At 40.8% G+C, this 53,353-nt stretch overlaps 15 protein-coding genes across 21 annotated transcripts; 5 read left to right on the forward strand and 10 right to left on the reverse strand.

Annotated features, from left to right (window-relative positions):
- Positions 1 to 1,901: 1,901 nt before the first annotated feature.
- On the reverse strand, positions 1,902 to 6,311 carry LOC117569828 (uncharacterized). Its single transcript, XM_034251153.2, has 7 exons — positions 6,208 to 6,311; positions 5,912 to 6,015; positions 5,761 to 5,842; positions 4,945 to 5,706; positions 4,212 to 4,623; positions 3,689 to 4,153; positions 1,902 to 2,798 (listed from the first exon to the last, which is right to left on the reverse strand). Exons 1-7 carry the CDS (start codon positions 6,280 to 6,282, stop codon positions 2,083 to 2,085), a joined length of 2,616 nt encoding a protein of 871 aa, XP_034107044.1. The 5' UTR covers positions 6,283 to 6,311; the 3' UTR covers positions 1,902 to 2,082.
- Positions 6,312 to 7,756: 1,445 nt separating this feature from the next.
- On the forward strand, positions 7,757 to 9,662 carry LOC117572483 (putative aldehyde dehydrogenase family 7 member A1 homolog). The gene is made up of 2 exons (XM_034255332.2): positions 7,757 to 7,865; positions 8,045 to 9,662. Exon 2 carries the CDS (start codon positions 8,046 to 8,048, stop codon positions 9,660 to 9,662), a length of 1,617 nt encoding a protein of 538 aa, XP_034111223.1. The 5' UTR covers positions 7,757 to 7,865; position 8,045.
- A 58-nt stretch (positions 9,663 to 9,720) lies between these two features.
- LOC117572486 (rRNA N6-adenosine-methyltransferase Mettl5) lies at positions 9,721 to 11,213 on the reverse strand. Its single transcript, XM_034255336.2, has 2 exons — positions 10,726 to 11,213; positions 9,721 to 9,953 (listed from the first exon to the last, which is right to left on the reverse strand). Exons 1-2 carry the CDS (start codon positions 11,211 to 11,213, stop codon positions 9,791 to 9,793), a joined length of 651 nt encoding a protein of 216 aa, XP_034111227.1. The 3' UTR covers positions 9,721 to 9,790.
- A 46-nt stretch (positions 11,214 to 11,259) lies between these two features.
- On the reverse strand, positions 11,260 to 12,072 carry LOC117572488 (SOSS complex subunit C homolog). Of its 2 annotated transcripts, XM_034255338.2 has the most exons (3): positions 12,029 to 12,072; positions 11,581 to 11,671; positions 11,260 to 11,520 (listed from the first exon to the last, which is right to left on the reverse strand). In XM_034255338.2, the coding sequence occupies exons 1-3, from the start codon at positions 12,055 to 12,057 to the stop codon at positions 11,260 to 11,262; spliced, it is 381 nt and encodes a 126-aa protein (XP_034111229.1). In that variant the 5' UTR covers positions 12,058 to 12,072. The 2 variants fall into 2 exon arrangements, with proteins under 2 accessions (XP_034111229.1, XP_034111230.1); XM_034255339.2 differs by lacking the exon at positions 12,029 to 12,072 and having other exon boundaries at positions 11,581 to 11,921.
- Positions 12,073 to 12,362: 290 nt separating this feature from the next.
- On the forward strand, positions 12,363 to 14,501 carry LOC117572487 (protein max). Its single transcript, XM_034255337.2, has 6 exons — positions 12,363 to 12,602; positions 12,681 to 12,746; positions 12,896 to 13,003; positions 13,192 to 13,315; positions 13,377 to 13,742; positions 13,891 to 14,501. The coding sequence occupies exons 1-5, from the start codon at positions 12,558 to 12,560 to the stop codon at positions 13,508 to 13,510; spliced, it is 477 nt and encodes a 158-aa protein (XP_034111228.1). The 5' UTR covers positions 12,363 to 12,557; the 3' UTR covers positions 13,511 to 13,742; positions 13,891 to 14,501.
- LOC117572485 (lysophospholipid acyltransferase 5) lies at positions 13,661 to 17,627 on the forward strand. Of its 2 annotated transcripts, none has more exons than XM_052005528.1 (4): positions 13,661 to 13,742; positions 15,642 to 15,735; positions 15,796 to 16,823; positions 16,888 to 17,627. In XM_052005528.1, the coding sequence occupies exons 1-4, from the start codon at positions 13,734 to 13,736 to the stop codon at positions 17,185 to 17,187; spliced, it is 1,431 nt and encodes a 476-aa protein (XP_051861488.1). In that variant the 5' UTR covers positions 13,661 to 13,733; the 3' UTR covers positions 17,188 to 17,627. The 2 variants fall into 2 exon arrangements, with proteins under 2 accessions (XP_051861488.1, XP_034111226.1); XM_034255335.2 differs by lacking the exon at positions 13,661 to 13,742 and adding an exon at positions 15,044 to 15,280 and having other exon boundaries at positions 16,888 to 17,626.
- LOC117572489 (BET1 homolog) lies at positions 14,068 to 14,455 on the reverse strand. The gene has a single exon (XM_034255340.2). The coding sequence runs from the start codon at positions 14,453 to 14,455 to the stop codon at positions 14,108 to 14,110; it is 348 nt and encodes a 115-aa protein (XP_034111231.1). The 3' UTR covers positions 14,068 to 14,107.
- Positions 17,628 to 17,815: 188 nt separating the features above from the next.
- Positions 17,816 to 19,486, reverse strand: LOC117572484 (ruvB-like helicase 2). The gene has a single exon (XM_034255334.2). It carries the CDS (start codon positions 19,335 to 19,337, stop codon positions 17,889 to 17,891), a length of 1,449 nt encoding a protein of 482 aa, XP_034111225.1. The 5' UTR covers positions 19,338 to 19,486; the 3' UTR covers positions 17,816 to 17,888.
- A 50-nt stretch (positions 19,487 to 19,536) lies between these two features.
- On the reverse strand, positions 19,537 to 27,493 carry LOC117570915 (collagen alpha-2(IV) chain). Of its 5 annotated transcripts, none has more exons than XM_052005524.1 (12): positions 27,271 to 27,493; positions 26,284 to 26,413; positions 26,000 to 26,067; positions 25,838 to 25,941; positions 25,605 to 25,778; positions 23,659 to 25,539; positions 21,814 to 23,514; positions 21,700 to 21,759; positions 21,110 to 21,644; positions 20,923 to 21,048; positions 19,786 to 20,854; positions 19,537 to 19,593 (listed from the first exon to the last, which is right to left on the reverse strand). In XM_052005524.1, the coding sequence occupies exons 2-11, from the start codon at positions 26,353 to 26,355 to the stop codon at positions 20,056 to 20,058; spliced, it is 5,520 nt and encodes a 1,839-aa protein (XP_051861484.1). In that variant the 5' UTR covers positions 26,356 to 26,413; positions 27,271 to 27,493; the 3' UTR covers positions 19,537 to 19,593; positions 19,786 to 20,055. The 5 variants fall into 5 exon arrangements, with proteins under 5 accessions (XP_051861484.1, XP_051861485.1, XP_051861487.1 ...); XM_052005525.1 differs by having other exon boundaries at positions 21,814 to 23,364; positions 23,515 to 25,539; XM_052005527.1 differs by having other exon boundaries at positions 21,814 to 22,602; positions 23,023 to 25,539.
- A 1,716-nt stretch (positions 27,494 to 29,209) lies between these two features.
- Positions 29,210 to 30,760, forward strand: LOC117570695 (transmembrane protein 19). The gene is made up of 2 exons (XM_034252498.2): positions 29,210 to 29,429; positions 29,491 to 30,760. The coding sequence occupies exons 1-2, from the start codon at positions 29,318 to 29,320 to the stop codon at positions 30,372 to 30,374; spliced, it is 996 nt and encodes a 331-aa protein (XP_034108389.1). The 5' UTR covers positions 29,210 to 29,317; the 3' UTR covers positions 30,375 to 30,760.
- On the reverse strand, positions 30,746 to 31,979 carry LOC117566540 (uncharacterized). Its single transcript, XM_034246081.2, has 2 exons — positions 31,778 to 31,979; positions 30,746 to 31,722 (listed from the first exon to the last, which is right to left on the reverse strand). Exon 2 carries the CDS (start codon positions 31,687 to 31,689, stop codon positions 30,757 to 30,759), a length of 933 nt encoding a protein of 310 aa, XP_034101972.2. The 5' UTR covers positions 31,690 to 31,722; positions 31,778 to 31,979; the 3' UTR covers positions 30,746 to 30,756.
- A 935-nt stretch (positions 31,980 to 32,914) lies between these two features.
- LOC117569570 (uncharacterized) lies at positions 32,915 to 34,138 on the reverse strand. Its single transcript, XM_034250793.2, has 2 exons — positions 34,023 to 34,138; positions 32,915 to 33,955 (listed from the first exon to the last, which is right to left on the reverse strand). Exons 1-2 carry the CDS (start codon positions 34,051 to 34,053, stop codon positions 32,994 to 32,996), a joined length of 993 nt encoding a protein of 330 aa, XP_034106684.1. The 5' UTR covers positions 34,054 to 34,138; the 3' UTR covers positions 32,915 to 32,993.
- Positions 34,139 to 36,647: 2,509 nt separating this feature from the next.
- Positions 36,648 to 37,772, forward strand: LOC117569879 (trigger factor). Its single transcript, XM_034251218.2, has 2 exons — positions 36,648 to 36,874; positions 36,940 to 37,772. The coding sequence occupies exons 1-2, from the start codon at positions 36,847 to 36,849 to the stop codon at positions 37,674 to 37,676; spliced, it is 765 nt and encodes a 254-aa protein (XP_034107109.1). The 5' UTR covers positions 36,648 to 36,846; the 3' UTR covers positions 37,677 to 37,772.
- LOC117566539 (uncharacterized) lies at positions 37,750 to 39,227 on the reverse strand (the record flags this gene model as incomplete). Its single annotated transcript, XM_034246080.2, has 2 exons — positions 37,750 to 38,152; positions 38,892 to 39,227. Coding segments are annotated over 2 exons (696 nt in total), but the record flags the coding sequence as incomplete, so codon positions are not given.
- Positions 39,228 to 39,347: 120 nt separating this feature from the next.
- Positions 39,348 to 39,946, reverse strand: LOC117571752 (uncharacterized). The gene has a single exon (XM_052004791.1). It carries the CDS (start codon positions 39,768 to 39,770, stop codon positions 39,348 to 39,350), a length of 423 nt encoding a protein of 140 aa, XP_051860751.1. The 5' UTR covers positions 39,771 to 39,946.
- Between the last annotated feature and the right edge of the window lie 13,407 nt (positions 39,947 to 53,353).

The raw sequence follows: 53,353 nt of genomic DNA on the forward strand, positions 1-53,353 counted from the left end.
GACCAACGATTGCCAAGGATGTCGACACCAGCACACACAATAACAGTAACAGTAATACAGCAAACAACGATTCGCAACGAAAAAACAATAAGCAGCTCGTCGTTACGCGTTTAAATTTCAGCATTTACTTTTGTGACAGCATACGCTGCGTATGCGTAATGCGACCGACAGCGACGTTTTTACTTATAATTTCGTTCACCTTTCTAACTTGGCATTTAATCACAGTGACGCCTCCTTGACAGCGGGTGTGTGTGTGTGTGCGTATTTGTGTGTTGGTGTGTGTGACAACTAATGGCTGCAAATTACCGTTAACGTGCAGCAATTCAGTTTTTCGCAACGCGCGCACAGCATGCAGACAGCATCAACAACTGCGTTTTGTTTGAAATGTCCGCCAAGTTTGTGCAGGTGCCACTTGCCCACTTGCCACTTGCCACTCGCAACTTGCCACTTGCCACTTGACTTGAAAGCCAAAAGCCGAGCCCGAAAGTCAGAGTCTGAGTGCCCTAAACAACGTCCGCACGCTTCTAGCAGCGCCAGCTGAATGAATGGAGCAATCGCCCGCAGTCGCCTCGCAGTCGCAGCCAGCCTGACTTTGTAGCCAGCCAGCCAGCAAGCAAGCAGACTGTGAAACAGCCAAATACCCTACTCAGCGAGTTGTTTGTGCTTTTATTCAACTTAATATTAACATTTCGTTTAAAATAATTTTAAATAATTAAATGAAAAACAAGTAAAAAAAGTAAAATAATATCAAAAAACAGTTGTAAACAAATTATGTTATATTATTATTATTCAAGTAATACTCAAAATATATTAATATGTCTTCACAGCAATAACAGAATATTACAAAATATGACTTAAAACTATTTATCAAATTGCGGATTTTCAATTTTGAAAATACAATAAAATGAATATTAAAACAAAAAACAAGTTTGCAAATTATTTTAATAGTTGTGCAAATTATACTGAAATATTTTAAGAGTGTTTCAGAGAAAGACGCCAATAAAAATATTTATATTGCATGTACATATAATACAGTTGGACTAACTTTTGGCACTTTTTAAATTAAATATATCCATTGATATATTTCATTAAAAGGACTCCAAGTAATCATTAAGAGACACTATAAATATGAGATATAATATTACAATAAATAATCAAGATATACGAGACAACATTCAATTATTAATATTCTAAGAAAATAATTTTTCGAATTTTTGCAGTAAATATTAAATATTGTAATTGAATTTCCATTACTATAGTAGTCTAAGACTTTACTAATCTGAATTTATTTATTTAATTAGCATTGCCAAAGATTGCTTTCCACATTTCGCTTCTAATCACATTATTAATAGACTAGTTGACAATCATAAATTCAACACTTTATAAATTAAGTAATTTGCATTTCCCAAGCTTTCTCATTCCTACACTATCTAACTCTTGATTTCTCTTGCTAAATAAGGCATTGAGGAAGTCTGGAACGCCGACCTTCAATTTGATTGGTAGTTCGCTTTTATTTGTCACGTTGTCCTGTGTGTTGTTGCTGCTGCTACTTCTGCTGCTGGTATGTTTTCTATGCTTCAGCTTTAGCTGCTTGCCCTTATCCTGTGGCTGGCTCAATCCCTCTGACTACGACTTCGCCTGCCCTGTTCATCACTTTGTATGTTTGTTGGCGTCGTTTCAGTAATTTTCATAACTGGCACATTGCGTGGCCACCGCGAGAGAACGAGGGGAGTCGTTTACAATTGCGCCATCTACGCAGAGTGTGGACAAAAACATTTTCGGCACTGACAATACCGTCGCCAGCCGCCCTCTGGACTTTTCACACCTCCCCAACTCCAGCTGAAAACTCGCAATTCCCCCGCCCCGATTCCAAACATTAAACACAGGAGCACAAGCTGAGAAGTAAATATTTTTTTAGCCTGCTTCAGGTTTGTCTACATCTTTTGCACATCTCTCATTTGGGTCTACGACAACGGAGAAGAAGCTTATTATACATTTGCATTATGCGCCATTAATGACATCTTTAATGTGGGACGGCGGCAACGCGGCGTATGCGCAATGCTAATGATGCCAAAGGGCGCCTCATTTGGCAAACTCCTTGCGACGCTTCATAATCTTACTAATGCCCGCCACCATCGCCACCTCGGGTAGCGCCAATTTTGCATCCTCCTGAAAGTCACAGCGACGCGTCAAATGCAACCAAGTGCGCTCGGGATTCAACGAAAGCGGCATTTGCAGCCAGCTCACATAGTCGATCTTCAGCGAACCCGTCAGCAGCTGATCGAATGGTGTATGCCCAATGAAGAACATTGACTTCAGCACCGATGTCTTGGCCTCCTTGATATTTTGGCCCAGCACTCCTTGAAAAGGACTCGGCTCATTGTCACCCGTTCCGAGTTGCTCCAGCAGCCAATCCTTGTTGAACTTAAGATAATTGTAGAGCACTTTCAGTGCCTGCTTGCCAATGTTGGTGGTTAACACATCACTGGCCAGCACCTCGGCTATATAATCGGCAATGCCCACATCTAGTTCCATGGCATAGTTGGCCGGTGGACTGTGACTTAGTCGCTCTGATTCGGCGTTGGTCAGCGCGAGGTCATCGATTTTAACTGTGCTCACGGCACTCATGCCACCGGCTCCGCGAGTGCAGCTGCCACCGAAATCCGTGTCCAGGTTGATGCTCTCCTTGGCCTGCTTGAGGAACAACTCGATCTGGTCCGTGTGCTTGTCGTCCTCGTCTATGGAGCAAATGGCCTCCGACAGCGAGTAGCAGACAGCAGCCTTGTCCTCGTTTTTGGCTGCCAAGAAGCAAATAGGAAAATACAAGTTGGAATATAAAATGCTTAACTATTCAATACCCTATAAGAAAAGATGGGAAAGTTAGTGTGCAACATAAGCGATGCCATTTTTAGTAGTCGTTGCACTCAAAATACTTTTTTTGTGCGCCTGAAAGTATGCAATGAATTTGTGGTCGGCAATCGTTTTGCCGCTGGCTAAGCATGATCAAGACGGCTACTTAATATTCATTGATTTTCATTTTATCGTATAAAAATTCATTTTAATAATTTTAAATAAAAAATAGTCAGAAATATTCTATTCAATAGCTATATTATATTTGAGCAAATGTTTATTAAATGTTATACGACAGCAAGTAAGAAAGATACCGTCGAGTGTGCTCGATTTCCGTGGACATGTCAAACAAACTTGATTCGCGTGCAAACATAAGAAGTGCTGTCGAAAAAAAATTATATGGCTATCTTTTATAGTCTCTGAGATGTAGGCTGACGGACGGACAGATTGACAGACGTGGCGCTGATCAAGAATATCTATACTTTATTCAGATATGCCTCCTTCTGCTTGTTACATGCATTTTCTACAGGCTCAAAGTTATAATACCCTTCTGCCCTATGGGAGGCGGGTCTAAACAGTGTTTGATTTGAGAGAGAAGGAGAAGTATCGAAGCTCTAAAACACACTTCAGCAGCGTTTACTTAAAGAATATTGCAGCGAATTTTGATAGCTATTGCTCTTATACACTTTGAAATGAAGATAAACAGACAAAACTTTGTTCAATCGTTTTACTTTTGAACTCTTCCCACTTTCAGCTGCTATTAAACTACTCTACTCTTGTAACACAATATAATCCAACCCTGAAAATACAATAATTTAAAATACAACATCAAACTTACCCTGCTCCTGCAACTCGGCCGTCTTTATGAGCTCCGTGTAGAGTGCTGCAAATACAACTTGCAGCAACACCGAGTCGCCTAGCGGACGCGTTGAGACAGGTATAATGTCCTGCAACAGTGCTGTTATCTTGTAGAGTCCTTCAGGCATACAATCCCATATCTCGGAGACACAAGTCAATGCCAAGGACATGGCCTGATACATGCTGGCGCCATTTTCCACGGCATTAATCAGCATCTCCACAACACAGTCCAACACAGGGTAAACAAAATGCATGATTGCCTCCAGCCAAGGAGTACGCTTTTGATTCCACACCTGACGCTTGTCCAGGCAATCGCTCCAGCCACTGACGGCGTGCTCTTCCAGCGTTTTGATCAGGCAAGACTTGATGTCAACGGCCTTGCCCACAGCCACAACTAAATATGTTAAAGATAGCACTATCTGATAATTCGACTGTCCCACGGGATCTATTGAAGTTAATAGTTGTTAGATCAGAGAATAAACTTCAAATTCATATCTACCAACCTATATCAGCTGCTATGGACTCAGTGACGTTGAAGCATTCGCCACGACACAAAAATGCTTCACACTTTAGTGGAGCTCCTTCGGCGCTTGTGAACGAATGCTTTGCCACATTCTTAAAGTTCTCTGAAGATGGTAAGTGGCGCATCAAATGACGCATGATAATCCCAGTTAGATAAGCATCCCTCATCAGCAGTATCTTCAGAAGATAGGACCAATGTGCTTCGGGAAAGGCCAACAGCACTCGTAGATCCAGTGAGATGGCTGTGTTAGTGGTTAGATCTGCGAACTCAGTGACCCACTGGCATGATTGCTCTTTTGGAAAATAGCGCGGCAAGGCGAAAATAATCCAAGCACTTGGCAATCCATGCCGCGAGCTAAACATTTCCATGTTGTCCAAACCTTTGCGAAAGACCTGCGAAGAACAAATTTACAGTATATTTATAATTTGTAGAAATTAGTTAACTCCAAACTTCACAACAATAACAAAATATAGTGCGAAAGATTACAACAGCTGTTAACTTGCATATTATTATTCAATAGACATTATGGTATCTACTATACGTAATAGGATAATAAAAGAGAATAAATGTCATAATTGTACTTTAATTGTATGTCATTAATGGAATATGGTTTCTAGAATAAAAACCGTCAAATATGTCTTTTCTGACATTTTTCCAATGAAATTTCTTTTGTGAACTTCACTATTTATATCAATTGTAAACATTCTACTCACCTTGGAGAGCACCCCCAAGGGCGCTCCCCGCAGCAGAAGGCAGTAGAAGAGTTCCCTACACTTCGCATGGATGTCTCTTACGATGACGCTCTGGTTGCTCAGCTGGAGACCCACATAGGCCTCACCGCTCTCACAGATATGAGGCAGTAATTCGGCGATGCACAGCAGCATGTTGCAGATGTCCACTAGATGCAGCTGAGCTCTGGCCACACTGGTAACGATTTGAGTGTAGCGCACAGTGAGCACACTCAGCGTCTCATTCAACATGCCAGCAAAGATCTTTTGTGCCATTTTCGGAGGCACCGAATTCCAAAGATCAGCTTTGGTGCCACGCATATAATGCCACCACATTTGCACCGTGTACGAGCCACGTTCCGATTCAAAGAAGGGTTCTGTGTCCTCCCAGTGCAGACAGTCAGCATCTTGAATGATGTACAGCAACAGCAGGCGACAATGCAGATCCAGAAGACGTTCAGCCAACGCCTCCGACATCTGAGAATACTGCTTGAAGCTAAGCTTCAAAGCGCCTCCTTTCTCATCTCCTTTCGGAGGACAAATCGTTGTGGTGGCCGCCTGCATGTAAACACTCAGCGAATTCTTCACGAGTGCAGCAGCTCCAATAGTAGCCGTAAGCACCGAGAGATCTGCATGATCCAGCGACTCCTGGGAGAGACGATGTATGTGCTCCAAGAGCAAATCCGCTGACTTGGTCACCAGACTGACAAACTTATCCGGATCCGAGGTTTTCACTGTGACGCTGCCCTGTAAAAGAACTTTTAGTAGATAGAAGATTAAGAACTACAGCTGTTGACTTGCAAAATCGCCCTCGTTGAGCTCCTTCTCGGTATGCAGTAGACCCGAGTGCTTTCGATACGATGCAAAGTATTCGTCCTCCCACCTGTGTCAAGGAGAGAGAACAATAAGAACTTGGCCATTTGGGGGCACAGAGAGCGTATTCATTGCCTACCAACGGATCAATTTAATTGAGGCAAACGATGCATAGCGTGGAAAGTCCAGTTTGCCGCCCACAACGCCTGGACAAATGGGCTCCTGTAGGACTCGTTGATGCGTCTATTCCACACAGTTCACGGTTCCCAATCGAAGTGTGAGTGAAGTATGAACAGAGAGCAAAAAACAATGTGTTAACGAGTTTTTCACTTCAAAGTGCTTTCACTCGCATTGCGGTTATTCTTTTTTAAGCAACACAATAAAGAAAGAGAGAAAGAGGAAAAAAGAAAGAAGCACAGAGAATGGGTGCTGCACCTGATAAAACTCCAAATCGCGCTGCAGCAAAATGGGCACACGGTCCATTAAATTGCCTTCCTCGAGCACCTCCATTGTTTCTTCAGCTAATCCTTTCAGCGCCAACTGCAAAACTGATTTGCTCCAAATTAGCCATCGAGCAAACAGACAAGCCAAACAGCAAAGGCGCTTTCATTGTTGCCAGGACAACGAGCTCAACACATTAGTTGAGCTGTTCAAAAAGGTGAACAAAATGAGATCACGGTGAAGCTTCAAAAATTGAATGGGTAAGCTGAACAAACAAAAATTATTTTTTATATTTTGGAATAAAATGAATAAATTAAAAATATGATGTACAATGTATATTTTCTATTAACATTTTTCTTCATTTATTCACAGAGCACTTACTATTAAATTAAGAAACTAATTTATTTTTAACTAGAGTTCTAGCTATTGTGTATTTTAATCCTTTTAAGTACATATTAATTAGGAAATTAGAAAGTATGTTAATTCAAGCAAAATAAGAAATGTAACATCAAAGCAAATAATATTATTATAAATTCATGTTGCTTATATACTTATTTTAACATAAAGAGTATAAATTAGTAACGCCTAATGTACAAATTTATAAAAGTATTTTTAGACTCTTTACTTACAAAAAAAACATTAAAAATGTCTATTAAATTTGCAAAAAATAAATGTAACAGGCATAAAGAGACATCTTTGATCGCATTATTTAAATTTATAGTATTGTGCTAAGTGGACTAAGCTGTTATTAACATTTATTAATTAGAGATTTGAGAATAGTATAGTATATTAAAGAGTGAAGGGTCTATGACAGACAAAACTTGACTATAGTTTTCCGACTAGTTTTAATTAATCTTGTTTTGTGATTGTTGTTATTATTATTTATTTAATACAAATGGAACTTAGTAACAGTACAAGTCTAGCACTTATAAATTAGTGTAGTAAGCACTTAAAAGAACGTATACAATAAACAAATTTCGATTGTTTTTCAGGCATCTTATCAACAGTATAATACTAAGTGAAGTCTTTTAGAAAGCCGATTTATGACTGTTCTTTTATAGAGTTCTGTACAATTTTCGCTCAAAGAGGGCGTGTCTTGCTATAAATACCAAATAACCACAACAACTAGCTGACATTGTTTACCGGCAAAAGCTAATCAACATTAATCGCCGACTCACTGTTGCACAAAGTTCTAATTCCACAAAAAATGCAGATAAGACGCCTCAAAGAGAGTCGCACCTTGTCTGCTAATAATAATGATGCATACTATATAATTCTCTACTATAAATCAGTTAGGTACAAACAAAAGGAGAAACTGATATGGTCAGCATTTTAATTAATATGTTTACTAAAGATAAGAGCCAAAATAACAATAGCTTATTGTTTGCAACTTGACCAATGAGCAATTAGGCTAACTTGCGATCTGCTGTCAGTCACATATGCCACACTATAGAGACCCCCTGATAATCTGCGACTTTCGCTCTCTTCTCGCTCTCGCTCTCGCTGGTGACTCGCGATAAGCCGTTGTCGGAGCTGCAGCCAGGTCTGGAGTGGGAGCGTTTTCACAGAGCGAACTCAGTTGACAATCGAGCGGCGTGAGGAGCAGAACAACAAACAGTGAACTGAGAACTTAAGTGGACAACAAAAGTAAAGTGAGTGATTGTTGACTTTTATTTGTACTGTCGAGCAGCATGATGCACTGATAATCAAAAGCAGCCTCAAATAATTTTCCAGTACAAAATAATTTTGTACGCTTATCGAGGCGATATGGTGTCGCCTGACGCTTATCAGGCATATCAGTAATCCATATTTTTTCTCACTTGTCACACAGCATGATCGCGCACTTGAGACACTTGACCAGGCGGCTGCCCTTGCAGCGTGGCATGTTGCAGCAACAACAGCGCAGCGCCAGCTACCTCATCGATCAGCCCGAGTACAGTTTCCTTAAGGATCTCGGACTCGAACGCGACAATCCCGGCGTTTTTGCTGGCCAGTGGCAGGGCCGGGGACAGAGCATCACCAGCTACGATCCAGGCACTGGCCAAGCCATTGCCACAGTACGTCAGGGCAACGTGCAGGAGCTCCACAATGCCGTCGGCTGGACCGTCGAGGCCTACAAACATTGGCGTCAGGTGCCGGCGCCCGTGCGTGGCGAGATTGTGCGTCAAATTGGCGACGAGCTGCGCAAATACAAAGAGCCACTGGGCAAACTCGTCTCCCTCGAGGTGGGCAAGATCTACAGCGAGGGTCAGGGTGAGGTGCAGGAATTCATCGACATCTGTGACTACGCTGTGGGCTTGTCTCGCATCTATGCCGGCCAGCTGATCAATTCGGAGCGTGCCCAACACACCATCCTCGAGGCGTGGCGTCCACTCGGACTCGTTGGCGTCATCTCTGCCTACAACTTTCCCAATGCTGTGTTTGGCTGGAACGCAGCCATCGCATTGACCACCGGCAACACAGTGCTGTGGAAGGGAGCACCAAGCACACCGCTCGTCTCAGTGGCCACTACCAAGATTGTGGCCGAGGTGCTGCGTCGCAACAATCTGCCTCCTATCGTGAGTCTCTGCCAAGGTGGCACCGATGTGGGTGCTGCGCTGGTGGCCGACAAACGTGTCAATCTCGTCAGCTTCACGGGCAGCTGTCAGACCGGTCGCGATGTCGGCGTCGAGGTGCAGCGTCGCTTTGGCAAAGTCATCCTCGAGCTGGGTGGCAACAATGCGCTGGTCATTGATGAATCGGCCAACGTGAAGATGGCTTTGGATGCGGCGCTCTTTGGCTGCATTGGCACCAGTGGACAACGTTGCACGACCACGCGGCGCATCATTGTACACGAGAAGCTTCACGACAGCTTCGTGGAAGCGTTGACGGAGAAGTACGCACAGCTATTGCCACGCATTGGCCACCAACTGGAGGTGGACACACTGGTGGGACCCGTGCACTCCAAGCAGAACGTGGACAGCTACAAGGCAACCATTGATGAGGCCAAACTGTTGGGCGGCAAGGTGGCCTTTGGCGGACGTGTTGTGCAGCGTCCTGGCCACTATGTGGAGCCCACCATCATCACGGGACTGGCGCACGATGCCAGCGTTGTGCATCGCGAGACATTTGCACCTATCGTCTATGTGCTGAAGGCGCGCAGCGTCAACGAGGCCATCGCCTGGAACAATGAGGTCGAACAGGGCTTGTCCTCGGCCCTCTTCACCGAGAACATGACACAGGCATTCAAATGGATTGGTGCCCAGGGCTCCGATTGTGGCATCGTGAACATCAATACGACGACAAACGGTGCTGAAATTGGCGGCGCCTTTGGCGGAGAAAAGGCCACCGGAGGTGGTCGCGAATCTGGTTCGGATGCCTGGAAACAGTACTGCAAGCGAGCGACCATCACACTGAATCATTCTGGAGAATTGGCTTGCGCTCAAGGCGTTGTCTTTAATGTAGAGTAATTGAGTTTGGTTTTGTTGGGTTAATTGCGTCGTGTTAATTTGTATTATGTATTAAAAATTCTTTCAAAAAATTATTATTATTATTCTTTCTTACATTATTTCAGTATTAATTTGCTTAACTAATTGCTTTAGAGCTTGACCATCTCCGTAACATCCAAGCGCCAAAAGTCCACCTCAATATCCTTTGATTTCTGCTTGTGAAATTTGTAGCTGGCATCGATATTATAGCGCAGTTCAGCGACAACGCTTCCCTTGGCGCCCCACTCCTTGCACTTTTTCTGGATATAGGCACTGGAAAGTGTTTTAAAACATGTGTACAAATAAAGATAGGAAAGATTTGTTTAAGCAAGAGAGAGAACAAGCGAACTCAATATCATATCAGCTAAATGTTGAAGCGCTAACTGATAAAATTAATAATATATTGCAACCATAAAATTGTTGATTCATTAAGCTTATCTGATTATAAACAAAATTTTTAAAACCCATCTTAAAGACGTTGATAAATATGGAAAGCAAAGATAAAACACTGTTTTAAAAAAAAGATTAAAAGTACACTTTACACACTCAAAATAAGGGGTTAACGTTAAGTTAAGATAACAGTTCCTTAAATATTTCGTTGATAAAGATTATTTGATCGCAAAAATACTTTCAAAAACTTTTACAAAATTGAATAATATAGCTATTGCAATCCGACCCTTTTCGTTTATCGAATTTTATTATCAAATCATGAAATGAATATTGGGAAGAAACAAGATTGTCAGGAATTATCTGCATGTACATTGGTACCTATTGGATATTCTAAAATTGGATACTTTTTCGAATAACAGACTGATTAATTTATTTTTTCGAATTTATGGTGATCTGAAGGCTGTGAATTTGGGTAAATTGGGTACACAGAAGTAATCTCATCAATTTTGGCGGCTGACCTCACAATCTCCAAGACATAATTATTTTCATAGCCGGACGGATAATTTGAATCATTCGAAGGATGGAAGAGACTTCTATATTATTCTCGCTAATTCTTTAGAGAAATAGATAGAAGACTCCAATTCATTTCACTTACCGCGTTGAAGTCTTGTGCAGTGAGTAAACAGCTCCCGTGGCCAGTCGTGTGCCCACCTCTAGAAATCGCATATCCATGCCAGCATTGTGCTTGGTGCCGAAGGGCGGATTCATTACAACAGTATCGAAGGCATTGTCCCACTTGCTACCCGGCAACTGCAATACATTCGCTCGCACACAGTCTACATTGGGCAGCTCCATCTCCAGCACATTCTGGCGAAAAGTGTCGACAGCTGAATCATCCAACTCGAAGCCAACAGTGAGCTGAGCGCCCAGCATTGTGGCAGCAATGCTTAGCATGCCACAGCCACAACCAAGATCAGCCACCAAGTTGCCCTCGATGTCCTCGTGTTGCGCTTGAATGTGATGCACCATGCAGGCAGCAATGTGGGGAGGCGTTGGATATTGTTCCAGCAAGATCTTAGGCTTCTCAAAGCCATCCACACACTGCAGATACTCCTCGAGTTTCTTGAGCTTGAGACGTGCCATATTTCTGGATGCGGAGGTTAACTAAATGGATTGGATGGAATTCGGATTACTTGGCACTGGGCGCTGGCGTCGTGGGCGTTGTGGGCGTCGTCGTCGGCAGTGGCTCCAGACGCGGCAGCACGGGTATGAAACTATTTCCAAAATACGAATCTTGTGGTACAAAGAATCCCAAAGTTGTAGAGCTCGTTGGATTAAATGCAGATCGTGGCGCGCCGATAGCGCCTCCGGCATTGGTTGCCACGCCCACCGTCTGTGGAAAATCAGCACTCACTGTCACTGTCTGGCCAAGCAGCTGCGGTGCGGGCATCTATATGAATTCCACAAATAATTAGTTAAAGCTATATTCTCTATTAGACTTTAGACGCACCTGATTTGTTGTGTTTCCCAATCCAATGAGCAGTTGCTTTTTAGTCTGTATTTCCTCAAGGATTTTTCGGTTCGTTTCGGCTTGTTGGGCGCTGGATGTGGGAAAAGCCATCAAAAAAACAGGCGGAATTTTGTTATTTTTTAAACGAAAACTAAATAAGAAACAAATGAAAGGAGCAAAACAATGCAACACGCGCTTTTGTTTTTATTTCTGTTTGCATTATCTTTGCGTTTGGAACTAGTTCCTATGAACCAAAGATGGTTCATCAATTTGAAGACAATAAAATATATGTATGTTGGAATTTCAGAAGTACATATAATTTAAAAATAATGTTCAACTAATTTAAATTGTGATTCAGCAACCTAGAGATAAATGGCTTGCTCAATAAATATTACTAAAACAAAATATGTCAAATCAAATTAAAACATAAGATTTAAAATAAGTTTACCGTTGACAACTTGAATATACGGAATACATTGCAAATGTATAAAAAAATTAAAATTAATCTAGCGTATGTTAATCAAATATACACAATCATTAACCTTTTTCTATAGAATTAAACAAAAACCTCAAGGAATACATGATTGAAAAAAACGACTTTAAAATTCAAAATTATTTTTAATTCAACACACATCTTGGAAATAATAAGTAAATAAAACACAAATTAGTTGAATATATTATATATAATATGTTGAATATATTATATAAAGTTGTTGGGAATAAATCATATTAAAATGTTTAAATTCGTTACAATGAATTAGAATATACCGCGTATTTCAGTTTTGGTATTTTGTTGCTATCCAATATGCCGTCACACTTTCGCATATCCAAAACGTGCGCTGGCAAGCAAAATAAATAAGACGCAAACAACGAGACGACTCTATAAATAACTTGCAAAGATTCGCAACAAAAACGCGTTATAAACAAACCTTTTTGTTGAAATTTAGGTGCAGCAGTGACAAAAACGCAGCGCCAACATGAGCATGAGCGATGACGACAGAGATATTGACATTGAGAGTGACGTAAGCAAAATGCCCCCGATATAAGCATCTTGTGACGTCGCATACATAAAATATTATGTGCAATTCTTAATTTTGCAGGATGATGTGGATTCTGATAACGGTCTTGGCTCCTCGCGCCACACGAGCACCGCAAATTTTTCGCAGGTAGGCAAAATAGTATACAAACAACAACACAAGACTCGCGCATGGTCTTTGTTTACAAACACACGCACGTTTCTCTTACTGTTGTTGGTGTTGTTGTAGCTGCGCAGTCAACTCATGTGTTTGTTTTTGTTTGCGTTTTTTTTTTCAAGGCCGAAAAACGAGCGCATCACAATGCTTTGGAAAGAAGAAGACGTGATCATATAAAGGAGAGTTTTACCAATCTTCGTGAAGCAGTGCCAACGTTAAAGGGCGAAAAAGTGAGTTGGAAATTAAGATACATTTAGTTAAATTATAACAAAACTTATTTTGAATTGAAATTGTGATAGAAAGTTATAAGTTCATTAAACCACAGTTCTAAAAGCTCATTAAATTAAAGAATTCAAATAATTTTTTATGTTTAAAATTAGCCTTGGCATTTTTACTAATGATCGTTATTCTCATTCAGGCCAGCAGAGCGCAGATTCTTAAGAAGACCACCGAATGCATACAAACGTTAAGGCGGAAGATAAGTGAAAATCAAAAGGACATCGAGGACATTAAGAAACAGAACAGTATCCTCGATGAACAGAGTAAATTTCCAACAAGTTTCTCTTAGTAAAAGAAATATTTAAATTACCTTTTCTTTTACAGTACGACGACTAGAAGGGAACCCCTCGAATGGATCGGAATTCTTGAGTGGTGATGACCTTAGTGATGTGGAGGATGCTCTGGAACAATCAGATTTCAGCAGACGAAGTAAAAAGTTGAAAACATTTCATGCATAGCGTTTGCCTGGCATCGCAATAATGTCCGCGCTGGCGTCGTAAACCAAAACCACAACAAAATGAAACAATCAAAACCGAAACACGGAAATCTTCAATGCGACGGCGTGTTATCATAATCATTACTACCTAAGTCCAAAGCATATAGGCCCAATCCCCACCAAAACTAGATCCCCTCGTCTACCTTAATGTGTGTTATTTTGTACTCTCACTATATATACAGAATATGCAATTTGTAAGTATCTTAAATACATAGTACTATGTATTGTCTAAAAGTTAGTCTACTAAAGGTTCGCAGTGTAGAATTGTAGAATATTATAATTGTATATTCTTCGATTTAAGATCAACTCAAGCTGGACCATTCTATTAATAAACATTTATAGATATATCTCAACATATAGTTTAAAATGCGTCCAAAATCTAACTGGCTCTCGTCTTCATTAAGCACTGGTTTCAGACTTAAGATAACCAGGATTAAGGATATTTAAACATATTTGTATATCTTAAGCATTGGTAGAAAATTCGCAAAGAGCTCTTGAATGAACCACAGAGAATTCGTATAGAAATAGAATATAGATATATGTATATTTGAATCAAACACTATTTAAACTTCAGCGTCAGCCAGAGCAGCACAAACACAAAGAGCACAAAGAGGAACATGTAACACATTTGCTTGGATCCCCCACCCTGTTTGGCCAGACGCACTACTCGCGTCATTGTGTTGCCGAGGAAACCGCTGGTACGATCCATGTCATCGTCAATGCCGCGCAGCAGTTTATCCTGATACCGTACCTCATTCCCAATATCAATGGTCAGCGACTTCAGGGCGCCAATCTTCTGTTGCAGCTCCTCAGCAGCTCGTTCGTTTTCCGCTTCCAAGGCATCGTGTCCACTTGGCGCTGCTGGCTGTTGATTGAGCGGCTGGTAGGGATAATTGTTGCGCCGCATGCTACTGCTGTTGTGAGCCAGTTTTGCCGGAATTTCGCTGCAATCCTGAGAACGAAGTATGTATAAGTTTCTTATTTGATGCAAGTGACACGTAAACCAAAGATCAATTTCATACCGCAAGAAGAAAACAGCAGTTTGTCTTTGTTGTTATGCGTGAATAATGCTTTAGAGTTGCCCTCTATGCCATACAATGCTTAATTGACTGACTCGTTTATAAATTTAATTAAAAAAGTAAGCGAAATATGCAATAACAATTGTTGTTAAATTTATGTTTATTAATCGAGTCATATAGTTCGCTTATGATCTAGTTCATGCCGTCTGCTCTTTGGACTCAGCCATCTGTGCTGTGATGACACCACACATATTTCAAAAAATGTTCAAAAATAACATAAACTAATAATAAAGAGCTTAAGTTAAAATAATATAATTTGTATAATAGGTACGCAGAATAATTTCGCTTTATAGCTGCCAATTACTTCAGTGCGTACTTATACGATAACCGCAATGAACCGAACCCCAATCGTGTTATCGAACTTGTATCGTACAGTCATTTGCGTTTTATTTTATTTTTATCGACAAACAGCTGTGCAGTCATAACGTAACGGCGTGTGTTTGCTTTTTATTCAATCCCATTTTGCCATAGCAACTTTTTATAAGTTGAATATATAAATTATGTGAAGTGCTACAACTCGGTTGAAACTCAGTCATTAAATTGGTTGATTTTATACAAAAATTAAAAAAAAAGAAATTCTAATTTAATGCATTATAAATCCTGCCATTTCAAACGTGTATCAATACTCAAATTGCAATAATTCGAAAAATTAGGTAACGAGTTCAAAAGAGTTCCAAACAAACCCAAAAATATATGTTATATACACATATAGTATATGTATTATCTGTGTGTCCTACTCAATCAATACAACTTAAGTATTAAGTTCACCTGTGACAGGTGGCAATTTCGTCATGACCTTTTGAATGAATGCATGTGTTTTGAAAGAGTTGCTTGCTCATCTTTAAAGCTAAATGCGTAATAATGATGTTGCTTTAGTAGAGCAACAGAGATTAATTATTTTGACCCACATCGCCTCGCTCGTATACTCTTTCTAATACAATTTATATGCAAATGATAAGCGCTCATTGAACCAGCGTCATCACTGATAAGGCTTCCCTCTCACTCTCTCCTCAGTATTTCAACATCATGGTGGACTTGGCGGGCTTTGTGGCCAGTAAACTTGGCGTTCCCCCGGAAGCATTTCGACTGCTCCTAACACTGCTGGCAGGTAAGTTAATCAGACATGAATAATCAGCACATTTTTACATATAAATCAATTCTTTTTTAGGCTACCCAATTGCTGCCGCCTATCACAAATATGTCGCCGACAGGCCAAAGACACTCCAACATTTGTACTTTGCTCTGAGTGGCATGGGTTTATGCTACTACAACTATGGTACCGACACATATCACTCCCTCCTTGCCATCAGCGTGACCTTCGCCCTGGTCACCGTTTTGCGTTCTAAGCCACTTTTGCTATTGATCATCAACTTTGTATTCCACATGAGTTATTTGCTGCTGGGATACTATTACACAGCCAGCAATGAATATGATATACTGTGGACGATGCCGCATTGCATATTGACGCTGCGCATGATTGGCTTTGGCTTCGATATCTCCGATGGCTTGCGTAAAGAAGAGGAACTGTCTAAGGACCAGAAAGAGACAGCGCTGCGAGATCCGCCCAATTTTCTTGAGTTGCTGGCATTCGCGTACTTTCCAAGCAGTTTTCTGGTCGGACCGCAATTTCCCTATCGACGCTATCAGAGCTTTACGAATGGCGAGTTCCGTCAGTATGCTGGCTACAAAGAGGCGGGATTGAAGCGTCTGGGTGCTGGTGTGCTTTATTTGGCAGTCTGTCAGGCGGGTTTAACGTATTTGCCTGATGGTTATTTCCTGTCACCGGAGTTTGCAGCACAATCGTTTATAAAACGCATCTATTTCTTGGGCTTCTGGGCCAAGTTCTCGCTCTACAAATACATCTCGTGTTGGTTGTTTGCTGAGGGCGCTCTTATGTACCTCGGCTTCACCTACAAGGGACGGGATGAGCTGGGCAATGCGGATTGGACGGGCTGCAGCAATGTGAAGCTGAAGTTGCTGGAGTCAGGTAACACAATGCAGCATTATGTCCAGAGTTTCAATGTGAACACGAATCAATGGGTGGCGCACTATGTGTTCAAGCGTCTCAAGTTTCTCAACAATCGCAATATCAGCTATGGCGCTGCATTGGGCTTCTTAGCCATCTGGCATGGCTATCACAGTGGATACTATATGGCCTTCCTTATGGAGTACATGATTGTCAGCACAGAAAAGCAGGTGAGTAGGCCAAATCAGATTTTTAAAATACATTATGGAAATTAATCTACTTTTTCTTCTTTAGATTGAAAGTGTTTATACCAAACAAGTCTTGCCCAAATACGGCGAGACACTTAATAACTCCAAGATCTATTCAATCATTTACTTCTTTTGCCTCAAGTCCTACAATATTGTCTACATGGGCTGGTGTCTCACGTCGTTTGTGTTCCTTAAATACGAACGCTGGATTACGGTCTTTAGTGCCGTCAACTACTTTGGCTTCATTTACATGCTGATCTGGGCCTGTATATACCATGGCTATCGTTACTATCGGAAAACACAGCCCAGGGAGCCGCGACCATCGACGTCTACAAAACAAGATTAAAAGACTATCGAATATTGAAGTTGAGAGCTATTAAATTTGAATGGGAATTGTCAAAAGAAGCGTTATAATCTAAACTAACTAACAAATACTAAAGACAACTTTACAATTAATAACATCCTTATCTGCAGCGACGGATTTGTTAATTTCGTATCTTTCGATTATAAATTCTATGCCGAACACATGTTGATCGAACAAGCAACAAGCCTAGTCAAAGAAATCATTTCGTTGCTCTTTTGAAAAATCAAAATATCATGAAATCGGCAATCAGACTTATCTTAACTATAAAGACCATTTTATACAATACATAAGTACACATAAATATAAATAATATTTACATATATATTTTGATATGCTCACGGATTGTCGGAACGAAAACTAAGAACATGAAAAGTGCAAATTTAACTAAATAATAAAGCAATGAAATTAGAATAAGTCAAAGGATTTTTACTGCCGGGAATATTATTAAATTCAATCACAAAAAATGCAATTTTGTTGTTTTAACCCACTGCTTTGTTCATTCACTAAACTATCAGCACACAGCCCAAAAGCAAAGAGCTGGTGGACTAAAATCGGTTTCTTAATATTTCCCATTCCCGAATTAACTGATGAAGAAACTAAATTATAGCTGGTGAGGTACATTGTAAGCATGTTTATTTGTGAGGGGGACTGGGTGAGAATGTTGTGAATTGTACAAATTAAGTTTAATGCTCCATGGCCTGAGCATCTCCATCGCCAGTGTCAATGCGACGTTTGGCGCCACCGCCACCAGCAGCAGCGACATCCTCCTCATGCTCATTGATCTCGCTGAACATGTAATCGTCTTGATACTCCTTCAGTATCTTGCTGGAACGATTCTCGTCGAGGAACAGCGAATAGACCTTCTTCACATCCTCAGTGTTTACCTCGGTGGCCTTGCGACGACGACACACCAAATTGGCGGTGGTAATCAATTGGATGGCATAACGCAAACTTGTGTCAGTGGCGATGCGCGTGAGAATGGTCAAGGCATCGGGATGCATGATGCAGTCCTCCTCTTCGCAGCGTATCTTCAAGATCTCCTTGACCTCCTTTTCCGAATAGGGAACAGTGCGTATAATAATCATGCGATCCAACAGATCAATGGGAATGCCATGCGGACTGCGATAGTTGGTGCCACGAATGCGTGTGATGCCACGATTGGTAGCCATCACCACAACCGGTGCCATATCGGACTCGAGGGCACGATTCAGAAACGAGAAGCACTCGATATCCAGCATGTGCACCTCATCGATAAAGAGTACTCCCGGATTGATCTCTGCTTTGCCCTCCTCACGCCATTCCAAGACCTTGTTGTTGATCTGATCACGCACCTCCTGCTTGATCTCGCCGGTGTCACCAGAGAACAAGGCGAGGAAACCGTGAGTGCGACTATTGATCACATCGATCTCGTGTAGTGTTACTGTATGCACCACTTCCTTGCGCTTCTGCAGCTCCCCCTCGGGACACTGAACGAAGCGTGTCTGTGCACCAGTTGCATCATAGTCACGGGCACGCGTGAAGCTTCTTCCCAGCTTATTCACCTTGCCGGAGGCTTTGTCAATGGTGATGACATCGCCCGCCTGAATCTTTTCTTTCATGAAGCACTCGATAATCTTGTTGCCCAGATCGTAATTGGTTTCCATTTCGGTAGTTTTCAGGGTCACCTTGCCCACCTTCTGTCCAGTGCCAGTTGCGGGACGTTCGATTTGTATTTCGACGACTTCACCCTCGATAATCTCGGTCTCCTCTTTAATGCGGACGCCAATGCTTTTGCGCAGAGCCTGCGACAGAGCCTCCGTTTTGCTCATCTCCAGCGAATAGATCTCCGAGCCAGACATGCTTGTGAAAGGCGTTTCAGTGCCCAAAGCCTGGGCCATGCCAACAGCAATAGCAGTTTTTCCGGTGCTCGGCTCGCCGGCGAGCAAAATACAGCGTCCAGCGATTTTGCCCTCACGCACCATTTGCACAACAACGCCTGCGGCACGACGTGCGTCCTTCTGACCAACCATGCCCTGGGAGACGGCGCGTGCTTCGAGCACATCATCGAGTCCCAGACCTCGAATGTGAGAATGGGCGCCAATGCGTTCGATGCGAGTTATGTCGCGCACCTCAATTTTCTCTGTTTCGCCCATATTTATTGAGTATACAAACTATTTTATTAGGTACAAATTATAGTTTTCCTTGTTCGTTGACGACTGGACTCGATTTATTTGTATGGATTCAACAAAATAAATGAAATTTCTATTGCTGTTGCTCGGCGACGAAAAACAAACGCCGGCTAGATGAGATTTACATGTGTTTCGTTATCGATACTATCGATGAAGCTATCTATGTGTTCACAATTGCAAGCATCGATAAGTCTGCCTAAGTATCGATAATTCGAAAGAGCTATTTTGAGAACAAAAATTACTCACATTTTAGAAATGGCGTTTAAAAAAATTTATTTTTTTTTATATAATTTCGAATATATTTATCATTTAATTATATTTAAATTTTTTTATGAATTAAGAATAAAGTTTGATTGATGGTTGCTTATATAACTGCTATCGAGATTACTGTTTATCGAGTAGAAGTACTTACTTTTGTGCCGTTTCATTTTATTTAAAAAAAAATGCAATTTGTGATTGTTTTTTGTTTCGGCTAAAACGTTTTGACGGCAGTGTGTGTGTTGTTTTTATTACATATTAAATATTAATTACAATTTCAATTTGTGCACGAATAGTAAAATGGAGGGTATCTCTAAAATTAATTAGCAAAAACTTAAATGCTTAAAGAACGTGCTTCAAATGTAAGCAAAGCAGGTTAGTGATTAACTTTAACTGTTAAAGTGTTGAGTCCTCACCGGAACTCCTAGCACTTGCTGTTCGCCGGCGCCTTAGGCCGACAGATCTTACTGCGTCCATTGGCACCATAGACAATGTTGCAAGAGAATGTGAAATAGCCGCACGTCGACGACTTTGTGTAATATGTGGACTGGAAGTTTTTATTCTCCTGAGGCGGATTCTTTGAGTTATCCATGCTGCCAGTCACCGACTTGGTGACAGTTACATAACTGTCGGGGGCGCGTGGCTTTTGGGCGACAACATCAGTTGGCTTGGCATCCTCCTCCTCGAGACTGATGTTAACCTTCTTAGGCTTATGCAACTCTAAAGCTTTTGTGTGAAACTTTTTCTCTACGTTAACGGTACCGCGGAAGCCGCTTGGAACCGTTTCGGTGGTGGTACGGGTGGGATAAGTGTTGACACGACCATTTTGATTCTGAATCACTTTGTATGCGTCTGTAGGCGAATTCGGCACAGCCGCCTGTTGCTTTTGTGTGGGTGAGGATTGAGAATAGGTTAAAGTTGGTGCTGGAGCTGATGCTGATGGAGCTGGCTGCTGATCCTTCGTTTGACTAGCAGATGCGGGATAGTCTTCCAGCTTAATCGGCTTAGCAGGCTCAGTGTAGTAGTCATCTTCATCGTATTCATCTTCGGGCAGCTCACCTTCATCTACTTCTTCGTTCTCGGTTAATGAAGGCTCGGGCTGACTGGTCTTGTCATCTTGTTCCTTGCTCGTTTTAGTGGATTTTAGCTGTAGTTCGGGAATCCTATCGGATTCCGATGTAAGCGATGGGCCACTGTAGACGGCGTCAACGCGATCGGTCACACTGCAAGCAAATTTAAAATAATAACACATAAATATGGCAGACATGGACGTCAATTGATTAATACTTACGCAGTGCCAGGGTTGCCAAACTGGCTGATTGTATTGAAAAGCTCTCTATTCTGCTCGCGATAAGTGGCAACCTGTTCTTTTGTGCCTGATGCAGATTGAGCAGCACCATGGTATGATACACCAAAGCTACAAAGTTATAAATACAACTTATATAGATTGTTACATATTAGACGTCAGTTGCTTTTACCTAGACGTGCCGTGTATTTGCGATTGACTCTGTCCAGAGTGAGCACCCGATTGTGCTGATGCTTGGCCACCACCCTGGGCAGCTGCTCCGTTGTTATCCTGACCTGGTCGGAAACCGATTTGCGCCTGCGAAGAAGTTTGACCAGGTCCACTGGATTGAGCATCAGCTAATCCGCCCTTATCGTTGGCCTGCACTTCGCTCTGGCTTTGGTGTATGAGACCTCCGCTCTGAGAAGACGCTTTGGTACCTCCATCCTTGTTATTAAGTTGGACTTGAGCTTGTGATTGTGAAGGACCTCCTGAGCCTTGTGACTGACTCATTGCCCCATCAGCGTTTCCTGTAACTTGTGCGCTGGCTGAACGATCGCCATCGGAAGTCATTGCGTTTGCACTGAACGAACTTCCCTTCGAGTAGGTGCCAGACACTTGCGTATTGGCTGTACCTCCATTCTTCTTGCCTTGTGCACTGGCCGATGCTTGACCATCTCCAATTACTGACTCGGCCTGTGAGAAAGCGTCATCCACTCCACCAGAACCTGTTAAGTTTCAAAATTAGAAAATCGAGTTATACTTTGGTAATCTAAAACATACCAGACGCTCCGCTTGGAAGAAGACCAGTCGCTCCGCTATATCCTGCACCACCAGGGGTACCTAAAAAACGTTAAATTGAGGCTATTGTATCGAACTCAATTATTTCGGACTTACCAACGCCATTAATAGAAGGTAAACCAACTCCAGGACCAGTTGTGTAACGTCCAGGAGCTCCAATTTGGCTACCCCCAACACCTGGTTGTCCTATGCCACCTCCAGGTTGTACTCCTGCAATACCAGGCTGAGTTCCATAACCTGGCTGTCCTACTCCAGTTCCGGGTTGACCTCCGCCAATTCCAGGCTGTCCACCAACACCAGGTTGTGTTCCATAACCAGGCTGTCCTACTCCTGTTCCTGGTTGACCTCCACCAATTCCAGGCTGTCCAGCAATACCGGATTGAGTACCATAACCAGGCTGTCCAACTCCAGTTCCGGGTTGACCTCCGCCAATCCCAGGTTGTCCACCAACACCAGGTTGAATTCCATATCCAGGCTGTCCACCAATACCGGGTTGAGTACCATAACCAGGCTGTCCAACTCCAGTTCCGGGTTGACCTCCGCCAATTCCAGGCTGTCCACCAATACCGGGTTGAGTTCCATAACCTTGCTGTCCTACTCCTGTTCCTGATTGACCTCCACCAATTCCAGGCTGTCCACCAATACCGGGTTGAGTACCATAACCAGGCTGTCCAACTCCAGTTCCGGGTTGACCTCCGCCAATTCCAGATTGTCCACCAACACCAGGTTGAATTCCATATCCAGGCTGTCCACCAATACCGGGTTGAGTACCATAACCAGGCTGTCCAACTCCAGTTCCGGGTTGACCTCCGCCAAATCCAGGCTGTCCACCAACACCAGGTTGTGTTCCATAACCAGGCTGTCCTTGTCCAGTTCCTGGTTGACCTCCGCCAATTCCAGGCTGTCCACCAACGCCGGGTTGAGTTCCATAACCAGGCTGTCCTACTCCTGTTCCTGGTTGACCTCCACCAATTCCAGGCTGTCCACCAATACCGGGTTGAGTTCCATATCCAGGCTGTCCTTGTCCAGTTCCTGGTTGACCTCCCCCAATACCTGGCTGTCCACCAATACCGGGTTGTGCTCCATAACCAGGCTGTCCACCGGGTTGAGTTCCATAACCAGGCTGTCCTACTCCAGTGCCTGGTTGACCTCCGCCAATTCCAGGCTGTCCACCAATACCGGGCTGAGTTCCATAACCTTGCTGTCCTACTCCAGTTCCGGGTTGACTTCCGCCAATTCCAGGCTGTCCACCAACCCCAGGTTGTGTTCCATAACCAGGCTGTCCTTTTCCAGTTCCTGGTTGACCTCCGCCAATTCCAGGCTGTCCACCAACACCGGGTTGAGTTCCATAACCAGGCTGTCCTACTCCTGTTCCTGGTTGACCTCCACCAATTCCAGGCTGTCCACCAATACCGGGTTGAGTTCCATAACCAGGCTGTCTTTGTCCAGTTCCTGGTTGACCTCCCCCAATAACTGTCTGTCCACCAACACCGGGTTGTGTTCCATAACCAGGCTGTCCACCAGGTTGAGTTCCATATCCAGGCTGTCCTACTCCAGTTCCTGGTTGACCTCCGCCAATTCCAGGCTGCCCACTAATACCGGGTTGGGTTCCATAACCTTGCTGTCCTACTCCAGTTCCGGGTTGACCTCCTCCAATTCCAGGCTGTCCACCAGTACCGGGTTGAGTTCCATAACCAGGGTAAACTAATCCTGGTTGACCGCCTCCAATTCCAGGCTGTCCACTAACACCAGGTTGAGTTCCATAACCAGGTTGTCCTACCCCTGTTCCTGGTTGACCTCCTCCAATTCCAGGCTGTCCACCACTACCGGGTTGAGTTCCATATCCAGGGTAAACTAATCCTGGTTGGCCTCCTCCAATTCCAGGCTGTCCACCACTACTGGGTTGAGTTCCATAACCAGGGTAAACTAATCCTGGTTGACCGCCTCCAATTCCAGGCTGTCCACTAACACCAGGTTGAGTTCCATAACCAGGTTGTCCTACCCCTGTTCCGGGTTGACCTCCTCCAATTCCAGGCTGTCCACCACTACCGGGTTGAGTTCCATATCCAGGGTAAACTAATCCTGGTTGACCGCCTCCAACTCCAGGCTGTCCACTAACACCAGGTTGAGTTCCATAACCAGGTTGTCCTACCCCTGTTCCGGGTTGACCTCCGCCAATTCCAGGCTGTCCACTAACACCAGGTTGAGTTCCATACCCTGGTTGTCCTACTCCTGTTCCTGGTTGAACTCCACTGATTCCAGGCTGGCCAGCGGTTCCTGGCTGAGTTCCATAGCCAGGTTGCCCCCCAAATCCAGTTTGACTTCCATAAGCAGGTCCTGTGGCAGGTTGATCTCCACGAGTTCCAGAATATCCGCCGGTACCGGGTTGAGCACCGTATCCAGGTTGGCCTGCGCCTGATCCAGGCTGAGTTCCATAACTAGGTTGACCTGCTCCTGATCCAGGTTGAGTTCCATAACCAGCAGTACCACCAACTCCTGGCTGAGTTCCATAACCGGGCTGACCTGCGCCTGATCCAGGTTGAGTTCCATAACCGGCAGTACCACTTACACCTGGTTGAGTTCCATAACCAGGTTGGCCTGCTCCTGATCCAGGCTGAGTTCCATAACCAGGTTGACCTGCTCCTGATCCAGGTTGAGTTCCATAACCAGTAGTACCACTAACTCCTGGTTGAGTTCCATAACCGGGCTGACCTGCGCCTGATCCAGGTTGAGTTCCATAACCGGCAGTACCACTTACTCCTGGTTGAGTTCCATAACCAGGTTGGCCTGCTCCTGATCCAGGCTGAGTTCCATAACCAGGTTGACCTGCTCCTGATCCAGGTTGAGTTCCATAACCAGCAGTACCACCTACTCCAGGTTGAGTTCCATAACTAGGTTGGCCTGCGCCTGATCCAGGTTGAGTTCCATAACCAGCAGTACCACTAACTCCTGGCTGAGTTCCATAACCGGGCTGAACTGCGCCTGATCCAGGTTGAGTTCCATAACCGGCAGTACCACTTACTCCTGGTTGAGTTCCATAACCAGGTTGGCCTGCTCCTGATCCAGGCTGAGTTCCATAACCAGGTTGACCTGCTCCTGATCCAGGTTGAGTACCATAGCCAGCAGTACCACCTACTCCTGGTTGAGTTCCATAACCAGGTTGACCTGAGCCTGATCCAGGTTGAGTTCCATAACCACCGGTACCACTTACTCCAGGCTGTCCACTTACTCCTGGCTGAGCTCCATATCCTGGCTGACCTGCTCCTGCTCCCGGTTGAGTTCCAGCAACACCAGTACCACCAACTCCTGGCTGAGCTCCATAACCAGGTTGGCCGGCGATTGAACCAGGTTGAGTTCCTACGCCAGGCTGTCCGCTTACTCCTGGCTGAGATCCATATCCAGGCTGACCTGTACTTGATCCCGGTTGAGTGCCATAACCAGTAGTACCTTCCACTCCAGGTTGACCGCTGACTCCTGGTTGCGTTCCGTATCCAGGTTGTCCACTTCCTCCTTGGGTTCCATACCCAGGTGGCCCTCCTGGCTGACCTGTTCCTGATTGTGTTCCAGGTTGGCTAACTGTACCTCCTACACCAGGTTGGCCACTTGGTTGACCTCCAGCAGGTCCTCCACCGATTCCAATTTGCTGGGTGCCTGCACCACCAAGTTGTCCTCCAGGTCCAGGTTGGCCGCCGATGCCGGGTTGTCCACCAATTCCGGACAGACTACCAACACCGGGTTGTCCAGCGCTACCGGTTTGACCACCAGTTTGTCCATATCCGGGCTGAGTTCCAATACCGCCTGGTTGTTGTCCATAGCCGGTTCCTGGACAGATACAATACAAATTGGACTTCTGACTTGTATCTTCTGCTTCCCAATTGATAACTTACCAGTGCCAGGAAGACTTATGATAGCATCGGGTCTACCAGAGAGGCCAGGACCACTCGGATATAGAGATGAGCCGCCAGTACCTGCTATGCCACTGGCACTGGGATATCCAGAACATTCACTGCAATCTCCTGAAGAAAACTGACTCTGTGCTTGTCCCATGCCATGACTTCCAGCTGAATAAGTTATGACTCGGTGACTAAGAATTTGTTAATATTTTATTTCTTTTACTCACAAACAGTTGAACGAGACCCATTTTCATTAGCTTCCGCCTCCGCCTTGCCATCCTCTTCGGGCTTACCGAAGTTTAAGTACTGAGACTGTGTTTGTCCCCGAACACTGCGTAAGTAATATGCAAGATTAGCCTGATTTGATCAACATTTAACAATCAACTTACTATCTTTTGGTTCTCTCTAAATCAGTCAGGGGAGTCAGCTCAGCATCATCATCAACAGATGATTGATCCTACAGTAGATACGAGTAAAGTTCAATGTTAATGACAGCTTAATCATAATCTCATTCCCTGTCGATATTTCAAAAACTGACCTTGGTCACAAATCTCTTATCACGCTTTATTAGGCATTGAACTACTTTACTTTCCGGAATGAGTTTGTAATTAAAAGTTCTCACTCATACACACACAAAAACACACAATTAATTGTTGACAATTTGGACACTTACTATGGCCGCTCCATTTGTGTATGCTATGAGAAGCACCACACCAATCAGCATGCCCCATCGAAAGGGCAACATTTCAGTAAATCTAATTTCGATCCAATGAAAACGCGTTCTCGAAGGCACAACCAGCAAACTGCGAATTGAAATTAAGTTGAATTGTATTATCAACATATATTTTCTTGATTATATATTTTTTTTAGTGTTAGTCTTATTAGCGGTCGTTTTTTTCTTCAACTATTTGCTGTCTCGTTGCTCTTCGCAGTGTCTGTCACAAGGGGTTATCACTAAAGACACTTTATTGAAATGAGCGCACTGATGCCAAAAAAAAAAATACATTAAAAATGAAACTACAAAACTATGCTCGATCTTGAGCCCGATTTTAACATTATACATGACGTAATTCCATGTGCCAATTTTTCAATGCTTTTTGAACATGCGTGTTTAATAAAGTTTTAGATTTATGTGCCCATTTCAGTAGCAGTAGTATTGATGTGATTTTGAAATCTACACAATTTTATTCAGTTTTCTCTTTACAAATACACTAAAATTACTTTAGATCAGTGTTGGAATTATTCACAAATTGCATCACACTTGTATTTTTCCGTTATAACATTTATTTAGAAATCATCACAAATTTGTTCGGGTGATTTTATTTTAAAAGGAATTTAAATCAATGTTGTAATTATTCATAAATTGATTCACACTTTCACTTTTCAATTATAACATAACCTCGAAATGTCGACTTTAAAAATTAAATTTTTTTTCCTTTTTGTTTCGAAATCATTTAACTTGGGCGGCACTAGTTTAAATATCCTTTTTATATCATTTTTGATAAGTTTATCTTAGCTAAAGACACCAATACTTTTAATCTTTTGTTTATAAAATATTTGTTTATATTAAGATTTGGAAAATCTTTTTGATGGTAATATATCCTTGATAGTGATTTTTTAAATATAAATGTTCCACAATCAGTTCCACATTGGCACATACTTCTTCGCCTTGCGTATAGGATCCAAGTGATAGTTCCGATCTGCAGCCGAACGCGACAACTGCCGGATTGCGAATAACGTAACGTCGCCAGACGTTGGCAACGTAAAGTTCTCGAGCTGGAGCTCGATTCATTGAAGGCAAGCGATTTCAATACATTTGCATGTGTTGGTTTGAATATATTTATGTAGGATTCACACACTCAGACATTGATAGACTCTAATCGTAATTCACATACAAACATATATACACATTCATTCGTTTAGAGACGAAGCACTTAAAGCTATGGCTCGTCATTCATTTGAGTCTATCTTGTGCCTATTCCATTACATATCAACACTTTGATCGTGTCAATCGATCACTTGGCTTGGGGCGCTTCATTGCAAGCGTCTTCGTCTGCGTCTGCGACTGCGTTACAACATCGTCGTCGCAGATGGGGGAGACTTTTGACCCATTTTAGGGAAATGCGTGGCCATTTATTAGCATATAAAGATACGCAATTGTGTATCTCTCAGATACATTTACACATCCATCCACTTCGTATTGCATTTTCAAGTGTGTCCCCGCGTCCGGCTCATTAAATATGCATGTCTGGCTTCATATTCATAGGCATGTTGCAATTGTCGTACGTCCAATGACTTGTAGTTGTGGGACACTTGGTTCTATAAGAGCACTCCACATATGTTTTGTTTTGAAACCCTTAATCGAATTTCAACGGAAGTAATTTGCACTTGATAACCTCTGCGCCTCCTGGTGCAGAATCGTCATATCTATTTTTAGTTCAAAACTAGCTTTGTTTAAGTCTAAACAGTCCAATGTTAAACTCGGATTTTTTTTCTTATCGCCTCGCTTAAGTTGTTCCAACATTTTTGTCTTTTTTCATTTTTTGTATATTCTATTCCGAGTATTGAACTGTACATTTGTATGTAACATACATACAAATATTTAAAGGCTTGAGCGTTTTCTGAGATTGTTTCAAGGCTACGCATATTTTTAATTAAAAACCACGCTCTGAGAGCCAACCTAGTTTGATTAGATCAACAAAAAGCAAACTTTTCATTAATAACAAATTGCCTAGGCCTATGAAAATAAATTTGCATGTACCAAAAAATCTATTTAGACCATCTATGAATATAAATTGAAAAATTTGTCCAGCTTCGAGTGAACACTAAATAAAAACGGGAGTAATAAAGTGTTATTGCGACCCTGGATTTATTAGGGGCAAGTGTCCTGATCATTTTTTTTATTTTCAATTAAATATGTATTCAAAACACGCAATAAACAAATTTGAGTACTCTTGTAAAACCTTACGGTAATGGCCTTATTTTATTAATATTTATCCGTTTCATGTATTTTATTACCTCGGCTTTATGTATATTTTTTAATATTTCTGTGCATGCTATAATATAAATTTTTCTATTCGTGTGCAGATGGAATCGGACGCTAAGTAACATAAACTTAATTAAATATTTTTTAGTTATTGATAACATAAAATTTTGTAATTGCACTGTTCTAAAAGTAGTATCCAAAGTAAATGTATTTCGTTGGGTTGAACAAAACTTTGGAGTTATAGCAAGGCATTAAGTGTAGGACCATGCTGAGTGCCTATGAAAACTTTATTTAGTCTTTAAAAAACTATCAATGGGATCTGTTGACTACTATTTAAACTGAACAAAAATATAAAAAAAATATACGAAATATTTAATCGCAACAAAAATATAAAATATTTGTGTAATTAATGCACACTCAATGTTAAAAAACTAAATATACATACACAATTAAGAAATTATCCTAATAAAAAGTAAAAAAATAACATCTGTACGACAACAAATCAAATATCGCGGCACCGTTTAAATTTCCTGCCTTTGACCTGAGTCACCCTGTACGGTGTGAAATGAATTCCAAGCAAGTGATTTGGTATATTGGGTGTTCAGGGTAAAAGATGGTCACACCCGACCCGACAAACTGCTCACATCATTTGTTTACATTTTTGGAATGAAAGTTCATTTTGATTTCGTCGAAAATAGAAAGAAGTGAATAGCAAACAATCATGAACGGCGATTGGATGCCCTTATTATTCTGCGGGCTCTCCATACCCATCTCACTTTTTATGTGGTTGGGCAATGTGGCATTCTCGAAATTCTGGAGCGCCGGCTTCGAAGGTGAGTTCGATTAATTAACGCAATTCACTTTCACACTGATAAGCCTCAAAATGATTTTTAGAACCCGCAGTCATACCACCTACCCGCTGGCTGTTCTCGACCTTGGCCCCACTGGCCCTGATGACGGTGGCGCTGCGACGTCGATCGGTGAGCAAATCGGGAGCTGCTTTAGGCATAATTGTTGCCTTTACGCTATCGATAGCGAGTCATCCGTTCTTCGCCAGTTTAGTGGTGTTCTTCTTCAGCTCGTCGCGTGCCACCAAATTTCGAGCACAGCTGAAGCGAAAGTTCGAGCACGACTTCAAGGAGGGCGAAGGACAACGCAACTGGGTGCAAGTGCTCTGCAATGGAGGCATGGCCACGCAGCTAGCGCTGCTTTATCTCATCGATTGTGGCAGCGGTGAACGGGCCATTGACTTTGCCAAAGAGTATCGCTCCAGTTGGCTAGGCATTGCTGTAATGAGTGCGTTTGCCTGTTGCAACGGCGACACTTGGAGCAGCGAACTGGGCAGCGTGCTCTCCTCGCGGGATCCCGTCTCCATCATCAGTTGGCGTCGGGTGCCACGTGGCACCAATGGCGGCGTCTCGCTCATTGGAATCGCTGTCAGTTTGCTGGGCGGCTTACTCGTTGGATTCGGCTATTTTGTAACTGTGCGCTATTCTGTGGATGCCAAAATGCTGTTGGTTAGTCCACCGCAATGGCCCATCATTTTGTTTGGTGGCTTGGCTGGACTCTTTGGCTCACTGTTGGACTCTTTACTTGGCGGCATGCTGCAATACTCGGGCATCAATGCGCAGGGCAAGATTGTGGATGCGCCCGGCAAGGGAGTGCGTCATGTGAGCGGATTGCGCATTCTGGACAATCACAGCGTCAATCTCATCTCCAGCATTGTTATGGGCGTCACCATGCCGTTGCTGGCACTCAAGTTTTGGCCTGTGCGCTAATTGGGCGACACTTTCAGTTAACATGAATGGACTTTAATGCAATGCAAACGATAGACTCGAACCACTCAACAACGATTAAATCAAATTGCAACACTCGCAAACTATTTACTAAAACATTAGACTAAGTCATCGCATCTTGTATCTAAACAAACAAACATTAATACCTTCTAACATTCTCATGTCTGTGTGATGAAACGCTTCAGCTGTAGTTTGATCACAGATCCTTAGCTCAGCTGAAGTGTCGCCTCTATAATAATTGTTCCATCTTTAATATACTTCAAGTATATCATTTGTTTTCGATTTGTTTTGTTTTGCTGTAACACTCGAGTGACCTATGAAATTGAATTATGTTTTGTACATCAATTATAGCACACACACTTTATTAATCCTTCTGCACTTTAACTCTTTTCAACTTTTGCAATTCAATGTTGCGCAACAGGTTATTGGAGAAGGCACGCAACATCTCACTAGAAGGTGTTGCTGCAGCCTGACTGGCAGGCTTTGCAAAGCCAATGGAGAATTTGATCATCAGATCACCAATGGGAGAGTTGACAAATTGTGAACCTGTCGAGATGGTCTTGAAGATGATGCGACGCTTGTGCTGATAGATTTGCGGATCGTGCGGCAAACTGTTGTTCAGATTGGGATTCGGCTTGGATTGGGGACGTTGCTTTTGATTAGAGGAGGAGGTAGAAGCAGGAGCTGCAGTTGTGCTACTTGTCAGCTCTGGACTCACTGTTGTCGATGTCACTTTCGATTGCTGCTCAGTCTTCGAGCGGGTTGTGCGCGGCAATGCAGTTGTGGTGCGTCTGCGCTGAGGTCTTCTTGTGGAGCTGGAGCTGCTGGCTGGCTTCGAAGTAGGGATTGGCTGCTGCTGCACTTGGTAGTTCGTTTCTGGCAGCTGCTCCTCTGCAGTTGCTGCTGCATCTGGTTTCTCTGCATCGATGTCACCTTGCTCGGATTCTGGCACCGTCTCATCCACATAATCGTCATCTGCTTCCGCTTCATTGTTGCTGGTGAAAAGCGGTTTATTCGGTGGCTGTTGCAGCCGCTGGCGCTTAGTCTTATCGTCCGCGTAGATGGGCACATCAGGTCCGGTTGCAGCGAGAACTTGCTCCATCTGCTTCTGCAGTATTTCATAGAGCGGTGCATTCTGCTCGTCGTCCAGCAGCTCGACAGGTTCATTGGGCACAAATTGATTGTTCACATAGGCGCTGCGGCCATCCAAGTCGTCGTCTACGTCCAGCGCATCCTGATCCTCTTTGAGCACGCGCCTCCACAATGGAGTTATCTGGTGGTGCATGAGTAACCACATCTGCAGTGGGTAATCCTTCTATGCCGAGCAGCACTGTAAAGGATTTATTTTACTATATGGATCTGTCTTTAAACTCTGCTCAACTCACCTCCGCTTAGCAGCAGGATCAGGCCAAAGGTTCCAGTTGCGCTTGGCATTGCAGTCGTTTGGCTTCTGTGTGCAGTTGTCGCATTTGTTGCATCTTTTATACCACGTTGCATCCACCGGCTGATGTTGCCACATCCCACACACGCAATCAACAGTGTTTAGTGCTTCAGTTAAGTTCTTTCGTTTTTTTTTTATTATTATGATTTGTGCCCTATTGAATTACTTATCCGATCTGTTGTCGGCCATCAGCCCATTGAACTTAAGTATATAGAACTTGTTTCACAGTTCAATGAACTATTCAGATGATGTTGTTAAACTATTGTGGATAGTAGATGGCCAGGTCCGTTGCTGTCTCCAATCTCTCAAGGGACTTGTTGCAACGCCCACAGTTGGTTGAGAAGATTTCTCCATTGTTGAAGCACGTTTGAGTGCAATTTAACATCATTTTTATTATCAAGCATAAAATAGATAACATTTTCTACAAATTTATTTCTTCATTTGCTTTATGCTTTATGAATGAGATACGTCCCTGTTAAACTACAGTATAATTTTATAGTAGTTTTCGTTTGGCTTTGAATTCTAAATAGTTCGATAAAATGTAGCACAATTTGTTTTTACCTCATTAGGAGGAACATCCTATGAGCTTCTGGATGAGAAGAGACCTATTTCTACAATACTTAAATTCTCAATTTACAATTATCACGAGATGTATAGATAAACTTATTTTCAAAATAAAGAACGAAAATCAGTAACTCTCCAGCGAGTGAAGTCCGCTTGCTTTTTAAGTATTAAATAATGAACAGTTTAGAAAAATTACGTATCTGATTATACCTAGTTTTATTTAAGAAAAAAAAGTAAATCAAACGAGTTAATGCAAATTTTAAATTCTAATTTCGGGAAAATTTATTTTTTTTTGAGAATTTGTATTTTGTAAGCTTCTATTGCATTTAGCGTAATATAATGAATACAGGGACAAGATTGTTTTGGTTACAATTTTGTATAAACATGATAAATATTTAAATCACGATATGTACGCTTTGAACATAAACAACTGAAGCTAAGATTATTAATCTCTTCCGGAGCATTTGCTAGTGTGTTACTTCATACGATATTTTGGAAGATTGATAACTCAGAAAACTTTTTTTTTGTATTTTCTTTTATTGTGAGCTTGTTTTGTTGTTAAATAAATAAATAAATAATTAGCCTAAAACGTAATTTTAAGATACCACATATTTGAGTTTATCCTTTTCGGATTCCAAAGGCTTTGCAACCGCTGCAACTGGAGCCTTGATTGCCTGATTTTGGATAGCTAAGGGCTTTGCAACGATCTGTGCCAGAGTTTCAGCTGTCTTCTTCACTGGGATCGGGGGCAGGGCAACAGCTTCAGGAGCCAAAAGAACAGGGACAGCTACGGGGTTGGGTACAGGCACAACTACGGGGCTGGGCACTGGCATAGTGACTGGCTTAACTTCTAGAGGCAAGGCAATTGGTTCGACTTTCTCCACTTTCTGCTTGTGCTTCTTCTTGTCTTCCTTTTGCTCCTCGCTGCTCTCATTGCTATCCTTGTCCTTGTCCTTCTCTTTCTCCTTCTCAGCCTCGGCAGCAACTGTGGCAGCATCACGGAAGTAAGGGGAACATCTGAACTTCTTCTCGGTATATGCAGTTTCCTTGGGATACGTTTTCTGGCACTCCTCGTAAGGAAGTTCTGTCCACAAGCCATGAGTGCGACACTTGGCCACATTCAGCTTGCATTTGTTGTAGAACACAGCAATTTCGTTGGGTGTCTTGCCACAGATGGGTTCATAGAGCTCTTCCGCACAATCATCGTCGCACAAATAACCCTCGCTCAAGGCATGAGCTGGACTATTGATGCTGCCCGAGTTGCTGAGCTGTTGGCAACCGGCTTTGCCGGCTTCACAGCTGAACCAGGCAATGGGAATGGCCAAGTATGGAGGACTCTGGCGAGTCTTACCTTCCTTGGCGGCGAGTGGGGAGAAGGTGCGCTTCACATAGTAGCCATGCTCCTCGGTGGACACCTGAGAGTTGGGACCGCTCAGATCCGATGAGGTGGACCATTTGGTCTTTGTCTTCGATCTATGCGAATCGTGATGATCGTTGCCCTTGTGCTTGCGACGCTTTGCCTCAATGGAGGCTGGTTGCAGAAGCAGCAAACTTGCCACTGAAAAATACAGTTAAGAATTGAGAATTGCTGAGGCCAGTGAATGTGGCAAGAGAATGCGAGTTACCTACGATGCAGGCAACCTGATATGGTCTCATCTTTCTTTTCTTAGCTTGACTTTCTTTTTGGGGAGCGATCTTAACAGCTGCTCGTTGCGAGTCCAACTGATCGCATCTGGTTGGGCGAGGTGGCTTAAGTATCTCTCTGCTTTGGACGGGGGAATTCTTTTTCCTTTACCGGTTTTCTTGGTAATCTTTCAAAAGTTGTTTATTTACTTCTTCTGCGTCTTTTTCTACACTTGGTGCTACTTTAGCTGTATCTCTGTTTGACCGCAAGGAAAGTATGCAAAGTTGCTCTTTTTATTTTTTATTTGTTTATTTTTCTTTTTTTTCTTCTTACTTTGGTGAAATTTTTTATGCAAACTCATGTGCTCTTCATTTATCAGCGAGCGACATGCGAGCGTATACCCTTTTACTCTGTGCCTGATACTCAGATACTCATCTAGAATGTCGGCTGCTGGAACTGGTTGCTGGCTGCTGGCTGCTTAACACCTTACCCACCTTACTCTACCCACCTACCTGCCTGCCCACCCATCCATCTTTCTACCTTCCCTGTCCATCTGCTTGATCCCAGCGAAGCGCAGCACAGCTCAGCTTTGCGTCTAAAGCCGGTTTCGAATTGGGTCAATCTGAAAGGTTTACTGATCTCGTTTTATGGGCCCCTACAATTCTTTTTGTGGCCTTAGGAGGCTTTAGTTAACCCACAAGTATCTCTCTTTCTCTCTTCAACTCATCATAGTTGTTGTTCAATCAATCTGCTTGTTATCACCAAGCAGAAGTTGTTATTCTTCTATTGAGATTTCCATTCTCGCTTGTACTCGTAATTGCTGTTCTAATTACACGTCTTTTGTGGATTAACTTGAAATGTAATCTTTAATTTGTCTGCCTGATTACGGATCTTTGATTACTGACCCACTTCAGTACCACGGAATAACTTTCTAAGTGAAGTTCCAAATGGAAATGGATTTTACTGCCTGCATTTTAAATACAAAACTTAATTCATATTGTTGCGAGTGATTCCCGGAACAGATCATCAAAACAAGCGTGATTTGCATTAAAGTTGAAAAGAAATGCTGGAACATTACAGCTTAATCTTAGATCTCAAGATTAATAGAAGGTAACTTTCTTATTCTTCGAGTGACAATCTTGTTTTATTTAATAAATTATTCTGTTGTTATGTAATAATTATTTTTATTTTAATGTCAAAGCTAAGATATCAAGCTTGTTTTACAATAAATCTTGTTCTTTTATAAAGTGAAAGAATTTGTGTTTGTAGAGATTTTGATGAAAGATATTTTTTCATTATATTATATTTTGTTCTTCTCGAAATAAGAAATTGTTTTTCAATTTGTTGATAGAAACTTTTAATAACATACAATATTTATAAGCTATAAACAATAACTAAAGTCATCACTAGATATTTATAATTTATTGCGTCGAAAAGATTTTTGCTGAAAAGTAATTTAATCTTTTTGTTTTGCTCTAAATAAGGAATTATTTTTACATTTTATATATTGATTTTACTTGAAAACATATGCAAAATAATTTTAATGAATAACAAAAAAATGCCAAGGTGCTATAGATAGCATTTTTTTTTACCAACATAAGAAGTTGTCTTTATTTTGTGATGCAAATTTGGTCTATTTTTTATTCCAGAAATTCGAATAAAGTGAAAATTTATCCTCTGTTTTATTTGGTAATTATTTAGAGTATTTATATGAGAGACAAATGCAAAACGCGTAGAAAGTTGGGAACTATGCATTTTGACTAATTCTTTTGAACTGATTAATATGTAAGGATATTAATTTAAAGTTAGGCTATAATTTATTTAAGATTATCATCTGTTAATTGTTAACAATCATATGCTCTTTACTGCTTTCTCTGAAGTCCCTCAAACATATCAATATGATTCATTTATACGCGTGATCAGCTATTGTAATCAGTTGGGTTTGATTTTCGTATTAAGCCACATTATGGAAAAGTTTTCGAGTTTCCGAAATGCAATAGAAAGTGCCCACTGATGACGCAGCATTCAAATCTAAATTCAATATTCAATAAAATGTATCGTTTGTATCGTGTGGTGTGGGATCCACAAAAGTGGACGCTAATTATTACATAATTATGTTAAGTGTGCGCAGAGAGCAATGACTGATTGCCAAAAGAAATTTAATCAGTCAATTAAGTGCGTCAGCCGAAAAGTAAGAAAAATCCCTTTTGTTGTATACCTTATGGAACCTAAACATATTTGCATATAGCTCCCCACTTTGATGAGGGGAAGGAAAGTGGAATTGGAGACTGCCCTCGTAACGCCCGCGACTGGCAAATGAGTGTTAATGTTTTAGCCAAACAAACGCGACAGACGAGGAGGAATAACAGAGGGCCAAGAGTTGGGCATAAATAAACAGATTTATGAAAGAAGTGACCAGAAACCGAATTTTAAATAAATGATTTCGGTTTCTTTTGTGTATTGTGTGTGTGAGTAGAAGAAAACGAGGTAAACAAAAGATGTAAAAAGAAAGAGCTTGAGACTGAGACTGAGACAGAGACTGAGAGCTGAGAGTTGCAGTAAAAGCGGTTGCTTTAGATACGATATTGCTCAGTGTGAAGACCAGACCAGATCGCCTCTCCAGTGGCGTTAGAGCTCGCTCAGCGGCTCGTGGCTCATTCGCCTTGTTTCATGTTTACTTTCATTTCGACTGTCGTTGTCGTTGCTATAAAAAGCGAAAGCAAAGCGCTGGATTCGCTCATAAAGACCGCAAAACTGCAAAAGTCAACTCTGTGCCCCGCACATTGTCCACACTCGACGTAGCACTCAAGGATTTGCCATTCAACATGGTCAAGCACATTTACCTCACACTGGGTAAATTCTTCGATATACGCTTTTCTAATTCCTTTAATATTGAATATCCATTTCCATTTTTGCAGCTGCTTTGCTCATCATGGCCTTGGCCGTGAGCTCAGCTCCCACTAATATGGAGCATGAGGTGGAGGCTGTTAAGGACAGCGATTTGGTTGTCTTGCGTAAAACGCGAGCGGAAAGCTCGAGCGTGGAGAGCGATGAGGAAGCCGACGACGATGATGATGATGAGGCAGAGCAAAAGAACGATTCGGCTGCTGACGATGATGAGGAAGAGGATGACGACGACGATGATGCATCATTCATTCGCAGACGTCGCGAAGCAGCATCTGAACCTGCCAAGGAAACCGCTGAAGCTGAGGCTGCTCCCGAAGCACCCGCTGCACCAGTTGAGGAGCACAACGCTGTCGTAGATCCTAGCGCAAGCGAGTTGCCCACCACCACTCGCAAGCCAGTGTTGGTGCTCATACGTGATGCACTCAATAAGGTCACCACGGGGCTGCCCACCGAGCAGGTGACCAATAATGCGCTGCAATATTTCCAGCTCTTCCAGCACTTTATTCAGCAGACCATCGAGCAGGTGATTGATGCTGCCGATGACGATGAAGATGAGGTGAGTCCAGCAACCACTGTAGATGAGGACAAAAAGGAAGAGGAGGACAAAAAGGAGGAGGAGGATAAGGTCACCGAAGTGCCTGAGAAGCAAACTGAAGAGGCTGCTCTTGTCGCCGAAGTTCCAGCTCCAGTTCCCGCTGACAACGAAGCAAAACCCGCAAAGCCCGCTACAGCTAGTAATGCAGTTTAAAGCGCTGCACAACAAAAAAATACCTCAACTATATATTTAATTTAACTATTTATTGCTTAGTTTTTAAATATCAAAAATACATCGAAAATTTTTCAATGAGTATTTTGTGTTTTTCACTAATTTGACTTTTTGCGATTGAACTCCTTGTAGAGCTGTGTTGAGTTGTGTTCCTTGATTGCTTGAATTTTGCTGCGACTTGGGCTGCGATGTCGATTTGTGGTGCGTCTTTTGGGTGGTTCAACCATCTCCAGCAGTCGGTTAAAATGCGAGTTTGGCACCTTGGTGGAGGCTCTTCTATTTCCTTGATTTAATCTCTGTTGATGTGCCAACGATACTTCCTGATCACCAATTGTCAATGTAAGCGGCATCTTGCCAGCGGTGTTAATGTAAATGGGAATGGTGATGTATATGGGAGAGCCAGAAACGGGAATTGGAGCGGGAGCTGACACGGGATCGGGTTTGGTTTCTTGCACGGACTGAAAAGATGGCAGAATATGGCAGAAAGCATAAAAAGAAGATTAGTTTATATTCAACACTAAAACAATTAAGCACAATTAAAAATATCATATAAATACAAATACACATTTACATAGCTGAATTTTGGAAAGCTGAACAGCATTAAAAATATTGGCAAACTTTTTATTTAATTTTATACATAGAGATTGAAAAAATGAACTACACTTTGGAAAGCTGATTAGCATCAACAATATTTGAAGATGTTTTAGCTCTAATATTCACTTCTACAAAATATAAGGATTTTGTATACATAGTTTTCTAGTATTATGTTTCAAAAACAAACGGATCCAGAAATAGAATAACACAATAGAATAACATAACAAAACTGGGAGTCTTTTAAGTAGAATTAAAGTTTTTTAACTTTAAAAATGCAAATTACATTTCCATCAAATTAAAAACAAAATAAAGGTATTCAGAAATTGTTTGATCTAATCGTCGAATGTAGCTTCAAAGTAAAATATAACGAAGTTTCTAAAATTGCTATATACGTGTATGTATTTTTTGTTTTTGATATTATATGAGTGCCAACAGGTACATAAGTACTTCGTAAATAAAATAATATTCTATATGATAACCTCATCCTACAGGTAGAAAGATAAACTGTAACCACGGTGAGTGGTAATAATTATGTAGATTATAAAAGGTGCAGCTTAATAGCTAGTCAGATTTAGAAAGAGTTATAAAAGAGGTGTTAGCTACCTGTGTCTTTGGTTCTTCTGGCATCTGCTTGAGGAAATACAAGGGATTGGCGTCATCTGTCAAACTGTTGACTTCATCATCTGAGAGCAGAGGAAGACGCTCATTCTGGAAACTGAAATCTGGCTCATCTTTGACAGGAGAGCTGACATCAGCCTTGGGCTTAGAAGTGGAGGAGGTGCTGAGAGGTTTCACTGTAGTGCTAGGACGAATAGCATCCAACAAGGCCTTTAATCGATGAGCCTCATCGTTATCATTGGGTACGATATTAGTTTTGTTCTGAGTTAACTCTTGCGAAGCACAGAATTTATAGCTGAGCAGCAGAACTGAAAGGTGTGAAATGTGTTAGTGAGAACGCAACAAATTTAAATGTCAAGTCAAATTTTATTTGATAGAAACTAATTACAATCTAAATCGAATCGAGTAGCTTAAAGTAATGTGTAGTTGATGAATCTGAAATCAAAGTGCAGTTCGCTTGCCGTCGAGCACAAGTTCATTGAGTCCCAACTCCCGGAATTGTTCCAGGCGATCCACTTGCTTGATGAGACGCTTCTTGAATTGCACCTCACGGCTGAGCACCTTGAGATCATCCACAGTGCAGAGTTTGTTACAGTTTCCAATATTCTTGTCAATCAGTTGAGCGGTCAACATAATCTTCGATCGAGACAGACGCAGATAGGAGAAATCCTTTTCCGATTTACGTAGTTCCAAGCGATGCAAAAAGATCTGATACGGAAAACTGACGGGTTCGGTTGATCGTAGCATCTTCCTCGAGTGTTTCTGTAGCTTCTGCTCATGATGTTTGGCTTTCATTTGTTTGTGCAGTGTCTTCTGACGCTTCTTTTCGGCTTTGTCCATTTTCTGATTCTGGCAGACTTTCATCTTGAGAGCGATAGATCTTCACGGTTTGACAGTTGATGCTGTTCTGATGGCCAGGACATGTCGACCGCATCCTTAAATAGTAAGCAGGTAGCACTATCCTGGCTAGAGTTGCGAATACCCTTTGCAGGTAGTTTCATGTCTCATTAGCGCGACGTGATCCTGGACGCGTGTTCGTCATAAAGATCATTCGCAGGCATTCCATTCGCTATCGCTTAAGTTCGTTGTCTGGGATTTTCCACGGATTATTTATGGCTTTATGACCGGGATATTGGGTACCCAACCAAATTTTAGCCGGCTGCTTCTTGTCTTAAGCCTCAATTAGGGCTTCCAACTTAGCGCCGTACTTCTGCAGCGTCGCGACGCTAAGATTTTTTGGAGTTTTTCCATTCGCGTTTGGATTTTGGGTTTTCGCGATAACACCCTGGGACACCTTTCCAGGAATTTGTGTATTTTCGCTGGTCGTCCTTGTCCCCATATCTTATGGTTTTCAGAAGGTTCCAGAGACAGTTTCTGGGTATGCGATGGATGCAGTTCTCTAAGAAAATATGCGGGTTGCCACTGAGTTTCCTACAATTTCCTTTGACACATTTTAGCCACTAACTGTACTTTATTTCATTTTGATTGCAATTCGTAAAACTACTATTTAAATTTCTGGTCGAAAGCACTTTAAATATATACGTTTTTGTTTGCACATCGTAGATTTTTAGCACATTCTTAAAATTCTACGCTTCACTTTGATAAAGTTCTTAATTTATATAGACTATTAGCTATTAGCTGATTTCTTACAACATTATTAAACGCACCTCCGCAAAGAAAAGTGAAAGACCGCTTCATGTTCGTTTTAAAAATAATACTAAAACTGCTTTTGGCCAAACATTTGGGTTTTATAGCGAAAATGAAGTTTCTGCGCTAAAACCAAAAATTTCACTAGAGAAGAGAACACTCTCGTTGTGGCTCATTTGCATATTAATTTTTGAAAACGACGTCGACGACCTAAGACCGTCTTTTCTCTGTCTATGTAAATTTGTGTGTTAAAAGTTTCAAAAGCGTCATCATTTTATTCGATTTTTAGAGCCAGAGGAGAGCAGAAGCGCATAAATAATGATGATGAGCCAATTCTTTTTTGTTCATTTCAAGCATTTGATTTGTTCATTTTGCATGCAATTTATGAATAACGAATCATCTCTCGATCTTGGCCGTCTTTCAATCTGAATGTGCTTCGATGCGCAGCTGGAAAATTTTTGCTTTTGTCAATACGAATTAGCCGAAAGACACAGACACAGAGTCGGAGTCAACGGAGTCATCGATGAGTTTTATTTAAAGTTGAGTTTATTTATTTTGCATTCACTGTGTCTGCACAGAGGCCACGACACGACCGAACAGGAACGGACAAGAAAGGACAGGATAGGACAGGGCCAAGGCATTTCCATTTGACTGACTTGCATAACATTTTCCGTATTTCTCTCGTCGACGTCGTTGTCGTCTTTTGTGGTTTGCGTTTGTCATTAGACAACCGTCTAGACCGAATTTTGGAAGCCAGTCGCAGACTGGTATCGATAGCTATTGAAGACGCATGTCCCAACTTCTGTCCCGCAGAAGTTGGCAACACAATTTGGCCACTGGGAAATATACGTATATTGAAATTGGCAACGTTTCTGAATGTGACTGACTGAATGCCAAAAGCATTGACTCTGACTCCCCTCTTGACTCTTGCTTGTTGACTTACTTTTGTGTTAAGCAGAACGAATATTTTCTTAGCATATTTATAAGAACGTTTGCCTCCAATACCCTAAGCTGAAGGTTGATTGCTTTACTGATTTAAATTCCCTATTTGTGGAGTTCAATTTTAGAATTCAAAAATTAAATTTTTAAATTTAACTCATAATTATAAATATTGTTCTAATATTTTAAATAAAGAAATCTATAAATCTTTTCATATTATGTTAACGCTTTAGTTTTATTTAAAATATTTTTTACATGCTTAAAGTTTCCCTTGATTTCTGATAAATATTTCACAGCTATCTGTAAGCAGATGACATATGAATTGTTTGATAAATTGGCCAGGGTATTTAAGCTTCGGAGATCGATATATCATTTAATTTATCCTGTTTTTTATTGCATTCAGAATGACGTTGACGTCGACGACGTCGAGGCTATAATTTTTCGACATTGTGTTCGCAATTTGTTAGCCATGAGGCCAATAAATTTCGCCAAATATGCGCCATAAAAAGGGAACAAGAAAAAAAGTGGAGGCAGGGGCGGAGAGATATGCGATCCAAAAACCTATGCACTTTATAATGAAATAAATTGACTTTCATGAAGGCGGCATCAATATGGTAGCAAAAAGCAAATAAATCGCAACTTTGTGCGCAAATTAAAAAGGTTTGCAGCGGTTTGCCGATAGCAAGTGAAGGGAAGAGGCTGTGTTACAAGAGAGGCGGGGGGAAAACGCTTTGGTTCGCCGCTCAATTTGCAATAATGCCGCACAGCCAGTTTCATTTCAATTGCAACAATTTCGGACAGCTGCAAAAAAGAATGAAACACACAAAAGTATAAAATGTGCACAGTGGAGTGGACTGGATATATTTTTATATATATCGTAAGTATGGGGATACACATACATATATATATAACATATATAGATGGCTAAACTCCACTTTGAGTTCGATGGTGCGCAATTTGTGTGTGCAAGTGTGTTTTTTATTTTTGGTGGGTTTTTGTCTGTTTTTGAGCTGTAAAATGCATTTCACATTTTATTGTGCACTCAATCAAAAATCCATTTCCGTTTGTCGTTTGTGCGGGGACTCCTGGACTCCTCCTGGCATGGTTCACGTTTATAACTTCCTCCACCCCCCACCCCCAGAAAATATGCCTGAACGTATGAGTAGCGAGAACTGGATGAGTGAATAGCCTGGTGAGTGGCGAGTGAAACGGGGAATTGGCATCCAAAGTTTGATAATTGAGTTGAAGCTGGTCGCGCGTCGAAGTCGCGCCATCATCGACAGCTTTTACCAATATTGCAATAACAGAGCATCAGATCCATATAAATCGTGCATGTGTATTGCGATTCCCATTCCGTGTTTGCACGTGCCAAACCAATCCCAACCAAATGACAGCAGTTCTCCTCTCTCGTCCCCCTTCGCATTCCCCACTGTGACTGGTCTGACATTTTTGAGTTTGATGAAACTCGGCCCACGGGTCCATCTCGGATTATTGGAGTCAAAGCGGGGCTAAAAGCATTGAACGAACGAACTGCTATGACTGAGCAGACTTCTCTGCCTCGTTGTAGTCCTGTACTCCTGCAATTCTCATAAATTCGATAAAGCAGAGGACAAAAACAACCGGATCAATTAGCTTATTGTTAAGGAATTATTGACTTTTTCGAGAGTTCATTAGCTTCTTGCTTTTAGTTTTGGCTGTCACTTTTTAATCTAATTGATTAGCTATGATACGTTTCGAAAATAACTTTTAAAGTGGTTTTAAGGATATACGAATAAATACCTAAGTTAGTAATAGGTTAATAGGTTATTGATGCCTAATCATTTCTGGAAGCAGATGATTTTGTAAGTCAGAGAAAATTATGGCTAGAGTTGTAAGCAAAATGTAATTTTAGCTTTTAATACAAATGAAGATAATTTCTGTCAATTCAATTAGACATATCCTACAATTTCGAAAGTGTTTTCATACATAGCGTTCAAAAGATTTTAAACAGAAAGTAAAGTTAATTATTTATAAGGATTTAATTTTTAAGATAATTTTATCCGTATCCTACAATTTAAACGTTGAACCAAGAACTACATTTTAAAATGTCATTTTTTTTTTAATTCAATAAAAATCTTGTATTATTGCTAAAATATGTTCTATCCTTAGTAGCTAAAATTGAGATGCGATGAACTTGCGCTGCGTCTGTCCGCTAACTTAATTTTATTGCTGGAAATATGGCCTATTTCAATTTGTTCGGGTCTGTATAAATTACCCAACTTAAAGATCTCATTAATGTAACTACACGCATCTGTATAACTCGTCGCCTCACTTGTCCCACTTGTACTGCCTTTTCATTTCTCTTGGTTTTCCACTCTCCCTATCCCCATCTCCGTTCCCCTCGCCATCTTCCTCGATTCGTTTGGTTTCTTTTCTTTTGGTGTTTGCTATGCTTTTCGCTTCCCAAGTCCCATTTCCCTTCCATTTTGGCAGTTTCGTTGTTGTTGTTCCTCTTGTTGCTGACATGACATGAACTGTAGTTTATTTATTATTTGCTCTGATGCTTTTTTCTCCTCCATCTTCTATTTTTTGTGTTGTAGCTTCTTTTTGCTCTGGTTGCCTCTTTTAATTTTATTTATATGCGTATGTGTAAATGTCCATGTATGTGTGTGTGTCGCTGCGTGTGTGTTTGTGTTTATATGTCAGCATGTTTATATCTCGTGTAGTTTATTGTCAATTGTTTGTAGCATTTATTTCGCAATTGCTATTCCTTTTTCTCACTCTCTGAAGCGTTGTCATCTCTCTCTCTCTGTCTATCCGTCTGTCTGTCTCGTATTGCTTGCTTTTGTTCTTTATTTATTTATTTGATTAGTTTTTATTGAATCACAATTTTCACACACTGCTTTGATCTGCCTGCATTGCAGTTGTTTTTTACACATTTCCAACACTAAAAACACTCCCCAAAAATGTTATTAATATTTATTATGATAGCCAAAAACAAACTAACGGCAACGATATTATTTCAAATATAGAAACATAGAATAAATTAAAATTCGAAAAACACGTATGTAAATAAAAATTCACTCAATTCCTTTAATTTATTTCAATAGCTAAAAATTCTATATTTGCAAATTTTGATGGGTAATTGCTTGCTTTGATAGAGACGAATATTTAGTTAAATTTGAAATTTTAATGAAGTGCATAGCAAAATAAAAAAATAAACTTATATATCATTTACATTTTTCCAAATTTAAATTAATATAGAGAAAGAAACGTAAACTTATATGAAAACTGTTCAACAAATGCATAGTACAGAAATAAAATATGTCATTTTCATGTTTCCAAATTTAAATTGATTTACAAAATAAAACTCTTTTGTTATACAAACTGATTCAATAATTATGTAATAGTTATATTTTTGAAATATTTATTTTTATTTTGAAATTGCAATAAAATGCATAGTAAGAGAAATATTTTTTAGATACTCAAGATATCAGTAATTGGCATGTGGAATTCATTGCGATTGGCGCAATCAACTCATTTTGGATTAACATCCTGCCACAATTATTGTAAAACAATTCACGCACAGCTTCTCCGTACACAGGAGTTGGCTAAAGACCTCGCGTTTATTTGGCCATAAATTTTACGTACCATGGTCTATTAACTTTTTCCCCGTTCCCCATTCATTTTCCAACTGCTCTTGCGATGCATGAGTCATGCAGTTGATAGGAGGATGGGGAGATGTGTGATTCCCCCTCTCTCTCTTTTGCTTGTATCTCTCTCTTAATTTGCGCCACGTTTATCTGTGAATCTCCGGGCGCACAAATCAAAATACTCGACACACTCGCACATCGCATATGAAGTAGCCTGCAGAGATAGAGATGGAGATGGAGAGCTGTGTTCGTGCTTCCGCTAGCGAGTCGGCAGCTTCATTTGGCCGCTTATCTATCAGATGTGGAAATTGAATTTGGCCACAGCACACAAACACACGGACACACATGAGTCAAAAGACTGAGAGAGACGAGTCTATAGATAATTGCATGATAACAGGCTAATTTTCAATTAGCGCCATTTTGATAAGCGCACATAAATTAAGCATTCTTTTTGCTTCAGACTTTCGCCTTCCCCTCGTCTCTCCACCCCATTGTAAGAGGAACAACAACAAATTGCAAATGGCCTTTTTGTTTCGCTGCGAAGCAGCAAGGAGCATCCGGTTTTGTCATTGTGTTTCCGGCTTGCTGCTGCTCAGTTCAACTCAACTCAACTCAACTCAACTCAACTCAACTCAACTCGAAGTCGGGCTGTTACAAACGTGACTAGTTTATTGATTTGATCGAACTACGCCATACATAAATTAATAATAATACAAGCACTGACCAAGTAACAATTTGCTATGCTCTGCAAAATGCTTTTAAGCAGCCCTCGTCGAGAGCCCGTCGACGAAACCCAACCAACTAAAAGTCAAACACTTGAGCTCAGCTCTTCGACTTCGACTATGTCTTCGTCCTCCTCCTTCTCCTACTCCAGCATCTCCTTCTCTTTGGCTACGTGTTGGCCATTTTGACGTTGCCGTCGAACCTCCTGCGCCATATAAAATTCCAATCATACTTGACCAAAAGCAAAACACTGGAGAATTCGTATAGCTTCCCTTTTGCAACAAAAAAAGGAGAGAAAAGATGGAGAAAAGTTAAGTGAAGTGCGACGCTTAAGCCAAAGGCATTGAACGGGTGGCTGCTTGGCTTGCAGAGAGAGAAGGTGGAAAGAGAGAGAGGGGAACAGATTCCCGCTTTTGGTTCGGAGTCTCTTCTGCTGCTGGTAGCAGTCAGCAAAATTTTCTGCTACACTTTTGGCCAATAACTTGCCATTGCTTAACGTTACATTTACTCGATACACTTGCCAAAAAGAGTAGCTCAACCTGTTGAGTTTGTTGTGTTTAGTAAATTTGTAAACTAATTTAAATATAAATCACATTATTTAATAAAAAGTTGTTGTAAGTGAAAGTAAATTTAAAGGAGAATATGCAATTAAACTTTGTTACATAATTTAAGCGTTGTTGTCTGCTTTATATATTTTAAACTTAAATCTAAACTGAACTATATTTTTAAAAAATATTTTGCAGTATTGACAATAACTTTAAGGGTTTTGCAGCAATAACTACTTCACATTCATTTTTCGCTGTGTTTCGCTTTTGGTTCCTTTTTAACGTTTAGACCAAAAACAAGAAAAGGAAACTCGACTGCCAAATGGCGCCGCATCGTTGCATTTATTTGTGTGCTGGGGCTTATTTCCAGTGCACAATTTTCGTCAGATTTTGAAAATAGTTTCCGCTGCATAGGTAAAATGCAGCTCAGGGCTGCAGCTCTGTTGCTCACAATGGCTTCAAAACTCCAGCTGCTTTCACAATTCCTGCGGTTAGCCGATCAGAGAGGGAGAAAGAGATGGGCGGGAGAGTTTTTGTTCGTGAAAATTCTTTTCACTTTTCAAACGTTAACCTTAAACACTTTGTGAAGGACGCTGTGCAGGTTGTGCAGGTTGTCACAGCTTAATCGATTTGGAAAAAGTTTCATGTCGTTTGCTACCTCTTCATGCTACTTTATTTTTACGCCCCATTTGTTTGGAAGCGCTTTCGGGGAAAAATTGCAAAGGAAAATCCGTTGTCGTTGTGCGTTGTTCTTGCTGTTTGGGTGCCTCGGCAGCAATGATAAACTTTCGACACATTTTTCATTTATTTTCAACACCTTTGATTGATATATTGAACACTTGGCGCGCACAACTTAAGCAACAGTCTTTGCATCAAATGGCACCTCTACCTTTTTGCTTGCTCTTCGCTTTGCTGCTTCTCTGCTCTGTTCTGCTGCCGGAGTGTTTATTCGACGGAAGCTCGCATCAGCTGGCAGGCATTGTGAGAGCATTTCCTACGGATGTCGAGCATCAGCCACGTGCACAGCACACGACGAGGGAGGCGATGAGCAGCGTTCTCGAGCTGAGGTGCTGCCCTCATGTCAAATGCTGTGACAAAGGTGAAGGCTCCACTGTTGTTACTTCGCTTGCTGTGAACTCAAGTGGCTTATAGTTTAAATTGAAGTGTGTCCTGCTTGTACTCCTCATTGGAGGCAACAGCTGAAGCCATTGACAGCTGATAGCTGACAGCGAACGGCACATTTTTGCACTCTGGAAATTGGGTTACCTTCGCCACTTTTTTTCTTTGGTTGGTGTTAAAAGAAGTATCAACAGTGTAACGAATCACTAGAGTAGTATTCGTCGGGTGCTGGTGGAAGGTTTACTAGTGTGGCGTACGCGCTGGCTTCTCCGGGCTTTGCTCAGATAGCATGGGGTTCAAGGAAAGGGCCAACTAATAGGACGCACCACTTATAACAATAATACATTTAAAATTCGCGTACATATGGGAAAACAGAGAAGGAGTGCAATGGGAAGGTTACATGAAACAATAGTGAAAGAGAAGAGAAAGGGAAGGAGAGGAAGGTAGGTTAACAAAGAAGACGGAGCCACTCTCTAACGCAACACAGCTGTTATTGTGTGCAGACGCCCACCCTACCGTGATCCTGCATTCAAATGCCAAAAACTAAAAAAGTTGGCAGGATCCCTAAAAGACAGTGGTTCGGCTAACCTACTCCTGCTTGGTGATGCATGGTTCCAAATAAAAATAGGCACTTAAGCGAACATACTTAATTTATTAACAGATAACAAAAATACTTTGAATATTAACAACATTATGAAATGACAAGAAAAACAAATGACAAGAAAAATAAATAAATAAATAGATTAACGGACTAACATGGTAAGTGTGTATGAGGCGGGAAATTATAAATAATGCAAAAAGAAAAAAAAATAAATAAAGAAAAAACTAAAAATAATTAACCTATAAATATAAAATATGATCTAGCATAATTATAATATAAATAATTATTTTTGCATTTAAATGTTGAATAAATTAAGAGAAGGAAAAAATTAGCTAAAATGAACTAGTTTTGGTTCATTTAGAAATGCAATGTTAGACCATCACACCGAATATAGGCAAACACTAGATGCAAGTAAAAATGAGGATCAGCTGATGGCTGTCACTCAGTGAAATGTTTTGCTATTGCCAGTCTCGCAAGGTCACTGACCGCTGGGACTGCAGACAGCTGTAGCAGCGCTATGGTCAGATGGACCACCAGCAAAAGGGAAGCTTTAGCTATAGCTCATGTATTATTAATTAGTTAGAGTGAAACAGACTTACATACATTAGAGACTCCCACGCAGAAAGATCTTTCCTTGTGTTGGTGCCTGTCTGTGGTGTATCTGTGGGGAATAATAATAATTGCGAGCTTTTGCGCCTGCATGAAAGCTGACTGCTATGACCGGTAGCGTCGATCAAAACAAACATGCATATATACAAATGTATGCAAGTATGGTTTTACATGCTTTTCAGGCAATACAAAAACATTAATTTTTATAACTAAATTCAATTTTACAAAGATAATTTGCCTATAGGGGTTGCCTTACATGCATTCTTAAATAATTGCCATTTCTATTTTATACAATAGTACAGTGGTACTTGGAGTATGAAGGACCCAGAAAAGTTGTTGGTTCAACTTTCTCGCCACATCATATTACACTTACAACATTGATGGACTATCACTTATTGATGCATAGTTAAACAACATAATGTAAATTAACATTAATAAACAAACAAAAAAAAAACATAAGCTGTTAGTCAGCCGTTCGCCTTCCTCCTGGGTGACGCAGATACTCGGCCTCGATGCCACCACAAGTGCGGAGCAAATAGCCAACGGAGATCGCAAGGCTGCCGGACGCAGGTGTTTTGCAGTAGAAACACCACCTGCTGGGAAGCAATTCTCCTGTGCTCAATGAGCGTCTGCAGCTAGCAACAGCTCATATGATTGCGTGGCCCAGACAGCTGATGTGTCCAGCACAGCTGCGACTTGGAGCTTTTGGTGGTTGGCCGTTAATCAAGCAGTTGTGTGTGTTGAAGTTTCATTTTAAATTAATTTAAAATTCTACCACTGGGTTATTATAATTTACACACTGTGTTATTATATAAATTATGGCTGGGTTATTATATAAATTAGGATTGAGTTATTATAATTTATGACGAAGTGCCGAATCTAAAAATAAATAGACAAAACTAAACTTAGAACAACAAAAAACTAAATATACGTATAACAAATATTTACCCTAATCTGGAAAACGGCACTTGGTTTATTTACGCCAGTTGGCAAATTCCTATAGTGGACAAACAGCTACAAGTGGACGGCAAGGTGCACTTTTGGTAAAAGAAAAGAAGATGACAAGATTACGACTCAGTATAACAATTATACAATGAAGTATCTTTGTATACTCACAAGTACGTTTTATGCATCTGACTACACCAACCACTTCACTGATGTACTTTTTTTTTTTTTTATTAAAGCACATGCACTTTTCCACTATTTTTTTCAGGTTCTGCACATAACCTGCTAACCATTTCTTCCAACCAAAACCAACAACAAAAACCTTTTTTTTCGGAAATTTGACAATTAATCCTACTCAAAAAGGTAATCGCTTGTCTATTTTGGTCTGGACTTCACACGATCAGCTGATCTAGCAATTAATGCTTGCATGTATCGTGGTCCACCAATAGATGGCGCTATTTCTGGAGCTTTCAGTATCATTTGTAAATAAAGCTCCGCTTCTAAGCACAAAACACGACAAGACATTGAGTACCATTTTCTCAGACTACAAATTATGTTATACAACTAAACAAATTAAATAATACAAATTAACTAGGACAATAAACATATAAATAAATAATATAATAAATAATAGATAGAAATATGTAGGTGTGCAGAAAAAAAAAAAGAAAAAAAATGTTGCATACTTTTAGGCTTAGTCAATTTCAAATACGACAAGCGGCCTATTACAACAGCAACGATTTCATTTTATTGCTACAGATGGTTGACAATTGAAATTAAATTTCTTCACTCTTTTAATTTTTCATTTATTTTAATTACATTGTTTAAATTTTAAATAGCACGAAATTATATTAGAATTAAACAAGTTCCAATTAGTTAAAAATAGCATATTAAAAATAGCAAAATCATATTGACTAGTACTATACTTGATAAGCTTTACTTATAGTGCTATGAATAAATAATGCTAGGTAATAAATAATAAATTAACATTTACTTAAATTTCTATATACTTAATTTAAAACATTTATGGGAAGGAAATCCTCAATGTACAAAGATTCTATTTTTCTTTGCGCTGTCGTCTATTGCTTTGTAAATAATTATTTATATATTTCTTTAGTGGCGTGTAAAAAGCAGAATTAACAGCATTAATTTAATTCAATTGATGGAGATCTCTAAAGATAATGATAAAATTAACAGTAGAACAAAACCGTAGCGGTAGCAACTGTTTCATCAATTTTTTACTTAATACTCTAATTTTATAAATAAATAAATAAATTATGTACAATAGTAACGCAATAAATTCTGCAATATTTTACTTTCTCACACATTTTTGCTCGCTCATCCATTACTATGTAAATATTTATTAGCAAATTTGTGAAATACGCTCGCCGAGATTACTTAAATTTATAACACGAAAATTGTATAACAAGCCGAAACCTCATAACCGAGTAGAAAGTTGACAAAACTTGCGCATAATAACAAGCCATAAATAAACAAATATCATTAAACTTAAGCAACTGCCTAGACTGGACTGGTCTCTGGCTCCGATTCTCCCCTAACAAATATAAAATGTTTGCCATTCAAGGCAATTGGCCAACTAGTAACAACACGCAGCAGCAACAGAAACAAAAACAAGAAGAACTTCAGCAATTGCTACCGGTAACAGGCAAAAAGTAAATAAGACAGTCAACTAAACAAAACCAAAAGATGTGCCAAACTATAGCCAAAGTGGCAACAGAGAACGCAGACGAAGCCGAAGCCGATGCGACGGGACAACTTTTCATAAACATTATTAACAATTATTGTTGTTAGCAGAAGTTGCCTCAATAGCTGGATGGTGTTGCCAGTCGCGTGCAGCCAGCAACATCTTTTGGTCCTCACACACACACAAACAGAATGAGACACACACAGTTAGAGAGATGAAAGACGAAGTTATAAGCACGGCAAAAGTTGATAAGAATGAGCCATAGACGTCGTAAGGCAGCCACTTTTAGAAGCACAGCAGCGAGTTCTTAACACGGCAGCTTTGTGCATTTTTTATAAACTAACGCGACGAAAACTGAGTCCACGACGACGACGACGATGAAGTCGATGACGATGGCGAAGAGTCCTGAGTTTGTTGCAACTTTACTTTTTGTTACTATCTAAGCTACCTTTACTTGGAGTTTGGAAAAGGGCATATTATCTAGGATTAAGTGCACATGTTACGTTTATTTATAATTAAAGCATTTTGAAAAGAATTTTATTTTATATTTAAAATTTGGTTTTTTCATATATTTAATTAAAACAAAAGTGGTTAGGTTTTAGTTCTCCTTTTGTGTTGAGTTCATTGACTATTTTTAATAAAAATTATCAAACTTAGTAGTCTTTCTATTTTAATATAATTTATAATTTATTCACTTATAGGTATTAACAAAGCCTAAATCAATTGAGGAAGAAATACATTTTTGCAAATTGTAAGATCTTGCGGTTTGTAAATGTAAAGCTAATGGATAATTTTGACAATAAATAAACACTATCTATTATCTATTTATTTATGTGTAAAGGAATATTTTCCTGATATATATAAAAATACCTGCTGAGCTAAAGGTATTTTTAAGTTGAGTGTTAATATGAAAATTTCTCTAGCTTCACGTTTTATTTTTAGTGTTAAACAGTCTACAATAAAATATAATAAAATACAACAGCTACAGACAGTTATTTTTGCTGCTGCTTTTGTTGTTGTTGTTTTTGCTAGTTGCTGGCTGCTGGTTGCTGGCTGACTGCACATACTTCAAATAGTCTTAGAGAAGCTGCCGCCGTTGTAAAGTTCATAAAGTTTGCGACGAAAAACGCCCACAGGTTGGCCACGTTCAGCGATGAAGGCTTTTGTAGCCATTGCTCATACGCCACGTTGGACGACGCACCAGAATGAGGAACAGGAAAAGATAGATAAATGTGTAGGGTGAGAGCAAAACTTGGCGAGTGCGTTTTTTCTTCTTTTGCTGTTTCATTTTTTTCTATTTTTTTTTTTTGGCCCAGCTGCGACTCAGACTGGTCGACTGAGGCCAAGTTGAGAGAGCATTGCAGGAAAGTTTAATTGAGAAAGTTAAGGAATTTCAATTAACTGTGGATATTTGTTATTTTTATTTCGGCATCGTCAGTGACGTCGCGCCGTCCTTGCCCCGATCTCTTCGTCTACTATCCTTCTGCTTGGACTAGTCTATCGAGCTCCAGCACTTGGCCGAAGAATTTCGTGTGTTGAGTCATGTGTGCTATTGGCTGGCAAGTTTTGTTTTATTCTTCGCTTTGGGTCCCGTCTTAATATCCTATCAAGTAACAGCCACAGTATATTAGCTGAAAGCGCTTTACTCATTTAACACCAAGGGATGGCATTAAAAAAGATGTGGAAATGTTTACAGCGAAGTATGGATGCTCTACAAAAAGAATAAAGAAGAAATTTTTTTTTAGTAGAAACATTTAATTCAATAAAAAAATATTTTTTATATTTTTATTAGAATATTTCTTATATTGTTTTATTATTTCTTGTATATATCAATTTGTTATTACATATTAAATGTACTTATAAAATTGTAAAGTTTTGAATTGTTATTAACTGGTATAGATTAACTCTTGAAAATCTTTGAAGCTCTACATAATGAACCCTTTTGGCAGACTCTTTAAAAAGTTGCTCATAATGTGGCTGTG

This window comes from Drosophila albomicans, chromosome 3 (genome assembly GCF_009650485.2).
Source record: "Drosophila albomicans strain 15112-1751.03 chromosome 3, ASM965048v2, whole genome shotgun sequence".
Lineage (NCBI taxonomy): Eukaryota > Metazoa > Arthropoda > Insecta > Diptera > Drosophilidae > Drosophila > Drosophila albomicans.

Excerpts from the sequence above, each read along its gene's own strand:
- LOC117572489 (XM_034255340.2), bottom strand. The coding sequence starts at position 14,455 with ATGCGGCGCAACAATTATCCCTACCAGCCGCTCAATCAACAGCCAGCA.
- LOC117569828 (XM_034251153.2), bottom strand. The coding sequence starts at position 6,282 with ATGGAGGTGCTCGAGGAAGGCAATTTAATGGACCGTGTGCCCATTTTG. Across the intron at positions 6,016-6,207 it reads GCGATTTGGAGTTTTATCAG|ACGCATCAACGAGTCCTACA; the intron begins GTGCAGCACCCA and ends TGTGTGGAATAG. Across the intron at positions 5,843-5,911 it reads TCAATTAAATTGATCCGTTG|GTGGGAGGACGAATACTTTG; the intron begins GTAGGCAATGAA and ends TCCTTGACACAG.
- LOC117572487 (XM_034255337.2), top strand. The coding sequence starts at position 12,558 with ATGAGCATGAGCGATGACGACAGAGATATTGACATTGAGAGTGAC. Across the intron at positions 12,603-12,680 it reads ATATTGACATTGAGAGTGAC|GATGATGTGGATTCTGATAA; the intron begins GTAAGCAAAATG and ends TTAATTTTGCAG. Across the intron at positions 12,747-12,895 it reads GCACCGCAAATTTTTCGCAG|GCCGAAAAACGAGCGCATCA; the intron begins GTAGGCAAAATA and ends TTTTTTTTCAAG.
- LOC117572484 (XM_034255334.2), bottom strand. The coding sequence starts at position 19,337 with ATGGGCGAAACAGAGAAAATTGAGGTGCGCGACATAACTCGCATCGAA.
- LOC117571752 (XM_052004791.1), bottom strand. The coding sequence starts at position 39,770 with ATGAAAGTCTGCCAGAATCAGAAAATGGACAAAGCCGAAAAGAAGCGT.
- LOC117570915 (XM_034252823.2), bottom strand. The coding sequence starts at position 26,355 with ATGTTGCCCTTTCGATGGGGCATGCTGATTGGTGTGGTGCTTCTCATA. Across the intron at positions 26,068-26,283 it reads ACACAAATGGAGCGGCCATA|GATCAATCATCTGTTGATGA; the intron begins GTAAGTGTCCAA and ends TATCTACTGTAG. Across the intron at positions 21,760-21,813 it reads ACCTTCTATTAATGGCGTTG|GTACCCCTGGTGGTGCAGGA; the intron begins GTAAGTCCGAAA and ends AACGTTTTTTAG.
- LOC117570695 (XM_034252498.2), top strand. The coding sequence starts at position 29,318 with ATGAACGGCGATTGGATGCCCTTATTATTCTGCGGGCTCTCCATACCC. Across the intron at positions 29,430-29,490 it reads CTGGAGCGCCGGCTTCGAAG|AACCCGCAGTCATACCACCT; the intron begins GTGAGTTCGATT and ends AATGATTTTTAG.
- LOC117572488 (XM_034255338.2), bottom strand. The coding sequence starts at position 12,057 with ATGTATTCCGTATATTCAAGTTGTCAACG. Across the intron at positions 11,672-12,028 it reads GTATATTCAAGTTGTCAACG|CGCCCAACAAGCCGAAACGA; the intron begins GTAAACTTATTT and ends TCCCACATCCAG. Across the intron at positions 11,521-11,580 it reads TGGGAAACACAACAAATCAG|ATGCCCGCACCGCAGCTGCT; the intron begins GTGCGTCTAAAG and ends GAATTCATATAG.
- LOC117572485 (XM_052005528.1), top strand. Across the intron at positions 15,736-15,795 it reads GCTCCTAACACTGCTGGCAG|GCTACCCAATTGCTGCCGCC; the intron begins GTAAGTTAATCA and ends ATTCTTTTTTAG. Across the intron at positions 16,824-16,887 it reads TTGTCAGCACAGAAAAGCAG|ATTGAAAGTGTTTATACCAA; the intron begins GTGAGTAGGCCA and ends TTTCTTCTTTAG.
- LOC117572483 (XM_034255332.2), top strand. The coding sequence starts at position 8,046 with ATGATCGCGCACTTGAGACACTTGACCAGGCGGCTGCCCTTGCAGCGT.
- LOC117572486 (XM_034255336.2), bottom strand. The coding sequence starts at position 11,213 with ATGGCACGTCTCAAGCTCAAGAAACTCGAGGAGTATCTGCAGTGTGTG. Across the intron at positions 9,954-10,725 it reads CTGCACAAGACTTCAACGCG|TGCCTATATCCAGAAAAAGT; the intron begins GTAAGTGAAATG and ends AACACTTTCCAG.
- LOC117569879 (XM_034251218.2), top strand. The coding sequence starts at position 36,847 with ATGGTCAAGCACATTTACCTCACACTGG. Across the intron at positions 36,875-36,939 it reads GCACATTTACCTCACACTGG|CTGCTTTGCTCATCATGGCC; the intron begins GTAAATTCTTCG and ends CCATTTTTGCAG.
- LOC117569570 (XM_034250793.2), bottom strand. The coding sequence starts at position 34,053 with ATGAGACCATATCAGGTTGCCTGCATCGTAG. Across the intron at positions 33,956-34,022 it reads TCAGGTTGCCTGCATCGTAG|TGGCAAGTTTGCTGCTTCTG; the intron begins GTAACTCGCATT and ends TGTATTTTTCAG.
- LOC117566540 (XM_034246081.2), bottom strand. The coding sequence starts at position 31,689 with ATGTGGTTACTCATGCACCACCAGATAACTCCATTGTGGAGGCGCGTG.